This window comes from Pinus tabuliformis, chromosome 2_2, assembly GCF_031772625.1.
Source record: "Pinus tabuliformis cultivar Carrire ecotype Pingquan chromosome 2_2, CPIR1, whole genome shotgun sequence".
Classification (NCBI taxonomy): domain Eukaryota; kingdom Viridiplantae; phylum Streptophyta; class Pinopsida; order Pinales; family Pinaceae; genus Pinus; species Pinus tabuliformis.
This window is the reverse complement of record NC_142300.1, coordinates 961,736,553-961,808,641: the sequence shown is the minus strand read 5'-3', so window position 1 is coordinate 961,808,641 and position 72,089 is coordinate 961,736,553. Positions and strand designations below refer to the sequence as shown.

The window sequence follows — 72,089 nt, the reverse complement described above, 5'->3', positions numbered from 1 at the left end:
TCCCCATTGCGTTGAGTTCCTCCCTGAGGTGAGGAAGCTTCTGCTGAGTTGGGTCTCTGGTGAGCTATTCTGCAATCTCTGATGTGTCTAGAAATGGTGGGGAGCATGGTCGGCGACGGTCCACATTGAACACTTGATGCAAGCGAAGGAATGGAGGAATGTTGTGCTTCAAAGCATTGTTTCCCGTAGCCTTGTTACTGGTGTAAGGACCATGTCGAAGTGGTCTGAGTTTCTGATGGCTTCTGGTAAGGCGCTCCCTCTGCAAATGTAACCAAACTTTGTCGCCCACCTGAAACTTGTGTGGTACCCCTCCGGGTAAGGAGAAGTTGTTCCTATGTTCTGTCACGACTGTATCCCTCTGTTGCTGCTGCTGTGTGGAGGAACCCTTCACGGGGGTCATGGATGTAGCAACGATCTTCCCCTTACTTTGGGAGCGCACCAGACAAAAATAAATTTCCTAGTCTGTGAGATGAGCTTGCTTCCTTTCTTAGTAGTGATCAAAGAGGTGGCAGTAGGAGGGGCTATCTCTGGTATCCGGTATAATGAATTATCCAAAGAAATGATGACAGTTCGAGGCCTTGACTCATACACAACATGTCACCTCCACAAGTATGGTTGGCCTAATAGTACATCACAAACATCCAGAGGTGTAACATCACACAATACCTCGTCTGTGAAGGGCTTGATGCTGTAGGGAAGGCGGCACTGCTGGCAAACTTTGAGATCTTGTCCTTCGTGAAGCCAACCGATACTATACGTCTGTGGGTGTGGTATAGTTGGTAGGCCCAACCGCTTCACGACCTCTGCTGAAATGAGGTTCTTTTGGCTACCACTGTCGACAATGAATTGCAGGGGCGAACCCTTCACCCACATCTATGAGTGGAAAAGACGTTCCCCCTACTTTGGATCTTCGGGCTCATTTTTCTGGATCTTGGTAGTAGCAACAGTGGCTCTGGGATCCGTATCAATGATCTGCTTCCCTTTGTCATTCCCCTTCTCGGGTTCTGACTCAGAGTTGGAACATGCATCTGATTCCGAAGCGTTCAACTCGGCCACCAGTGACTGCTTGGCTCGACACTCACTTCTGTTATGAGTGGGACTCTTATGGAACTCACACCACTTTCCTGCGTCCTTCTTCGGCTTCGTGGTGTTGTTCTTTTCTTGCGGCTTCGACGGGTTGACTTGGGTCACCCCGCCTTGGCTTTTTCCTTTGGGCTTTGGATTTGCAGATCCAAAGTTTCGCTTCTTCTGTTTGAACTTTTGCTCGATTTTGACAGCGTATCGGTATGCTATGTTGAGTGAGGAGATGTTCAAGAACTCCATCTCTTCCTGGATGTATCTGTGTAGGCAGCTGCGGTATTTGAGTTCCAGATGCAGCTCAGAATCTTTGATACCCAATTGTGTACGAAGGGTATGAAAAATGTCTATGAACTACAACACATCTTGGTCTCGTCCCTGCCACAGTGTGGTCCATTTGATGTATTTGTCCTCATAGCTTTTGACAGGGTAGTACTGCTCCTTGATGGCATCCTGGAAGTCATTCCAAGTGGGTGCGGCTGAAAACAATGAGCCTGTACTTTCATCCTTCTGTTCGCAGTAGGTTTCCCACCAGTCCTTGACGTGGGGGACTGCTTTGAGAAGAGCGAAAACAATCTTTTCCCGACTTGAAACATCATGAACAGAAAAATACTCATCGAGCAGATTTAGCCATTTATCTACGGCATCAGCGTCTATTTGACCCTCGAAGATGGGATTTCAAAATTAACTTGTACCTTAAACGGTGTGGCATTTCCAGAGTAGCTGTTGGAAGCCGATGCGTTGCCTCTGGGTAGCTGCTGAAGGATTTGGGAAAAGTTGTCCATCATCACGTTCCTTTGTCGCTCGAGGGCTTCTTCGAGCAAGATTTTGATAGGATCTCCTGCCCCCTCATTTTTCTTCTCATCCGCCATGGGAGGTCGTCGAGATTTGCGAGGGTGGTCTTGCAAAGGTTCGACTAGTTCCAGACCTAACTCCTTATATCCCGACCTCGTTGGGGAAATGCAAAGAAAAACAGAGAAAAAGCAGACCGCTCTCATACGACGGATCCGGATTTAAAAAAGAACGCAATAAAATACAGAGATAACCATCAATACAAATATGCAGCAGAAATAATACTTCATTTCATTGCTGTAAAATACTGAAATATGCTTACAAATAGAAATGGAAATAACCCAGCTAGGGCGATGGTAGCTTATCTCTGAGAAGAGATGTGTCAGCTACATGTCTCTGAAATGTTCTCCAAAAACTGTGTTACAATGAGGCTCGAGGGCCTATTCATTGTTGAGAAACAATGGAAAACCCTTCACATTCAAAAACCTAACCGTAGAAGATGAAACGCCAAATTGTGGGCCCTGTTTTTGGGTAAGTTGGTACATCAACTTCCCGGGGTCATGAATTGGTCGTACTATCTCCGTTTGATGCACATGATAGCCCGTTGGAAAGATCTCTTTGAGGACTGCAATGTAAAAGGCGACTTTTCATTAGAAAAATTGTTGGCGGTGGATTTCCCAAAAAACATTGTTTAGGGCCTCAAAACGGCTCCGGAAGTTTAGGACCCGAAAAACTGCTAAAAATATTAAATTGTGCTATAATTAAGGAAGCATAAAAACTGAAAGAGGCAGTTGTGGGGGTCCAAATGGGATAGGTGGGTGGCCACCAACATCCACCTAGATCATTCCTCCCCCCTTAGGAAGCAATGGTCCCTGAGGTGAGGAAGATTCTGTTGAGCTGGGTCTCTGGTGAGCTGTTCTGCAATCTCTGATGTGTCCAGAAATGGTGGGGAGCATGGTCGACGATGGTCCACATTGAACAGTCGATCTAAGTGAAGGAATGGAGCCATGGTCTGAGTTTCTGATGGCTTCTGGTAAGGCGCTCCCTCTGCAAATGTAACCAAACTTTGTCGCCCACTTGAAACTTGTGTGGTACCCCTCCGGGTAAGGAGAAGTTGTTCTTGTGTTCTGTCACGACTGTATCCCTCTGTTGCTACTGCTGTGTGGAGGAACACTTTGCGGGGGTCATGGATGTAGCAATGATCTTCCCCTTACTTTAGGATCGCACCAAACAGAAAATAAATTTCCTAGTCTGTGAGATGAGCTTGCTGCCTTTCTTACCAGTGATAAAAGAGGTGACTGTAGGTGGGGCTACCTCCGGTATCCTGTATAATGAATTATCCAAAGAAATGATGACAACGTGAGGCGTTGACTCATACACAGCATGTCATCTCCACAAGTATGGTTGGCCTAATAGTACACCACAAACATCTAGAGGTGTAACATCACACAATACCTCGTATGTGAAGGGCTTGATTATGTAGGGAAGGCGGCACTGCTGGCGAGATTTGAGATCTTGTCCTTTGTGAAACCAACCGATAATGTATGGCTGTGGGTGTGGTGTAGTTGGTAGGCCCAACCGCTTCACGACCTCTGCTGAAATGAGGCTCTTTTGGCTGCCACTGTCGACAATGAATTGCAACAGTGAACCCTTCACCCACATCTGTGAGTGGAAAAGGCGTTCCCCCTCCTTTGGATCTTTGGGCTCATTTTTCTGGATCTTGGTAGTAGCAACAGTGGCGCTGGGATCCGCATCAATGATCTGCTTCCCTTTGTCATTCCCCTTGTCGGGTTCTAACTCAGAGTCGGAACATGCATCTGATTCAGAAGCCTTCAACTTGTGTTATGAGTGGGACTCTTGTGGAACTCACACCACTTTCCTGTGTCCTTCTTCAGCTTCATGGTGTTGTTCTTTTCTTGCGGCTTCAATGGGTTGGCTTGGGTCACCCCGCCTTGGCTTTGTCCTTTGGGCTTTAGATTTGTAGATCCAAAGTCTCGCTTCTTCTGTTTGAACTTTTGCTCAATTTTGACAGCGTATAGGTATGCTGTGCCGAGTGAGGAGATGTTCAAGAACTCCATCTCTTCCTGGATGTATCTGTGTAAGCAGCCGCGGTATTTGAGTACCAGATGCAGCTTAGAATATTTGATACCCAATTGTGTGCGAAGGGTATGAAAAATGTTTGTGAACTCCAACTCATCTTGGTCTCGTCCCTGCCGCAGTGTGGTCCATTTGATGTATTTGTCCTCATAGCTTTTGACAGGGTAGTACCGCTCCTTGATGGCATCCCGGAAGTCATTCCAAGTGGGTGCGGCTGAAAACAGTGAGCCTGTACTTTCATCCTTCTGTTCGCAGTAGGTTTCCCACCAGTCCTTGACGTGGGGGATTGCTTTGAGAAGAGCGAAAACAATCTTTTCCCTACTTGAAAATTCATGAATAGAAAAATACCCATCGAGAAGATTTAACCATTTATCTACGGCATCTGCGTCTATTTGACCCTCGAAGATGTGGATTTCAAAATTAACTTGTACCTTAAACGGTGTGGCATTTCCAGAGTAGCTGTTGGAAGCCGATGCGTCGCCTCTAGGTAGCCGCTGAAGGATTTGGGCAAAGCTGTCCATCATCACGTTCCTTTGTCGCTCGAGGGCTTCTTCGAGCAAGATTTTGATAGGATCTCCTGCCTCCTCATTTTTATTCTCATCCACCATGGGAGGTCGTCGAGATTTGCGAGGCTGGTCTTGCAAAGGTTCGACCAGTTCCAGACCTAACTCCTTATATCCCGACCTCGTTGGGGACATGCAAAGAAAAACAAAGAAAAAGCAGACCGCTCTCATACCACTGATCTGGATTTAAACAGGAACGCAATAAAATAAAGAGATAACCATAAATACAAATATGTAGTGGAAATAATACTTCATTTCATTACTGTAAAATACTGAAATATGCTTACAAATAGAAATGGAAATAACCCAGCTAGGGCGATGGTAGCTTATCTCTGAGAAGAGATGTGTCGGCTCCATGCCTCTAAACTGTTCTCCAAAAACTGTGTTACAATGAGGCTCGAGGGCCTATTTATTGTTGAGAAACAATGGAAAACCCTTCACATTCCAAAACCTAACCCTAGAAGATGAAATGCCAAATTGTGGGCCTCGTTTTTGGGTAAGTTGGTACATCAACTTCTCGGGGTCGCGAATTGGTCGTACTATCTCCGTTTGATGCGCATGATAGCCCGTTGGAAATATCTCTCTAAGGACTATGACGGAAAAGGCATATTTTAGATAGAAAAATCATTGGTGGTGGATTTCCCAAAAAACATCATTTAGGGCCTCAAAACGGCTCCAGAAGTTTAGGACCCGAAAAACTCCTAAAAATAGTAAACTGTGCTATAATTAAGGAAACAGAAAAATTGAAAGAGACAATTGTGGGGGTCCAAATGGGATAGGTGGGTGGCCACCAACATCCACCTGGATCATTCCTCCCCCCTTAGGAAGCAATGGTCCCCATTGTGTTGAGTTCCTCCCTGAGGTGAGGAAGCTTCTGCTGAGCTGGGTCTCTGGTGAGCTGTTCTGCAATCTCTGATGTGTCCAGAAATGGTGGGGAGCATGGTCTTTGACAATCCACATTGAACACTCGATGCAAGCGAAGGAATGGAGGAATGTTGTGCTTCAAAGCATTGTTTCCCGTAGCCTTGTTACGTGTGTAAGGACCATGTCGAAGTGGTCTGAGTTTCTGATGGCTTCTGGTAAGGCGCTCCCTCTGCAAATGTAACCAAACTTTGTCGCCCACCTGAAACTTGTGTGGTACCCCTTCGGGTAAGGAGAAGTTGTTCCTGTGTTCTGTCACGACTGCATCCCTCTGTTGTTGTTGCTGTGTGGAGGAACCCTTCGCGGGGGTCATAATAGAAAATTTTAGGGGCGAATGTTCGCCCTTTGGCGAAATTACGGGGTTTTAAATTTTTAGTATGCGAATATTTTGTATCATAGTACATTTTTACAAATCACCTCAAATTGCCCACCTTATTTTAAGGGAGAGGGTAAAAAAGGTAAATTTAGCCCTTGAAATTAGGAGTTACAACCTTCTGTTCGCCCATTTTCAAGAATAGGTTTTATTTAAGTGAATCCATTCGCCCAGTTTTAGGAATAGATTTTATTTAAGTGAATCCTATGGGCCAAAGGCACAAATACCATATTTATAAAAGAGGTATGGTAAACTAATAAAAATATAAATAAATGAGAGGTATGGTAAATAAATAAAACATTTTTTATATTTACTCCATAAGTCACCTTATATACATGCAAGGGTGTAAACAAATAAAAATATAAGTAAAGTGGAGGTATGGTAAATAAATAAAACGTCTTTTTATACTTACTCAAAAGGTATGGTAAATAAATAAAAATATAAATAAAATAGACGCATGATAAATAAATAAAACCTCTTTTTATATTTAGTCCATAACCCTCATTCTATTTATGAAGGCTCAAGAAAGAGGTTTTATTTAAGTGAATCCTATGGGAAAAATACCATATTTGTAAAAAAGGTATGGTAAATTAATAAAAATATAAATAAACGAGAGGTATGGTAAACAAATAAAACATTTTTTTATATTTACTCCATAAGTCACCTTATATTTACGAACACTCAAAAATGCGTTATATTTAGGTGAAACCTATGGGCAAAATACTATGGGACAAATACCATGGACTAGATTGTTATTAATACCATGCAAAAAAACATTATTAACCCTAATATTAGTATTAATAAAAAATAAAAATGGCACATGGTATTGACCCATGGTATTCACCTGGAATGTAGCCTATTTAAATGGGGGAATTAAACTAGCATAGATCCATCTTTACTCTGGATCTACTAACCCCCGAGAGGTATCAAATATCGTGATATGCAAACTAGCATAGAGTGAAAAAATATTTGATTCGATCAAGAGTAAAAATGGATGTTGTAATTTAATGTATGTTAAACATTTTAGCTTGGTTAAAATAAAAAATAAAATAAAAATCAACTATTAATTTTATTAATTTTTATAAATTACTAATAGTAATTTTTAAGCTCCAGGTTTATGATAACCCATGGTAATACCATGGTATTCATGTGAGCATAGACTATTTAAAGGGGAAATTCTATCATCTTAGATCCATCTTAATTCTGGGTCTACCAAGTGCTCGGAGGGATAAATAGATTTCATCTCCCGAAGAGTGGTAGATGTGGAGTTAAGATGGATATAGGTTGGCTTTTATGATAATGAAGCTATTAAATAGACTTAGGAAATTATATTGTAAAAACATCTTTAGGTGAATGGTTAAAAAATAGACATTGGACAAGTATATTTGTATACTTCTATTTTAAACTGAAACAAATCCAGGGCTAAAAGGAATGGATTGATTGCACTAGTCATCCTTCTATAACTTTCCAACATATGTTGGAGTAAACAGATTGTAATTTGGGTAATTTTTCTAATTGAAAACAAGAACATACTTGTGTATTGGCAGGGTGGTTACGAGGTCCCTAGAAGTGATGAATTTGAATTTTTCTTGGTTTTATATATAGTATTAGGTTTTTTCTCATGCTTTCTGTGAATGGCACAGGTGAATTTTATCCTACACCCACTAGGTTATCGATATGTAATTTCGGTGATTTTGATTTCAAAAGATATTTTAAAGAAATGCAATGATTTCATTTGTGTATTCAATAAACACAAGATTTTATAATTGAGTAAAATATTCGCCATGCCTGGTGAGAGATTCGCCAAAAAATTATATATACATATCATATTATTGATAAAATCGCCTTCCATTTTTCTTATATACCATGGAGATTCGCCCATTTATTATACATGTAAATTTGGGGGGTTCTTAAAATTTTCCCTAGGGGTCATGGATGTAGCAACGATCTTCCCCTTACTTTGGGAGCGCAGCAAACAGAAAATAAATTTCCTAGTCTGTGAGATGAGCTTGCTGCCTTTCTTAGCAGTGATCAAAGAGGTGGCGGCAGGTGGGACTACCTCCGGTATCCTGTATAATGAATTATCCAAAGAAATGATGACAACGTGAGGCCTTGACTCATACATAGCATGTTGCCTCCACAAGTATGGTTGGCCTAATAGCACATCAAAAACATCCAGAGGTGTAACATCACACAATACCTTGTCTGTGAAGGGCTTGATGCTGTAGGGAAGGCGGCACTACTAGCGAACTTTGAGATCTCGTCCTTCGTGAAGCCAACCGATACTGTACGGCTGTGGGTGTGGTGTAGTTGGTAGGCCCAACTACTTCACGACCTCTACTGAAATGAGGCTCTTTTGGCTACCACTGTTGACAATGAATTGCAGTGGCGAACCCTTCATCCACATCTGTGAGTGGAAAAGACATTCCCCCTCCTCTGGATTTTCGGGCTCATTTTTCTGGATCTTGGTAGTAGCAACAGTGGCACTGGGATCTGCATCAATGACCTACTTCCCTTTGTCATTCCCCTTGTCGGGTTCTGACTCAGAGTCGGAATATGCATCTGATTCGGAAGCCTTCAACTCGGCCACCAACGACTGCTTGGTCTGACACTCACTTGTGTTATGAGTGGGACTCTTGTGGAACTTACACCACTTTCCTTTGTCCTTCTTCGGCTTCGTGGTGTTGTTCTTTTCTTGCGGCTTTGACGGGTTGTCTTGGGTCACCCCGCCTTAGCTTTGTCCTTTGGGCTTTGGATTTGCAGATCCAAAGTCTCGCTTCTTTTGTTTGAACTTTTGCTCAATTTTGACATCGTATCGGTATGATGTGCCGAGTGAGGAGATGTTCAAGAACTCCATCTCTTCCTAGATGTATCTGTGTAGGCAGCCACGTTATTTGAGTACCAGATGCAGCTCAGAATCTTTGATACCCAATTGTGTGCGAAGGGTATGAAAAATGTTTGTGAACTCCGGCACATCTTGGTCTCGTCCCTACCGTAGTGTGGTCCATTTGATGCATTTGTCCTCATAGCTTTTGACAGGGTAGTACTGCTCCTTGATGGCATCCCAGAAGTCATTCCAAGTGGGTCCGGCTGAAAACAGTGAGCCTGTACTTTCATCCTTCTATTCATAGTAGGTTTCCCACCAGTCCTTGACGTGGGGGACTGCTTTGAGAAGAGCGAAAACAATCTTTTCCTGACTTGAAAATTCATGAACAGAAAAATACCCATCGAGCAGATTTAACCATTTATCTACGGCATCTACGTCTATTTGACCCTTGAAGATGGGGATTTCAAAATTAACTTGTACCTTAAACGGTGTGGCATTTCCAGAGTAGCTGTTGGAAGCCGATGCGTCACCTATAGGTAGCCACTGAAGGATTTGGGCAAAGCTATCCATCATCTTTGTCACTCGAGGGCTTCTTCAAGCAAGATTTTGATAGGATCTCCTGCCCCCTCATTTTTCTTCACATCCACCATGGGCAGTCGTCGAGATTTTTTGGCTACATGCCTCTGAACTGTTCTCCAAAAAATGTGTTACAATTGTTGGGTTGTGTTATATTCTTTCCACGTAGTTAATAGGGGGTTTGAAGGGCACCTGTAACCCCACTTTATGGGGTTCGGGGCAGCGCCCCGGAAAATTTTGGTTTTGGACCATATGTTAGGTTGGGCGGACCCACCTATGGTTTTGTGCATGATTTTCGCACATGTTTTTGGACACGATGGTTTTCGGTCCATGGTATTGGATGCTTCGGCATGTATAAATATGTATTGTAACATTGAAAGGAACATAATGAAAAATCAAGCTGGTAGACCCGGTTTTGGGATCTAGGGAAAAATCTCTGTGCATATGTGTTTTATGGGTTATGCTCTCGCATTGTTTATTTTCTTTGTTTAAGAATTCATATGTAGGTAATTTCTGTATAGGGTTAAAACCTACATTTGGTATCAGAGCTGTTTTGGCTTCAAGGGGACGCATTTGTTGCTGAGGGGTTTTGCTCGGGCCTGGGGTAGACCCTGTTTAGTGGGAGATCTGCGAGATCGATTCTGGTGGTGAAAGAAGATGGCGATCAGTGGAAAGATAGAGATTAAGAAGTTCAATGGTCAGAATTTTGAGTTGTTGAAACTCAAGATGGAGGATCTGTTGGTGGATAAAGATCAGTGGATCGCGGTAGATCCGAGTACTAAACCATCGGGAGTGATCGATGAAGAATGGAAAAAGTTGGATCGGAAGGCAAAGAGCACAATATGATTGTGTGTCTCGGATTCAGTATTGCTGAATGTATCAGGGGAAGCTACGACAAAGGCTTTGTGGGTCAAGTTAGGGACTTTGTACCAATCTAAGTCTCTGGTGAATAAACTGTTCCTGCGGAAAAAGCTGTATAACCTGAGGATGAAAGATGGAGACTCGGTGATAGAGCATCTGAATGCGTTTAATACTGTGGTAAGTCAGTTATTATCTGTTGATATTAAAATTTCAAATGAAGATAAGTGCATCAGTCTGTTGTGTTCTCTACTAGATTCGTGGGATAGTCTGGTTATTGCAATAGGTAGCAATGCAACTGCTTTGCAGTTTGATGAAATAGTCTCAGCCTTGCTATCGGAGGAGATGAGACGGAAAAATATGGACAACCAGAATGGTGATGCCTTGTCTGTACGAGGACGGTCCCAGAAAAGAAACAAAAATAGGTCATCGAGTGGGAGATCTAAATCTAGAGGGAGATCTAAATCTCCAGGAAAACCTACACAGGTGGTGTGCTAGAAATGCGGAAAGGAAGGGCACTTCAGAAGGGATTGTAAATCTAAAGCTCCTAATAAAGGAAAGGGATCTGATGATTCTCCTTCTGCAGAGGCGAAAACCACCTCAGATGAAGGTGGGGATGTGTACTTGGCTTCTTCAAGTACACATGTAGATCATGAGGCATGGTTTATTGACTCAGGTGCATCCTTTCACTTCACTCCCCATAGAGAGTGGTTCTGCGAGTATGAGAAATACGATGGTGGTGATGTCTTCTTAGGAGATGATAGGAAGGCTAGAATCATTGGTCGGGGAAAAGTAAAGTTGAAGTTGCAAGGTGGAAGGGTTAGAACACTTCCGGGTGTTCTACATATTCCTGCATTGGCCAGAAATCTGATTTCTGTAAGCAAGTTGGATGATGCAGGTGTAAAGACGGTGTTCGAGAAAGATACCTGCAAGATGGTTCGAGGAGCACTGATATTAATGCGGGGAGTTCGGATTGGAACTCTGTACAAGCTGCAAGGTAGCACTGTTGTTTATGGGTGCAATAGTTCTATGGTTCCTGAAAATGGAGTAGAGAATCTAGTGGTCTCTGGAGAGAAGACCATGTTGTGGCATCAAAGGCTTGGACATATTGGAGGGAAGGGCCTTCGAATACTTCATGGTAAAGGTATGGTAGAAGGTATGAATAATAGCTCTCTGGATTTTGATTTCTGTGAAAATTGTGTATATGGGAAGCAGAATCGGGTGAGTTTCCCCTCTGGTGGTAAGAGGACGAAACAAATATTAGAGCTTGTGCACAGTGATGTGTTTGGACCTGTGAAGGTTCCATCACTGGGTAAGTCTTTGTATTATGTATCATTCATAGATGACTTCTCAAGGAATACATGGATATATTTTCTTAAGAAGAAATCTGAAGTCTTTGACAGGTTTAAAGAATTTAAGGCTCTGGTGGAAAATCAGACAGAGAAGAAGATAAAGGTGCTGAGGAAAAATAATGGTGGAGAATTTTGCAGCAAGGAATTTGAAGAATTTCGTAAGAAGTATAGTATAGCACGGCAGAAGACTACTCCATATACACCTCAGCAAAATGGAGTCGCAGAAATAATGAACAAGACGTTGATGGAAAGGGCAAGAAGCATGCTCAGTGGTGCCGGGTTAGGACATGAATTTTGGGCAGAGGCGGTGGATACTGCATGTTACCTGATCAACAGATCACCTTCATCAGCGTTGGAGGATAAGACTCCACAAGAAGTATGGACTGGTAAGAAACCCTCTCTTTCACATCTAAGGGTATTTGGATGTGATGCATATGTACATGTTCCAAAGGAGAAACGAACCAAGTTGGATAGTAAATCTGAAAAGTGCATCTTTATTGGGTATAAGGACGGTTTAAAGGGTTATAAGCTTTAGAACCCAGTCACACGGAAGGTTGTGTACAACCGAGATGTGTTGTTCAGAGAGGTAAAAGATGTTATTCAACATGAAGTCCAACCAAAGGAACCTGAGAAGATAGAGTTTGAGCCAAAGGAGGAAGAAACAAACTCTGCAGCAGAGGAGGAATCAGAAGATGAAGAGCCACAAACTCCGGCTGTGAGAAGATCAGTTCGAGAAAGAAAGCAGCCAGAAAGGAATAGTCCATCTGCTTTCAGTTCAAATTTTGCTTTGTTTGTTACTGATAATGATCCCAGAACTGTGAAGGAAGTAGTGGATTCAGAGGATGGAAAACTCTGGAGAGAGGCCATGGTCGATGAAATGGCATCTTTGCACAAAAATGAGGCTTGGGATCTGGTGGAGTTGCCAGCTGGAAGGAAACCCATTGGCAGCAAATGGGTGTTCAAGAAGAAGACAAATGCAGAAGGAAAGGCGGAGAAATAAAAAGCTCGGTTGGTAGCAAAAGGTTATTCCCAGGTGTCGGGAATTGATTTTGGTGATATTTTTTCTCCTGTTGCCAAGGTAACTTCTATTAGATTACTTTTATCTGTTGCTGCTGCTTTTGATTTCGAGGTAGAACAGATGGATGTGAAGACAACATTTCTTCACGGGGATTTGGAAGAGAAAATCTACATGAAGCAACTTGAAGGCTTTGCGGTGAAGGGTAAGAAAGAACTAGTATGCAAGTTAAAGAAGTCTCTGTATGGGTTAAAACAGTCACCAAGGATGTGGTATCAAAAATTTGATACATTTATACGGGGACTTGGCTTCACCAGAAGCAAAGCAGATTATTGTGTGTATTTTAAATTAATTGGTGACCGTATTATTTATCTGGTCTTGTATGTGGATGATATGTTGCTGGTTGTAAATGACAAAGAAATTATCCAGGATTTGAAGACCCAATTGTCCTCCAAATTCGACATGAAAGATCTTGGTGCTGCAAACTATATTTTGGGCATGGAAATTAAAAGAGACCGGTCAAAGAGGAAGCTCTGGTTAAACCAGAGGAAGTATGTCGAGACAATACTCCAGAGGTTTAATATGCAGGATAGTAAACCGGTGAAGGTTCCTATTCCTGTAGGTGTGAGGTTATCTGCTGAACAGTGTCCCAAGACACAAGAAGAGGAAGAGGACATGTTCCGTGTTCCATATGCAAGTGCAGTGGGTAGCTTGATGTATGCAATGGTCTGTACTAGACCAGACATTGCACATGCAGTGGGAGTATTGAGCAGGTTTATGTCAAAACCTGGGAAGGAGCACTGGACAATAGTGAAGCGGGTTTTCAGGTATTTTCATGGCACTAGTGATTATGGTTTGTGCTACCAAGGAAGACCAGGATTGGACAGAGTGTTGGATATTCCTTGGCTTTGTTGATGCAGACTGGGCTGGAGATCTGGATCAGAGAAGATCTACAAGTGGGTATGTGTTTAACCTATTTGGAGGTGCAGTCAGTTGGATGAGTAAGAAACAATCTGTAGTGGCACTATCAACTACAGAGGCGGAATACATGGCAGCCACTCATGCAAGCAAGGAAGCAGTTTCGTTGCAGAGATTGTGTTCAAGTATGGGGTTAGTACAGGGAGCTATAAGAATAGACTGTGACAGCCAAAGTGCAATTTTCTTGGCAAAGAACCCTGCTTATCATTCAAAGACAAAGCACATTGATGTTCAGTATCACTTTGTGAGGGATATGATAGAAGACAGAAAGTTGTTGCTGGTAAAGGTGGACACTTTGAAGAATACTGCAGATGCATTGACAAAATCTGTGAGCTCTGAGAAGTTCTCTTGGTGTAGAGAAGCAATGGGAATCTCAGGGCTGAAAAAATGACTAAGCTCTCTTGTGGCCCCCTGTGGAAAGAAAACAACAAGTGGGAGATTGTTGGGTTGTGTTATATTCTTTCCACATAGTTAATAGGGGGTTTGAAGGGCACCCATAACCCCACTTTATGGGGTTCGGGGCAGCGCCCCGGAAAATTTTGGTTTTGGACCATATGTTAGGTTGGGCGGACCCACCTATGGTTTTGTGCATGATTTTCGCAATGGGAATCTCAGGGCTAAAAAAATGACTAAGCTCTCTTGTGGCCCCCTGTGGAAAGAAAACAACAAGTGGGATATTGTTGGGTTGTGTTATATTCTTTCCACGTAGTTAATAGGGGGTTTGAAGGGCACCCGTAACCCCACTTTATGGGGTCTGGGGCAGCGCCCCGGAAAATTTTGGTTTTGGACCATATGTTAGGTTGGGCGGACCCACCTATGGTTTTGTGCATGATTTTCGCAATGGGAATCTCAGGGCTGAAAAAATGACTAAGCTCTCCTGTGGCCCCTTGTGGAAAGAAAGCAACAAGTGGGAGATTGTTGGGTTGTGTTATATTCTTTCCACGTAGTTAATAGGGGGTTTGAAGGGCACCCGTAACCCCACTTTATGGGGTCCGGGGCAGCGCCCCGAAAATTTTTGGTTTTGGAGCATATGTTAGGTTGGGCGGACCCACCTATGGTTTTGTGCATGATTTTCGCAATGGGAATCTCAGGGCTGAAAAAATGACTAAGCTCTCCTGTGGCCCCCTGTGGAAAGAAAACAACAAGTGGGAGATTGTTGGGTTGTGTTATATTCTTTCCACGTAGTTAATAGGGGGTTTGAAGGGAACCCGTAACCCCACTTTATGAGGTCCGGGGCAGCGCCCCGGAAAATTTTGGTTTCGGACCATATGTTAGGTTGGGCAGACCCACCTATGGTTTTGTGCACGATTTTCGCACATGTTTTTGGACGCGATGGTTTTCGGTCCATGGTATTGGATGCTTCGGCATGTATAAATATGTATTGTAACATTGAAAGGAACATAATGAAAAATCAAGCTGGTAGTCCCGGTTTTGGGATCCAGGGAAAAATCTCTGTGCATATGTGTTTTATGGGTTATGCTATCGCATTGTTTATTTTCTTTGTTTAAGAATTCGTATGCAGGTAATTTCTGTACAGGGTTAAAACCTACAACAATGAGGCTCGAGGGCCTATTTATTGTTGAGAAACAATGGAAAACCCTTCACACTCCAAAACCTAACCCTAGAAGATGAAATGCCAAATTGTGGGCTCCTTTTTTGGGTAAGTTGGTACATCAACTTCCTGGGGTCGCGAATTGGTCGTACTATCTCCGTTTGAGGCGCTTGATAGCCCGTTGGAAAGATATCTCTGAGGAATACGACAGAAAAGGCAATTTTTAGACGGAAAAATCGTTGGCGGTGGATTTCCCAAAAAAAATCATTTAGGGCCTCAAAACGGCTCAAGAAATTTAGGACCCGAAAAACTGCTAAAAATAGTAAACTGTGCTATAATTAAGGAAGCAGAAAAACTGAAAGAGACAGTTGTGGGGGTCCAAATGGGATAGGTGGGTGGCCACCAACATCCACCTGGATCAGCGGTCAAAGCGATCACATATGGATTTTGAGAACATGTGCCAAGTTACTTTCACTAGATAACATTTCTTATGACACTGCCACCATTGTCATCTCTCTTGGTCCAAGTAAAGGGCTCCCACATGTAGTTTAGTCTCATCTTCGCAAATGTCATTAAGGGATAAATATTGTTCCATTCTTCCTACCCATACTACAGGGTTAGAGCCATCAAATTTGTACATTTCTAGCTTCGGGGTCCAGTGGTTGGAATGGTGGTGATTTCCATGGAAGTGAATGTGATGGCTAAATTCTCCTTCTATGTGTGAATCAACACTAGGTTCCTCTCGATGAGACATTTTCATAAGTTATGTTTTTTTTTTTTTTTTTCTAAGTTATGCTAATTCTATTAAGGTAAAAAGAGTATTATACACTGAGGCCAAAGCCTGTACTTATCTATGCCAAAGGAAAGGCATTAACCAGCAAAAAAACTAGATTTGAACTGCCCAGAAGGGAAACCAGTTCTTAACCAAAGTGTCTCAAAAAATCATCTTGCTACCCACATAGGGGAAACTAGCAAATTATCCATTTTGTATCATTTTATCTAAGGAGACTAGAAAAAGTAAACCCAGCTAAAGAGCCTAAAATTTTAAGTTTTCCCAAAAAGAACCCAGTGAAAGTAGAAACTAAAAAACAGAGTCCTAATGAACCTGAGACAAGTGGCATGTTGAGTGGCAGTCTACTAGGCAGGCACATGGCACATTGAGTGGTAGCAAGGTGGCAGACCAAGCGGAGTACACATGGCATCGAGGCGGTGGGCTAGGGACGTGGTGGTGACAAAGGGTGCTCCTCCATGATGAAGCATCTGTACTCATCCATGTCACCACTTGCCAACGGCAAAGTCTTCGTGTCGCCAGCCTGCAACTCTAGTTGTTCTTCCTCGATGAGGTAGTAGTATTCGTCTATGACCCAATTCATTTGCGGAGCCGCTTGCACTTCCTTCTTTGTGTGTCTGGTCTACTTCTCCTGGCTTCGCTCCTCTATGCCCTGAAGACTCGTCTGAGCCAAATCTGTTTTGGCTTTGGTTTGGCTGCTCCCCACTGTGGTGCGTCTGCCATCAGCAATGTTCAAAAGCCCCATTGCTTTGGTACGACCACCTCCCATTGCTCCTTATTCCTCAGTTGTCGTGAGTCATCCTCCAACCTTGGAGTCTTATGCCTCAGAATTTTTCTTTTCCTTGTGAAAGCTAATGGTGATGGTGGCAATGATTATGGGCTGGTTCAGGGCGGAGCGGAAGGTGAATTGGGAATTCTGGGAATGCAGCTGAGGAGCTGGTGGAGTGCTTGTGGGAGATGGGTCGAAAGTGGAGGGGAAGCTACTGGGAGGCATGGCAGAGGCCACCAAGTGGAAGTGACCTCTTCCACTGCTTGTCATTGGGTAACGACTAGTGTTCTGCTCAGCCGGAGAGGAAGTGGTCTCCGAAGTAGAAGAGTGCTGGGAGTGACTCGGGCTCCTTCGATTCCCACCCCTATGGCTGCGCATCCTATGTTGCACCATGCTGTCTGCAATTGGAGGCGATTTTCATTCAGAATTGGCCACAATGGGATTCAATGTCACAGTGGAGCTAGTAGGCAATTTAGTAGAGGGATGAGCAACTAGGGTCGAAGGGATGATAAATTGAAAATTCAAGTTGTTGGTGAAGTGGATGCCCAAGCCAAAGTCGATGCAGCAATAAAGATTATAGCGTCTCCGAGTGGTTGTGTGGGAGCTAGGTGCCGCCACTGCATGAAGGCAGAGGCATTGTAGGGGCCGAGGTTGTAGGCAAGGATTGGCAGGAGCAGAGGTGGTATTTTCCCAAGAGTTCATGTTTACCTTGAGTTGAGGATGATAGCGGTTAACATAATGGTGGCAGCGCTCATTTGAGGTGCATTTATGGCGATGGTTAATGCCATTTTTGGACCACTGTGCCGCTCTGCGGGAGGCCATGTGATCTCACCACATGCTAACCTAGTTGGAAACCACCTCATTATCCTCTGTTGTCACCTGCATCTGGGATTTTCATAAGTTATGTTAGTCATGAGAGCTTTTTGTTAATATTGTCCATATTATTCTAGAATTCATGGAACCTTTTTTCTAGGTTATCAATCCTCTCTGAAGCCATAACTTGAGATCTGGTACCTATAATTCACCATGTCAGTCAATTACTTAAGAGTAGCCTTCTTGGAAAGAGGGAAAGCTTTGGAGTTTGATGGCATGGGTCACTTGAAGTCACATCAGAAAAAAAAAAAAATATATATATATATATATATATATAATAATTAATTAATTAATTAAATTAAAAAATAAAATAAATAAATAAATAATAATGCACATGACGTGCATGATGTAATGGCTGGGGCGGATGGCTTTCACACCCCCCAGTCAAGTTCGAATCCTGCGGAGGTTGTAAAAAGTGAAAATGAGAGGGTCCTACCGAAGCTTACAAAAAAAATAAAAAAAAATAAAAAAATAATAATTAATTAATTAATTAAAAAATTAAAATAAAAAATTGGGACCACCAAAAAATTTGCAGATTACAAGTGAATGCTACCACTACGACTAGCTCGTCTTCCTTAAGCTTATGGTCTAAGTCTTTTGCAAGCATCCCAAGATGGTCTCAGACTTTTTTACCCCTTGTTGATCAATACTGCAGTGGGTGAATTCCAGAAAGATTGATACTTCCCAATTTCCTGTGAAAATCAAGCCTAGACCATAGTAACAGAACCCCAAGGTCTTGGTCCTGCCAAATGTGCTACGACAATCTCATATGGACTATGGTGGCAAAAACCCTAACTGTACAAACAATCTGATCTTCATTGTGAAAACCCCAACTACTGAATCTGAGTTGTACGGCGATGGAAAGACCCCAACTATTGGATCTGATCTAGAAGTTAAGGTAGAGAGCGATCTACAGATAACAGAGGGAACTAAGGTCACAAAGGAGTGCCAAGTGCTACATATCGGTATATACGTAGGGGTCCAAAAATAGTACTTGACCCAATATTTCAGGGTGCTAACTAAGGAGGATCAACCGTACCCTTAGACATACTACCCGACTACCCTATTTTATGTGCGAGTAATCTCCCCGAGTGCTAGTCTTAGTGTACTATAGCAGAAAGACAACAGACGAATTATCTAAGGCTAGGTTTTGTGTGAGCCTAGGGGACTTCTGATATACCCGAGGGTACGTGGAAGTGCAGTCCATGCGTGGTTGTGTCTAATGCGCTACTACTCGAAGGGGTTCCTACATGGGTTACAAGGGAGTCCAACGAGCGTGAACACCTCTTGTAGTTCCTACGTACATGCCTCCCCAAATCCACAGGTTTTGTGATCAACGATAGATCTCGTGTTTAAAGACGCTGGAACACGTCTCTAGACTAAAAAATAATCTACGAAAATTGGAGGTACAACTGGCCCTAGAAATTTCTCTAATACCACTTGTTATGCTCTTGATCTGCGAGAAATCCAGAATACCAAAAATATGAAGAAATATAGTGCAGAACAAAAAAATATCACATGAAATGAGAAAAATGGAAAAGTATTTTATTATTCAAAAACAGATTCAATGTTCACTTGCCTCTTCGAGGGGGCAACCTCCAGCAGAGCAGATCTTAATTACAATAACACTCGATGATATTTCCTTTACTAACTGTGACTATTTATAACTAAATGACATCCAAAACCCTAACTACTAGTGGTCCCTTGCATAACACGAATTAACCACTTTATTTATTATGGCCCAATTACAAATAACTGTGGTCCCTTTTCTCTAATGTGGGTCAACCACTTACAATTATTCATGTGAGCTTTATTAACTCTCTAACTAACTATGACTCTGAGTCAACCCATTGAGCTTATTACATAAATAAAGGGGTTAGGGTTTGACCCTAACAATTTCGATGTTTGAACCTCTAGTGAGCATAATTGTGCAATTACACATTGTTTGTCTTTATTTAGAAGCTTTTTCATTACATTAGAGTTGATTATCTTTCTTGCTTTCCTTGCGATGCCCCTTAATTCAAATTCCTTTCCTTCCCAAAAAAATTTCAAGAAACGTTCTTGAAAATTAAAAGCTATTGTACCCAAATATTGTAACCATTGGACTCCTAGTACAACATCAACACCACCCATTTGAATGGAAATAATTGGACTATTCAATACATATTCTAACATGGTTAGATTGATATTATGGCACTTTCTAGAACAATTTATAGTTCCTCCATTTGAAACCATCACTTGACACTCTGGTGCTAGATATAGGAAGCAATTCAATTCCTTTACTATCTTACAATAAATAAAATTATGGGTACTACCCTAATCAATCAACACTATTACCTTTTTCTTCTTGATCTGTCCTTTTATCTTGAGAGTTTGAGGAGTGGTAATTCCTTCCAATACATTACAAGGTATGTTTGGATTCAATTCTTCTTTCTCTGGAGTTGGTTCCTGGTGTATATCCTCTTCTTTGGATGTTTCTTGTTCCTTTTCTTCCCCCTCTTCAAAACCTATGTAAAATAATTTATTCTTAGCACACTTATGACCTTTAGTGTATTTGTTATTAAAACTGTAACAAATCCCTTTTTCTCTTTTTTCTTCCAATTGTTGTGGTGTCAACCTTGTAGGTTGTGAAAGGCTAGGAGCAACACTTACATCTTTGTAGTTGTGAGTGATAGGCTTCCTTGTTGCCATAATTTTACTTTCAACTTTTCTTGCCACCTTGAATTCCTTCTCCAACGAATCATGTTCCCAAAGGTGAACCTCATGTTGGATGCTATTATTTAAATTCCCTATGAAGACATCAATCCTATTCTCCTCTGGAATATCATTTACCCTTATATTCAATTTTTGGAAGTCCTCAATGTGCTCTGCCTATGAACCCCTTTGTTTGAGATTTATCAATTCGCTAAAGAAGGTGTTTCTTTTTGTATCCTCATAATGTGTTATCATTTCCTTTGTAAAAACTGACCAACTAACAAGCGATTTACGAGAACAAAACCATTGATACCATACAAAATAATTTTGTTCTAAATATAAATATGCAATGTGTACCTTTTGCATGTTCGACACATCATTAGATCAAATAATTGTTCCATCTGTTGTATCCATGTTACTGGATCCTTGCCATCAAACTTCCTTATATTGATATCTGGAATGTGGTTAATCTTCAACCCTATGTGAGTCTCTAAAATCATAATTTTTTCCTTTTGTCCTCATCATGATTTTTGTGGAGTACCTTGTCACCACTAGGAATCATTTCTTGTACCAATTTTGTCAGCCTTCCTTCAAACCGTCCAAGTACCTTTTCAAATATGTTTTTAAACCATCCTTCAAACCTTCCAACCTGACATTCATAATTTCTTCCATGTCGTTTTTCAAACCATCCATCTTAGTTTCTAGTTCATTTTTTGTTACTCTTTGTGCGAGTGCAATTTGTTGCACATGATCTTGCAATTTTGATATATCATGTTGTGTTTCTTCCTCTTCTTCATGTTTCATAAAAGAGCTTTCTGGTTTCTTACTAGGTGTGCCCATTTCTTTGTTTCGAGGCATTTTGAAATCAAACAATGATATCTATGCTTCATTATTCCCTTTGAATCACTTCAAACTACTTTTTCAAACAAATGTTATGCAAAATTTTAAAAATACACCTTTTTCTTGATTTTTAGGAGCTAGACATTGTAGTTGTTGTATCTCTATAATTGCAAATCTCCAAGATCTAAAATTTCGTCCTGTAGTAGCCCTATGAGTCTTCTTTCTAACCCATCAAGTCAAACCAAGATTGGATTCTTCAAGAAAGAGTTATGCCCAATCTCCCATGATGACCTTATTATAGACTAGATCAGTAGAGCGAACTTGCAGGGAGTGCCACATGTCACTATTTCAACCTTCAACCCTGAAAATGGTACCCAAAAAGCTACAATTCTTCCTTTTTCTGTTCGTTTTTACGAAATTCAAATCCTTAGACAGGGGCAAGGTAGGAAATCCTTATGGTGTTTTTGTCAAATTTCGTTATAGAGATGGTGAGCAAAGGAATACCATAATTAATAACATCTGAAGCATCTAACTGAGGATGAATTTTAGATATTACAATGGAAGAAAAACATTAAATGTTTAGTAAGTTATAACAGAGCACTTAACAGTGAATTCTGAAATAAATTATTACTTAACTAAACATGAAGACATAAAAAATCAAGCATGATTATAACAAGAGAGAAATTAACATACACAATATAAAGCATCACCATAAGAAATTGACACATGAATCCATGTAAAATTCAACTTAATCCTTCATCATTCTCTGAAACTTCAATGAAGACATACAATGCACAACGTCTTCTCTATCAGACCCTAACCAACTAACCTTTTGCACACTAAAATTCATGAAATATATACAATTAGCTCATCCTTGGACTTAGGGGATCAAGCTCAACTATTTCCCCAAATATATAGTCGGTTACATTAGATTTAGAAATGGCCTGCTAGGAAATACGGACCGAATTTCTAGAAAATAGGGGTCAAAGATTAGATCATATCTCTCAAATCATGATAGTTGTTACAAAACCGAACGATGTTTTTGTATATGAGCTTGTGCTTGAGAGAAACCTCTCTAAGTTTTATAAAATTTTCTCCATATCCTCGTAATCCATGCCCAAAAATCATGACTAAAATAGGAAATGACAAAATCTACAAAATAGGATGTAAAGCTTCATTCAAACCTTCCAATATATGACACTTGTTATAAAACTAAAGGATTTTTTTTTATTCGGCTCGTGTTTGACAAAAACCTCTTTTGGTTTTTCAAAATCCATTTCTAGTTCTTTAGAATCTGATTTTGAAGTTAACTGCTAAAATAGTAAAAAATGTAGCGAATTCCTACAGCAAAAGCGTAGCGACTGAGTGCATCGAACTCATCTTCTATATACTTCTGATCATCCCCTATACTTATTTATGTGCCAACCAAGTAGAAGACAACTCCCAAGTGATCAGACACCCATTGTAAAATGCATGTCTAAACTGTAAACTTCCATTCATAAATATCATCACCTATAGCAGAAGTGCAACACCAAAGCACATCAAATTTCATTTTCATATGGTTGATTAGATGTTGGGGCCTCTAACTAAGTAAAACAGTTAGTAGATGATGTTTCCGACCTTAAAAACTTTCTTTGAACCATCACATGTGAAAATAAGAGCAATAACACTCTTATTCCTTCAATTTAATATCCTTTGGCAGCAACGCGACAAGAAAGCAAAACAAGTTAAAGGTTATAATGGTTGCAATCTTTACTGGACACTCTCCTCAATTGCTAAAGATGAATCTATCAGTAGATGACATGAATTATACTAGAAAAGAGAAATTTGGAACCTGAGGATGGTCGTGGTAGCAAGAAAACCTTTGATTTGCAGAAGTGCAATGCAAAGGGAAAGTGCAACAACAACTTGTAATGATGATGATTTGATTATTTGACCTTGCAACTGACTTGAAAAGGCACCACTTGATTTGACTCAATGATGAAAAACCCAAATCCATTATTATCTTCACTCAAAAGACTAATAACTTGATCTCTAAGAGATCATATCAAGACTTTACAAAATGACCAAAATAATAAAAAGACTAAGCTTGACTTTGATTACTATAACATAGGACACTAACAGAGTTGACCTTAAAATAATTCAACACCTTCACAATAGTTTGCACTAGTCTCCTAAAATGCAACAAAGTTCACTTTTTATCCGTTGACATCTAACCCTCTATCTCTAAAATCCATATTTCTAAATACCATTTTAGAAGTAAAAGGTAAAGATTAGTCTTAAAAACATATGGAACGAAAAACAGTAAGGGTGTTGAGGGAAGAAGTAAAGGTGAACTGACCCATTAACTTGCAAGAACCAAACTAAAGAGAAATTAAAGATCAACCAACTTAAGCACGAATAGAAAATCCAAAGGATTAAACAAACTAGCCAATCCAAGAATAGACAACATCTAAGATAGCTTCATTTTAGTTGATTCTAGAACTACAATTGACAACTCCACTAGCAAAGGACCACAACCATTTTATCAAACACCAAGAAACAATCTAGAATTTGGTACCAAATCTAGCACCAAGTAATAGGATTTAATGATATCTTTGTAAAACTAATACAATCTCTACATTATAAATTGTGAGTCCACATATCCCTCTTCTTTAAGATCAAGAAGGACTTGAGGATGGGTGAGACATTGGAGGGACTAGTTGACTCTATCAACTAAACCCACCAATTCACTAAGAGTAAAGAGAAACAAACAATTAAGAAAGAGATCCAATCATGTAATTAACCAACCACTAGGTTGAGTCAACCGACCAAGGTAGTTAAGTACTTGTAACTACCTAGTAAATAATTAGAGTATAAATATGTAATCATGAATGTAACAAGGACTTTAATTACTATCGTGTTACTTCATATAATATAAAGTACTTATGGTTAGTTTCTCCAATACTTTTCTCTTCCTTATGTTCATTATTTATGTACTTATATAATACATTGTGTAACAGACTATTGGTATATGTTTTTTTTCTAAAGAACTATTAGTACCCTACTTGTACAATCCCTTAGATCACATCAACACCTAATTAACATATAAAATCAAGCAAAATGAACATTGTTTATTGTTGTGTCTATTATAAAATGTTGTAATATAAAGATATTATTTATTATTTATTTAAATTAACATATTATTGTGAAAATTATTTGACTCATTATGAACATTATAAAACTATTACACTATTATTAAAAAAATTATTAATTTTAAAAAATAAATACTATATACATTATTTACATTAAAAATTAATTTCAATTATAATTTTTAGTTTTTAATATTACCCAACAACAATAAGAAAAGACAAATATGCACTTTGTCATTTTTAAAGACAGTAAATTTTAAAAAAGTCAAGTGCAAATACTATAATTTTTTATCAACCTTAAATGTAAAAATATACAACCTTTCATATTTCTTCCCATAGATATTTGACCAAATTCATCTTTATCTTTTTTTCCTCTTCCCCTTTTCAATTTACAACATTTTTACATAAAACATCTGCACTCTTAAAATATATTTAGAAAATCTCTTTCATATCCTCAACCCTATCAATTCAAAATCTTATTTAAAAACCTTTGACCTCCCATAAACATTGATATTAATTTAAAAGAAAATGTGATATATTTATATTTTAAAATTTAATTTAATTATAATTATTAATATTTATAAAACATATTAAATAATAAATATATAAAGGTAGCCATCACTATATTACTTCAAATTATAAGTTTCCTTTGAGAATTTATCAAAAATAAATAAAATTATATTATATTTTTTTGAATTAATAACAAAAACAAATTCATGTTTACATCATCTATATATATATATATATGTTAACCACCATTATAACTTCTAATAATATAAATGTAGTTCTAAAAGACACTCTTTCCTTTTTCTATATCCTCAATCATATCAATTCAAAATCCTATTTAAAAAAATTTGGAGACTCATAAATATTGATATTAATTTTTAATAATTAATTTTTAAAAAATAAATCTATATTTAAATCTATAATAATTAATTTTTAAATTTATTGCTTTGAATTATTAACAAAATCAAACTCATATATATATATATATATATATATATATATATTGATTTTAATTATTATTGATGATGATGATGGTGTTTAACGGTCCGCTAAGACCAAACATTGGTTTATCAGACCTAAAGAAACAAATTATTTATTTTGATTTAAAATTTTATTCCTATTTTCAAAAAGCTTGGAGAGAAGCCTCCCGAGCTCACTATAATTTTGACATTGTAAAAGGGTAGAAAAGTCAGTATTATAACAAAGATTGTGAAACTGAGATCTAATGTAGTTGTACGTAGGGCACTCTAAGAGAAAGTGGTTATTATAACTTCCAAACATACCAACCACTCCCAAAAAAAAACAATTTATTTTTTTTATATATCCTCAACCAAATCCATTCAAAATACTATTTAAAAAAAATTAACGTTAAAAGAAAATGTGATATATTCATATTTTAAATTTAATTTAAAAAATATAATATATATTCATATTTTAAAATTCAATTTATCTATAATAATTATTTTTTATAAAATAGATCTAAAAATATTATTATTTTATAATTATAATTTATTTGTATTTTTTTTAATCGATAAAATTAGTAAGAGTCAAGGTCATACTTATGACCATTATGCATACAACGTAATTTGGTATGTGACACAAAAAAGTTAATTGAATATTTAAAATGACAACATCACATTTTAATAATACATTTTATTACCTATTAATTTATACAAATATATACACATATAGATATATTATTATAGATATATTATTATTATTATTATTATTTTATATAAGTAATATTATTAATTTTTTATTTTTTTATAATATCATAAATATATAAAATTTTATTTTAAAAGCCGGTAAACCTAACATTCTACTTTGATGTAGAAAATATTAATAAGATTTAGTATTTTATTTTTAAAGCTACATATACAAAACAACCATTCATGAATATTCATGTTATTGACATTGACATCCACTTTAAATATGAAATGCAAGGCTCTTGACTTTGAACATGAGTTACACCAATTATGAAATATATATTCTATCATATAACATCACATCCATCGCCATCATTAATAGAATGACCGTTCCACACTTTGGATGATTTGAACACAAAACTATTTAATAATAGCACGTAGCGTTATAATAATAATGTTATTCAAAGAAGATTCCAAGCAATCTCCTATTTGAACCTATGCCTGCAATTTGTCTCCATGCATTTCGTACATCAATACTTCTTTATTGGAAAATGCAATATTTAACTAACAATGAGGAAATCATTATGTTTTAATAACTTAGGCAGGGACTTTGTATTTGTGGGAGGTGCAACCATATCTCCTCAAGTTTAACTAAATCTTTCAAGGTTAGATTAAAATACTCAAAATACACAATTTTCTTATCTCATTCAGCATTCATATATAAATTATTTATTGATAATTTTTAAATATTTTATTAAAATTTTATTTGTAAATAAGTGATAGTAATTTTTTAATAGTGAAATGATAACAATGCTGTAATTATTACATTATTAAAGAATAAAAATTATTATTATTATTATTATTATTATTATTATTATGTTGTTTAAGGAATATTGTTATTTTTTAATAAATATAAAATTTATTTGATTGTGATAAATATTTTAATCGTAAAAGAAATAATAAATTTAAATAAAAATAAAAATAAAAAATATGATTTTAATCTTTGAGGAGGTAAACAATAGTAGTAGATTTGAGGGATCCTCCAAACCCACCCACTTGGCATATAGTATAGAGATGTGTGGCAAGCATGCCTTATACAATATGTGTGCGATGAACTACCTAGAGCAGGAGAGGGAGATATATGGCATGACCTCGTTCATACCGCATTATTTGTTAAGCCTTGGCGTGGGCTTTATAGTGGCGAGAGAAATTGAAGGGATCACTATGCAAGGTGGCATTTTTTTGTATGAAATCCTCTACAATATGATGAGGATACAACAAGTTTTCAAGCAAGCTCTAGTGATGAAGTTCAAACATCCTCGTTGGTTCATTTTGCGCGAATTTGGGACTTAGGTAAGAAATTCTCTCCCCGGGTTGTCTTATGCAACTGCACATTCTTGTTAGGGTGGTGGAGGAGGAGCTTGGGGGAAATGAAGGGACATTGGGGGTATGCTCTTGCTCCCATCTTTTTGGGGCAGAGGTGGGTGGTCTGCCAAGCTAGCTACCAGGATGCTCTTCTACTGGTATCACTTCTTAGGTGTTAGTGGAAGTATAATTCACTGAATTTTTGGGCTGAAAGGGAGGAAAATATTGGAGTGCGAGTGGTGGTAGAAATTGAGGGATCAGTCCATGGATTGTGCATGGTCGGGTGTCACCTCTAGGGTGAAGGGTCATGATGTTATTCGCTCTGCTCAAGATGTAATGATGCTACATGGTGACCTGTGCAACCTGCTACAGTCGAGAGGTGTAGGACAGTTCAAAGGTTTAATTTGGTGGAGTGGCATAGCCCAGGTGAGTAGGTGGTTTTATTGGGTCTTTGAGCTTCGACACAAAGCCTCAAATACATCTTCTACTCAACGCTAATGAGGAGGGGTGCATAGAGGTATTGGGCCGCATGGCCAAATGGTAGAAGACTCGATGGAAAAAAATTATTTTGGGGAAGAGCTAGACCCAAATCCAGTGGAGTCTCCTAGTAGGATTGAATCACCACCTCCTTTTGATTCATTTGACAAACCGTCTCCAACATATAAAGTTACTCTTGGACTAGCTTGGAATCAATCGTCATGAAGACAAAAACACGGTCATTAGTTTCATGAATGATTTACAACGAAACCAATGACATTTGTAGGATTGGTTGGCCACTCTACAACATGGACAAGGGGGAATTTATGAGAAGTGTGAGCGTCCAGAGAGTCGGTTTTCCCTTATGGAAAGACATGTGCAATGTGCTTTCATATCTCCTCTATCACTAGGTATCAATCTAGAGAATCTAGCTCTAGGAAACTCCTCTCATCCAGGGCGGCTATTGGTTGTATTCATATTCTAGGGATATTTTGGTTACGTTAGGATATCAATTTGTGGTTTTCTAGCTTGTATAGTATTTTGTTAGTATGGTTATCCTATTATCTTATGGCTAACAAATCCACTAGGAGTGAGGCCAAAAGAATTTTTAGAATTTTCTCGTGGTGATGTAATTATATTATGAATTAATAGAGATTTTCTACTTGAAAGAAAATATATATATGATTTGAAATTTATAATCTCAAAATTTAAATGGTAACTCAACATTAAACACCAACAAAAAATAATGGCGATTAATTTTATAATGGAAAATAAATGAAAATTATTTTTCCTTTTAAAAAGGGAAGATGGTTAAACATTAAACTTTAGTTTTGATTTGGTTTATTATACTATTTTATAATTAAATTTTAATTTTGATTTTTTTGTTACATTATTTTATGAAATATTTGGTATGAGAATTTAATAGTTTAAGTAGGATGAGTATTGTGTTTTTTCTAATTTTATTTATTATGAGTTTTATAAAATATTTTATGTTATTTATTTAAATATTATTTTAGAAAAGATAAAGTATTTACATTTACATAAAGTTTACGTGCAAAGAAACCAATGGCATATGCACGATTGGTTGGCTACTCTACAAGGTGGAGGGAGGATACAGTTCTGGAGAGTGAGTTGACTCATATGGAAAGTCACGTCCATTGAGATTTTAGTCATTGGGCTTTTAGTCATTCTCATTCACATGTACCAGTTTGAACAATCTAGCTACAAAAAACTCCTCTCATCGAGGATGATTGCTGCAATCATTGAGATTTTAGGGATATTTTGGTTATGTTGGGCTATCAATTTGTAGTTTTCTAGCTTGTATAGTATTTTGTTAGTATGATTATGTTATTACCTTATGGCTAACAAATCTGGTAGGAGTAAGGCCAGAAGAATTTAATTTAATCTTCACAATGTAATTTTGTTCTGAATTAATAGAAGTTTCAGATTTGCAAAAAAAAGAAAAATATGATTTGAAATTTATAATCTCAAAATTTAAATGGTAACTCAACATTAAACACCAGCTGAAGGAGGGTGATCAATTTTATAATGGAAAATGAATGAAAATTGTTTTTCTTTTTAAAGAAGGGAAGATGGAAATTATTTTTCCTTTAAAAAAGGAAAATTGTCCAACATTAAACTCCGACTTTGATATTGTTTATTATACTATTTGGTTATTAAATTTTAATTTTGATTTCTTTTATTACACTTTTGATGAAATATTTGGTATGAGAATTTAAGAGTTTAAAGATAAATAGTGTGTTTTTATTTATTTATTTATTATGAATTTTATAATATATATTATGTTATTTATTTAAATATTATTTTTAAAAAGATAAAATATTTAATTTTACATAAATTTTGATAGTTAAATAGTTACATTATAGAGAGATTTTTATCCTAACAAAATATGATACATTAATTTAATATCTAATTAATATAACCTTAAAAATAAATAAAAACAATTATTTAAGTATTATAAATTTTTAAATTTAGGATTAATAATAATATAATAATATTATTATTTTTAATTATAATTTTATTTGAATAATAATATTTATATGTTTTAATTAAATATAAATAATATATACAACCATTATAAAAATAAATAAAAATAAAAAATTATATTAGACAACTAGTTAAAACATGAATAACTAAATTAAAAAAAAATACATTTATCAACTTAAATTAGTATTTTATTTATTAATTTAAAAATAGGAATGTTTTCATTAGAAATATTACTCAATTATAAATAAGTTGCTATCTATCTCGTGAATCAACCGTTCATATCCTTTTTCCTTTGTTAGTTCATTCATTAATATATATGAGAAAATATATGAAGGTAATATTTTGTCAATTAAATTTATTTTTTATTAAAATACATTTTTTAATTTCCATGTCATAATAAAATGACAAGAATATTTTTATATTCAAAACACAATTCAAGTAAATAGTTTCACATTACAATCACACTTTTATGTACCTCATTTTTATTTTTACTATTTTATTAATTTCTATATAAGAAGAAATAAATAGATAATATTTGGAATTTATCTTTTATAAGGAAAAAGTTATTTATTTCTATTTCATAATAAAATCAAAATAGCCTTCTTATAATTCATATCTGGTCTTTAATAAAACAATATTTCATTTTTTTCCTTTTAGCCTTTCTCTTTTGAAATTGTTGCTAAAGAGGGAGATCATATTCATAGTAGGAATTAGTTTCATATTCAATGTATTTTATGTTTCACCGAGAGAGACATCCACTAGCATGACATCCCTTGAGGAGAAAAATCCTTTATCCATTTTATTTGTAAAAAAGGAATGGGTTAACTAATCTACACTTGCATATTTTGAGATACTTCATTTTGATTAAGATTTGTCTTTAACTTAATTCATCTGTTTGGTCCTAATTTGGACTTTGTTTTTTAAGGATGATAAGCTCAGATATGGGGTCAAGTAACTTGGAATGTTTTTCAAGAAAATGTATCATAACCTTTAATGTTGTGTTCTAATAATATATAGCATGTGTATTTTAAAACTCTTCCATGTGAGAATTAGTTTGTAGCAAAGACCCTTATTAAAGTTTATCTGAACACAAATACATGTGTATATGCATAAAACTGCTATAACATTATTAAGATCTAATTTTATAGTTTCTAAAATATTCCCAACAAAATATAATAAATACAAAAAATGTAATAACAAATTAGAAAAATCTAGATCAAACTTAAATTCTGATAACTAACATAAAATCTAAATAAAAAAAATCAAGTTATGAAAATTTTATATCTCCCTAAAATTAAATCACCTAGCAAAACCTTGTAATTAATAGTGAATACAATTATAAAATTGAATAATAGAATATTTCTTAAAACATTCCTAAATAATATAAAAAAAATCATTTTCTATCAAATATATAAATATATATAATTAAAATATAATTAAAACCAAACCAACACATCTATTGAATAAAAAAATGATTTACCTTTCTATCAATTATCAGAAAAAAATCATCCTTTATATTTCCATGGACTCACTAAGTTCATTTCACATCTCACCCCAACAAAAATATGTCTTTATATTTTCTCCCTTACCTTTTGAAACTTCTTTTAAATGAAATTTTCATTAATTTTGATTACTTTTAAATTTTAAAAATCAAATGTCATGTCTTTATATTTTCTGTGTCACCTTTTGAAAAAAAATAAATTATAAGGAAATTCTCTTTAATTTTGAATACTTTCAAATTTTAAAAATCAAATATGATTTTTGTAATGCAATTTTATACCATTCTTGAGCTTTTTTACTGGTTATTCAACTAAACTAATTTAGCTTTAAACTTTATCAAATTCTCTTGATCTCACATTTCAATGCTATATAAAAAAATAAGGCCATTGACCAAACTTACTATTAAATTAATTTAAGCTTAAAATGATATGCCAGAAAGGAGAGGTGGCAAATGTATTATCACTTCTGCTTATTTTAGTGGGGTGATTTTTCATTTTCATTCAGATTTGCTGATCTTTTACGCCATGGACACATCATCATGATAAAGTTCCACTGTTCTATAGGAGCGGCCAATGACTAGTAAAAGCCCAGAGGAAGATGTGCCACGCCATGGCGCAGCAGGTATAATCTAACAGTGGGGACGAGGAGCTCCACAATAAAAGATATTGGAGATAACAAGGGATGCTTTTCTGTGGGTCCCAGTGTTACTAACACAGAAAAAGTTGTACAAGACAACTGATGGTTCACATTTTGTGATAGTTTACAATTTCTTCCTGTACACGGTTATGGTTGCTCTTTTTTATATGCGTGAATTTCAACAATGGCGATCTCATCCACCAAATTTTGTGAATTTCAAGTCAGAGTCTCTTCGCTTCACACAATAATTCAAACAATACTGTTCAGACTCAGCGCTAAATGACACAATGATATGCAAAGTCAACAAAGAGGCGGCAGATAGAGCAGCTAGCAACTTTACTTTTATAGATTCTTTAATGCTCATGTCTCTTAAATTTAGTCCTCCAATCGTTTTCTCTGTTGCTTCTTGTCTCCCATTTTCTTCGCCCGCAGGACGAGTTGAACACAGAAGGATTTGGGAGAAAATTCAGGAAACGGCGTGTCAGAAATAGATCCAATGATAAGGCAATGAAGAAATAATTATCACAGTTTGAATATAATTTCATGGTTTTGTTTGTTTTTGTAGAGGGAAGCAGGGGATTTTGAACTTGATTTTCTTTGGCTTACATAATACTTTATGGGATGGCCAATTGAGCTTTCATGGTTTTGCATAAGGTTGGTTCGAAACCAGAGATTTTAAATTTGAATTTCTTGGTTTACATAATACTTGATAACATGGCTATCACCAACTGACCTGGCCGGATAGACTTGAGAAACTCATAACATTAACGGTGGGGTATTGGTATTCTTTGCTTCAATAAATTGTTGCATTCCAGGCTTTGAGACTTGGATGGATTTGGGTTTCGCTAGGCATCTTACAGGGGGCAGTCTGTATGGCGGATGGTTTTGTTAGAAGGCTTAAAAGGGCAGATAAAAAGTTGCTGCTCATAATTTTTCTGTTGTTGGGTCTCTTCTTTCAGCGAGTAGATTCAACACCATGCCCAGGAAAAAAGTTGCAGGATTTTGGTCATGGAGAATTAGGGGTTACATTGAAGCATTCTCCATGTCGAAGGATTTTGGCTTCTAGGGAATTCTTTGTTCCCAAGCACTCTAAGGGCTCCAGAACACATTATGAGGAAAGCGATCATGAAGTTCCCAGCGGTCCAAATCCAATTAGTAATCGGTAAGGATTTTAGCATGTAGATTTTCACAGTTTATAACACTGTGTTATGTAGTTGTGGTGTACAATGTTTTTGGTGAACCCTTCATTTATCTTCAGAGACAGAAAGAAATGAATGAATAAAGAGTAATGAACCAGGAAATCCCACAAGTAATTGGTAAGGAGTTAATGCATGTGGAGGGTGATGATCTTGAGTTCATGGTCAGTCAGGCATTGATTATTAAATTTCCAATTTCAGATTCTGATTCAGATGGGTTCTTGTTATGGTTAATTTTAGATTAATTGCAGAATTGGGTGTTAATAACTTTTTCTATCGCAATGGCACCATCGTCGAATATGTCAGATCGGATCAGCTTTCTCTGGTGTGTTTTGATAAAGAGCTCAGAATTTCGGGGTTCGAAGCTTCATCGAATACAGTAAACTAATATTTCTCAGTGTCCATGGCAGAGCTCTTTCGGCACTTGCAATACGGTATAATATCAGATAAAGTTATAGGGAAATATTTTAAAGAGATAGCCAGTACTTCTCTTTAAATTCACCATTGCCAAAAGATCACACTTTTCTTTTTATCAAGCATCTGTATTCTTATGTGGTCTGCTGTAAGAAAAAAGAAAAAGTAGTCAGGGAGGATTGAGAAAAGGGTACAAGAATACAGAACTGCGCTTGCTGCAGCTATAAGAACTTTTGATATGTATTTTTTCTTTATTATGAGTGGCCAAATTTTAGAGTGATTTTATTAACTTTCTACAGCACTATAAATTGATGCAATTAGCCCAGTGTTATGTCAAGTTTGAAGGTTTTCTAGGGTATATCAGTCTGATGATTTTCTCAGAGCTATGTCAGGTCAGTACACATATTCCTTCATATTTGCAATATGCTCTTTCACTTTGATTCTCATTGGCATGAATATTGCCTTCTCCGGTGAAAAGATAATTGTGTTTATTCTTTTGCTCAGACCCAGAAACCATCCATCATTATCCTTCCGTATTGTAGAGAGATTGGTTAATTCAGAACTGTACATTTGATTGCTGATAATATTGGATTTTCAATCAATATATTATGAATTGTGATAAGGTTTTCAAAAACACCTCATCTCCATCCAGTACTTGATTCTTATCCTTGCACATGTACTTTCTGTGATAGTTTCTAGGGTTTCCTTGATTCTAGGGTTTCTAGGACGAATCTGAGAAGTTTTATCTGCAGTACATTAAAAAATGGATGTCTTTGGTAAGCAAGATATTTCTGTTTTAGCTGTTAGGACAGTAAATCTTTGAAGACAAATTGATAAAGAGAAATACAGTACATGATTGTGATCAGGCTCAAACGATTTGCTTGCTAATCTAAGATGATAGTCCAATTCTTGTTCAGAATTTATTTCAGGTATGTCTAGACATGCTGTGCAAGCCTTGCTGGTATTGTCAGTGGAGCTTCCATTGGATCAGATTATAAGCCTTCATATACTGAAGAAAACACTGTATAGTATGCCCTATGACATTTATTTACTCCATGGCATTTGATTGAGGAAAACGCTGTATAGTATGCTCTCTGACATTTATTTACTCCATGGCATTTGTTAAAATATACGAGGGATTTCCCCAACAATATTCGTTTCTCATTGAGTACTCGGAACTAAAATTATACACAGCAATTTCATAACCTCCAAACTTATCGACTTCAGGGCAAATACCAAGCATTTGTGCAATGATCAACTGAACTTTTCTTAATGAGTTTTAGTCAGGGCACGTCCTCCATTTGAAATACCCAAACTTTTTATTGCTGGCAGCTGAAAATGTAGGCTTGGCTCCTGAAATTCTATATGCATGTGCAAAAGTTGTTGAATCCATACCCAGCTAAGTACTTATTAGTGAAGAGCATTCTTATGCCTGGGGTAGATTTCGGAAATATTCCAAAATCTGATAGTCAAAAGAAAAATCAATTAAATTCTGGACATTTCAAATCTTTTTGTTTACTAAAGATATCCATATCCATGAATATTTATTCATATTTATTCTTTTTCAGTATAGAAATTTTTCTGTAGATACATTTTTTTCAGGGTTATCAACATGGTCGTGTCATGCCACTAGAACCTTGGTGAGAAATTATCCCAACCATCAGCCCTATCAACTCTATTGATGCTACGCTATGTGTTATGTAATTACAAGGGTTTAACTTTCTCAAAATTTTCTCCTCTAACATCTGTTAATCTAGACCGATGTTTCCACGTCCCATTATTGATTAGCGTTGGCATTCCCGATCCAGACGTCCCCTCAATATTGTTTCTTATTTCTCATGACTGATACAAGAAAGATGGCGAACAGAACAGAAAATTGCACAGATAATTGATAAAAGAAAGGCAGCAACCTCGGCGTTATGTCTGAAACAAACTTAAAGAATGATTCCCTCAGTCCCTGCCTGTAACAACTCACTCCATTCATCATCATTGTAGTTAAAACAGGATTATAATAGGCGTCCATACAGAATTTTTATTGTGGGTCTTTTCCATATTTGATCCTGGAGAGAAGTTTTTTTTTATCAAGTCTATTATTCATCCGACTGTGCGACGTGACTCAGTGTTTAGATTAGCAGAGATGAACCGATAATAAAGTCAAAAATTTAATTGCCTATGTATTTCCTTTTGGTTTCAGCTCTACAGTTTTCCAAACAAGTAACTAAGAAACCATTTTTGTAACGTGGAAATAGTGTTGTTATTAATTAAGGCCATTCAAATACGTCCAAAGTTCATATTGCAGTCGCACAAACACATCCACGTGCGCCTGCAATATATCCAGTGCCTGCGTTACAGGTCAGTAAACAAGCCCGTACACCTCGTGTCTTTGATTGCTTTTATTGCATGTGCAGGCGAATATTTTCAATCTTTTTGGTTTAGGCTGTGGTTACAACCAGAATGTTTAAATCTAATTTTTCAATAGGACCTCCATTATTCAACATTAATAGGCTATAGATTATTGCTTCGATTATCCAATATTGACAGGGAGAAGATTTGTGGCACACTCCAGATGAATGTATTTCTTTTTGAATTGAGCTCTGCAGTGTCTACGAGTGGCTGTTATGCTATGACTCTGGATTATCCGATGTTCTCTATTTTCTCTTAATAAGTTGGGTGTGATTTGAACTAGAGATTTTTGGCTCTGATATCATTGGTCGGAATCACGATTGTCCTTAACCCAAAAAAGAATGCTACCATTTATTGGAATCACTATTTGGGATCACTATTGCTGTTGGTTTTGATACAATTTGTTGGAATCACTATTGAGATTACACCAAAAAGCTCATGCATGCCCAAAATTAACTAATCTACAAGAAAAAAATTAAACCATGTAACAAAGAACGCTAGATTATATAATGCCCAATATTTTCATCATATTTATTAAATATTACTTTATTCTTATCATTGGAATCACCATTATCTTACACCAAAATCCACAAACATTAATAAACTAATCCATTCCCAGAATTAACACCAAAACCCACAAACATTAAAGCATTAATAAACTAATGCACCTCAGAATAAACGGATCCACAAAAAAAATTAAACCATGTCACAAAAGACACTCAATAGATTATACAATGCCCAACATTTTCATCTTATTTATTAAATATCACTTTATTCTTATTATTAAATAGGCTAATATTTGTCTTCTCTAAATCACTTGCTATGCAGCTCCTTTCCTTCCCTGTGTATGACAATATTTTGGAGGTCGTCGGCTTAGGCTTCGGTTGCAACCAAACTGCTTAAATCCAATTTTGAAAGATTTCGCTGATTCTTGTGTCGGTTGTTCTCTTAACAATTTGTATTTATATCTATCTGATTACTGGTTTAAATATCACATCAAAACTATAATATCAACTATTATTCAAAATCAATTCCATATTCATAATATTAATTTGTCAAAACATCTCTAAAATGATATCTAATGTGCAAGTGTGTTTTGTTGGTATATTTAAAAGATAGGATATATAAATCTGATCATAAAATTTGAAATATAGTTAATTTTTCTTATATTATAGTTTAATTATGTAGATTTATAAATAGTAAATTTTAATTTTTTATTAATATATTTTATATAAAATATTGATTATTTAACTATACAATATTATTTAGGGTCACAATAAAATAGAGAAATAATTTTGATATTTAAATTTTTAATGATATAAATATATATATATATATATATATATATTTTGCCATTCATCTAAAATTATAAGTTTTTTTAGAATTTATAGTAAAATTTTATTAAAATTTTTATTAATCAAATTGTTTAGCATTTTTTAAGAAATTTTTCCTTTCAAAGAAAAAGAGCTACTTATGCCTTTTATATGAAAAACTTGGAATTTATTGAAAAGGATAATTTTACATAATTAATGAAATTATATGTATGTAATTTTGGAAAAAAAAAAATTATTATATATTATTTTAGCAAAATTTTATATTGAAATTTTGAAAGTGTGATGACCCTGGAAAATGTAAATGTTGGAATTTTACTGTAGTAAGAGATAGAGTTGAAAGATTGTTGTTCTTTTATTTAAAAAAAAAAAAAAAACTCTAATCATATTATTTTATTTGTGAATTAAAATATATTGGAAAATATATACTTCTTGAAATGCTGGCAACCTCTGAAAGGAGGATTTGAAGAAGAAAATCAGTTATGAAAACTGACTGAAACTACCCTCCCTAACGGGGAAAGTCCTGGGTAGAGAAAAAAGGAATTTTGTGCTGTAGGGACAGACAGAAGGATACCAAAGGAAAAAAAAAACAAGCTAGTTAAGTCTGGTAAGGACCAGATAACCAGGCACAAGGTGCATGTATCTTTTTCAAGGTTGTAGGTCTGCAAGATAGCTCGGGGGGAGATTCCAGTCTTAGCGATGGGTCTCAAGGTTGGGTGGACAAGAGCAAATATGGATTGCAGGTGAATTTCTGAAGCGTATATATACAACACTGGTGAACCAGGTACGTGTTAGCATTTGAAGGAAAATTAGTTCAACAATGACTGTTGACCACACTGCAGTTAAATTTACAGTAGTTGACAGTGCAGACCATTACATCATAAATTTTCCTTTGATGTCATATTGCTTTAGTATATTTGATTCAGGCAAATATTACTATTTAAATGTCAGATAATTGTAAAAGAGAAAACCTGACACGCTAATGGTAGTTCAAATAAAAGAAACATATAAACAATGAGTCGGACCAGAAGCACTGTAGTGGATATCCGAGCAGATAGGTACATTAAAAGAACGACTAGACTATCTTCATTACCTGTGTTATCCACAGTTAAGAGAAGGAAAGTAAAAGGCCTCAAACTACTTTTTCTTTAGAGAACAGCCAGAGTTATGCTAACCAAATACCGTTGGACAAATCATGTAATTACACATTGTGAACAAAGTTCAGAGTTTAGAGACTTTACGAGACTGTGACCACAAGAGAATTCGTATAACACTGAGAATTAGTCACATATAACCAAATGCCATCGAAAAGAGTAAATATTACGAAACTGGTTGCTTAACAGTGAAATAAATTGCAGTTAACTGAACGGTACTGAAGAAGTAAATATTTCGAGAATGATTAACCAGCCAAGTCTAGTTTCCCTAGTATCCATTCAAAGGACAACGAATGCAACCACAGAAATTGCTTAACCGTGGCTATGGACACGGCAGCGTAAGTAATCACATGTATACACGTACATTCAACAGGTATTACATATATGTATGCGCTGTAACAATCCAACAATCTTATTATAACTTAAACTCAGTAACGGAAAGAACCATATGCTGGTAATGCAGCATTCCATAACTGCGTAAGGAGGACATAAACAAAAATGAATAGTAAAGAAAAACCAACTACCATTCCTGAGATGATAACATTATGCGATAGTGGTAGAACCGGAATACATACCGCTCACAGAATTAGACATAACAACTAACTGAATTCAGAATGGCAAACCAACATTATCAGATTGAGCATACTGTAAGTATGAGCGGCATGCCATTTAACCATCCAAGGAAAGACCAGAAGCGAACCAGCAATTACAGAGCAAATAGTAATTAAGAGCGAAGAACTGAAAGAGCAAAATTGAATATATATTCATTAAGTCTAAATAAAAACATCCTTTGACCAGAGGGGTCCAAACACAGCGGCCAGTTCAACAACTGCCTCAACATCTACATATAACAGTGGCATTTGAATGTCTAAACACAGGAAGGCAAAGATTGCCATCGAATCATTCAACCGCTGCACAGGGTTAAGGCGCAAGGGAAACTGCCTGTTCCTCATAGCTCAACAGGGTAAGTCGGAACATAAAGACCTGGGAATATGAAAAAACACATGCAAGTCATGAGGACCTCCTCTGGAATTCCTCGCTTGGAATCTAACAGCCGAAAACCAGTGCATATAAGAAACAAAAGAAGAAGACACGCGGGTATAAATCACAGCCGTTTCAGCACATCAAGGAAAGAAAAACCCTTAGACTTCGCACCAGGTTTTAGGGTCGATTGCTTACCTGGTATGTGACGGAGAAGGTCGAGGCATTTGGGCTCCGTCATTCCACAAGCAGAAAGGGGGCTTGTAACAATCCTTACCTGCACACAACAATATCGAGGGATATCAGTCAATGGGTGCTTACAATCCAGTAGCAAACCTCATTATTAAACGCATGCAAAGCTTGTGCCGAACTTTCGGAAATAGGAGATAATCTGTAGCGAAAAGACTGTGTCTAAATTAAAAACAGAGTGTATTACCTGCACAGTGTCCCTGAAGAATAAGCATAAGACCTCGGAGCTGTAGATGAAGCTCAGGGGAGGCGATAAATGAAAAACGAAACCAGGTGATTGATTGACCAGAGAAATGCCGAGAGTCATTCCAGTTCCAAATGAGCCACGAGCAAAGCTCTAAGGGGTTTATGAAAAGCCTCAAACCCTTAGACGTTTCCCTGCCCTCCGATCTGGGCATTAGATCTCCACCGTAGGAATAGAGCGGGAACCCAAGGCGTGAAGGCCAAGGGTGCGAGAACCGACGAGTCACATGGCCAAGCGGGTGAGCCAGGCCACCTGTTAAATCACTGACATGAAACTTAAATGCCGCCAACAACTCAACGCCGGAAAAGGCTACGGGTCGGACAAGGCATGTAATCCGATTGCCGTTTATTACACATGTTACCCATGCAGTCAAGCCGAACCTTAAGTCAATAAACTGTATAGATTGTCAAACAAATAAAGTAGGTCCAAGATATATCACCTCTGTTCAGCTATAAGTAAATGATAAAACTGCGCAATAATGGTTACGGTAAGGGTTATGTAAATGTAATATAGTTTTACCATTTAAAAAAAAAAAATCTTTTATGTATTTATACAGGGATGTGACAGAAAGTGAAAAATCTTATTAAAAAATTCTCAAACATATATTTAATTAGCTTTAATATTTTCATATATACATCACTTTATAAACAAAATAGCATCTAAATTAATATTTTGTTCTAAATTCACTAATATATATGTAAATGAATTTTCTACTAAATTCCTTTTCTAAAATATACATCTCATTATATTATCAAATTTATATACTAAATTCGTATTATCAAATTTATATACTAAATTCGTATTATATATGTATAAACTACATTATTTGAATAAAAATGTTAAGTGGAAAGAAAGTATAAAAACATTATAGTAAAATTAAATATTTACTATATCATAGTACATTGAATTTTAAATTCATTTTAATTACATTTTAAAAATAACACACACTTCCACTCTATATATATAATTAATTAATTTACAATTTTTCATAATATTTATATATCACTACATACCCCTTCTCTATCTATATACAATTAATTAATTAATTTACAATTTTTTATAATATTTATAGATCACAGGATAAATTGACATTGAAACTTTTTTTTTTTTAATTTCAAAATTATGTTGTTATAGAAATAATTTTGTTATTTTTTAAATTTAAGTTTTGTGATACATATTTTGTATATTGATTGATTTTTTTTTATATAGTAAAAATCACATTAGAATTATTGTGTTTAGGCATTTCGAACTATCTGACTATCCGGTATGGTTCATCATCAAGACTAAGATGCATCCAATATGGTTCATCGTCAAGACTAAGATGTAGACACTCATCATGGCAAGAAATTAAATAATAAAAACGATGCATAAAGAATTCTAATAAATAGAATAAAACAATCATATCATGAATAAAAAATGTTTCAAAATAAATAATAAAAATAGGAGTTGTCAGTGACTTTTTGGACTTCCGAGGGGGAATGTTGAGGTGAAATGTTGATTTGTATTATTTAAATTGGTTTTTTTTACTGTATATATGGATTCAACACCCTAAAAAACCCCTTGGGCACATCCATTGTGCAAGGGTTACCCATCAAGCTGGTGATTTTAGAGAAATTAGACCAAAAAAACTTCCAAACAGTCTCAGAAAGTCAACTCCATAAAAATATATAGAGATTAAAAATAAAAATAAAATAAATGAAGAAAAGAAAAATATTCTTCTATTAAAAAGTCAAACCCAACAAACCAAATTACATAGTTAAGATTAAAAAATAAATAATAATAAAAAATCAAATCAAAAAAACAAAATCAAAAACAATAAATTAACTAATGCATTAAAAACCAATTCTCACTAAATAAATATAAAATAATTATAAATGACCTAAAAGTCAATTAAAAATTGGAGATTTAAACATAACAGAAAACTAGAATAAAATATAAAATAAGATTAAATGAAGGAGAAAAGTGATAGAAATACAAGATCATAAAAATAAAAAGAATTGGCATAAGATTAAATGAAGGAGAAAACTGATAGAAATACAAGATCATAAAAATAAAAAGAATTGGGTCAAGTCTTACTAGCACAACTAGTTGAGGATGGACCACGTTAGTAAGGCAAACCAAAATCAAACCTGAGGGAGGCTATTGCAGCCCCACCCAACTTAGGGCTGGTGTGGCCTAGGGTGTAAGGTTGTGGCACATGCCAGGTGGACTTCCTCTGTGATTTTGATGACTTAGATGCCCTTGAGTCATGGTTTGACGAGCAACAAAACTTAGATAAACACAAATCACTTGAACAACAAAAAAAATGGGGAATTAGAATAATCTTAAACTAAAAAACAAAATATATTAATTGATTATTTATATATTAATTAATAGATAAATAATTATTGAAAATAATAAACATATATAGATAATAAAATTAAAATGGAAATAAATAAATTAAAAACCATTATATTGATGATGATGATGATGATGGTTAACGTCCACTGAGACCAAATTTTGGTGTACCAGACCTAAAGAAACGAATTATTTAGTTTGATTTAAGATTTTATTCCTATGCACAAAAAGCTTGCAAAGAAGCCTCTCAAGCTCACTGTAATTTTGACAAATGTAAAAGGCTAGGAAGGTCAATATTGCAACAAAGATTTTTAAACTGAGATCTAATGTGGTTGTACATAGGGCACTCTAAGAGGAAGTGGTTTTCATCCTCGATGTTTGTATTCTCACAGAGATGGCATAACCTTTCCATCCATGGTGTTTTAGGAACTGCCCAACGACCCATTTCACTATGGAGCTCATGAGAGTTCGTCCTAATCTTGGCTATATTAATTTTCTTCTTTGAGCTAGTTAAAACAGAGAGATACTTTTGATCTTCTAGGGTGAGGTTGATGACCTCCTTATAATATCTTAATTTTCTTTTAGCTGCTAAATCCTTTTCACACCACATTTTTTCTTTGAACTTAGAAGTAATAATATTTTTAATATTATTAATGTTTTGCAATGCAACATTCTCGTCAATCTCCCAATGGTTTAACCAGGCCCTGGTTTCTTTATACCAACTTCGTTTGAGCCTTAGGTGGTTTTGGCTGGAATTTAAAGATAGCTTAGGAAGTCTATGGTCTCCTATGTTATTGAGTTTGTTCTTGTGCAATAGAAGCTTAGTCATAGCTAGTCTCTCGATAGGGGAAAGACCCACTTCTATAAGGAGAATAGGATAGGGTGTGTTGCTTTTAGTTTTGAGGTTATAAGTTATAAAACGTTTCTGGATTTTCTCAATCTTTCTCCAAGATTATCTATAGATGCTACAATCTCAAACCTCACATCCATATAAGATAACCGGAGTGACTAAAGTTTCAAAGAGGAATTTCTTTCTATCCCACATTACAAGGTTTACCGTTTTGCAATTATTTGCAAGACCAGAATAAGCTTTCCATCTCCCATTAATCCTTTTATAAATGCTATGGTTCTAGTTGAGCTTGTGATGAATATCAATTCCTAGTACTTGTAGGAAGACACTTCCTCCAAGTTACTATTGTCATACATAAAATTAGCGTAAGTGTCCTTCTTGGATTTGATAATAATAACTTTTGTTTTGTTAATGTTAACAATCATACCCACAACAGAGCAGAAATCCTTAAGAAGTATAAGTTTCTTATCAAGATCAGATGGGCACCTTACAACAATAACAATATCGTCAGCATAGAGAAGAAGGATGATGACTATCCCAGCTAAGATCGTGCCAAAACATCCTTCTTCCTCTAAACAACCTTCTAGCTTGTTGATGTAAATGCAAAATAGGGTAGGAGAGAGGGGGAAACCTTGTTTAACTCCGATATTACACTTAATATCTTTCAAACACCCCTCATTGCTATTTAACTTGGAAATTACATTCTCATATAACTTTATAGCACCAAATCTCAACTCAAAAGGAACCTTTAGCTCTTCTCAGCTGTTCCAAAGGTTGTTTCTAGGAACCGTATCGAAAGACTTTCTAAAGTCCACAAAACAACAAAATAGATTGGATTTATCATTGCAACATTCCTCCACAATGATCCTAAGCGTAACGAGGTGGTCCGTTGTTGAGAGCTGCTTTCTAAAACCTACTTGGCCTTTAGCCCGCTTGCCTTCACTTTCAAGCCATATGCTCAACTTCCTTTCCAAAATAATACCATATAACTTGGCTAGGAGAGGGCTGATCATAATTGTATGATAATTAGAGGGGTTATTTGTATCCCCACTTTTAAAAATACGGATAATGAGGCTTTGAGTCCATGGTTTAGGGAACCCTTGCTTGATCGCTTGATTGAAAATCTTGTGAATGTGTGGGATGAGGACAAGACCTCCAATTTTTAAGATTTCCACCTAGTACCCTTCAGTGTCCTTAGCTTTCCCATTAGCCAAGCGATTAACCCAAAAATCAATGTCTTCTAATGAGAAAACTTCTTTCATTGTAAGCAGGGTTTCAAAGTTATCCATGACATTTAGAGATTCATAAAGCTTTTTAAGATAGGAATTTCAATCGTGTAAAGTAATTTTATTATTATCTTTAGTTTTCCTAATTAGAATCTACCTCCAGAATTTCTTAGGAGCTACCTTAGAGAGGTGTAAGAGATTCTCTTGTCTTTTATGAATATACTGCCTTTTTTTCCTTTTAGTTAGGGCTTTGTATATTTTTATCTTGCCAATTTTAAGAGATTCATCAACAAGTTCCTTAATTGCTCTCCTCGCACTTTTACAATCTTTGTCATACCATGGGTTGGTGTTTCTATTTATTTTATTACTTGAAACTTCAATTGGGAACTTGTTAACAGAATATGAGAGGGTTGTAGTAAAATTATGATAGAGATCTTCTATGTTGTCTATACTAGATAAAGGAAGAAAATTAGTTTTTAATTCATTTAGAAAGAGATCTTTTTTATTTCTATCAAATGTTAACTTCTTTTGACTATAAGGATTATATTCTATGGGATCTCTATGCATGACAAAATTGAGAGTTATAAGTAAAGGCCTATGATCAGAGCTAGGCTTATGGTCATTTAAGATGTCAAAACTTGTTATTTCATTGTATAGAGGGAGATCAAAGATAACATAGTCTACCACACTACTACCAAGCCCATGGATGTAGGTCATCTGGCTAGAATTGGAACACTTCTTTAAACCGTCACAAATTATGAAATCCTGAGCACTACAGAGCTTGACTAGCTCCGACCCAAACAAATTCTCCCTGAGGTCTTCAAAGCTCCTTTTGTACCGACTAGCTAGAGGAAGGTCTTCGTATAACCAAAGAGGATTAAGGTTGGAATGATTGCTTAGAAGAATAGCTTGGTTGCTTGAAGTTCAAACATTAAAGTCACCCATTAAAAGGATATTGCCTTCATTCCTTAGGCTAGAAATATCATTCTTTAAGACATTGTAAGGACTATTTTTATCTAGATTCTTTTTCTTATAGAAGTTAGAATTGATGGGGGGGATAACAGATTACTATGTAGGTCTTTTATAATAAATGTCAATAAATTCTATCCAACTATATTGGTTGTAAGGGTCATTTTTATAAATCCTAGCATGGGGAGATATGTGCTTCTTAATGTAACAAGCTATACCCCCAATGCCTCTACGGGGGGATCGCTTATTCCAGGTATTCCATAATGTAAAGCGATCTATGTTAGGAACCTTATATTCTTTGTGCTTCAAAGTTTCAACAAGCAAAATAATATCAACATCATTCGAGATCCAACTTAACTTATGGCCTTTGTTCCATGGAAAGCCCCGACAGTTCCAAGAAAGAATCCAGCGCATGTTGAATTGCTATTTATTATTATCTTTTTGGTTTCTATCTCGAATAACGTCTTTTCTATTTCTGATTATTGCCCATTTTCCTTCCTTCCTAGCTTCCTTTACCTTTTGAACCTCCTTTCTCAATTCTGCTTGATCTTCTGGAATGAGATCTTCATTTATAAATATTCCCGTTCCTTTTAGACTTGAGGTTTTACTAAGTATTTCATACTTATGGTCAGTAGAGCTCACCTTTATTCGAATCAACCTTCCTTTATTCTCAGTTAGTTCCCCAACCTTGTTGCTTATGTGAGACACATTGTTTCAATTTGTAATCTGTTATGTAATTTTATCTGGGTTATGGCTAAAGTATCCTTGTCTACCTCCTCTTTCAAACCAAAGATTATAAGGTTCAAGGCCCTTTTGTTACGCTCATGGTCTAATTCTATCAATTTTTTCATTTCATCTTTAATTGGATTTCTATCTAATTTACCTGCCACACTATTTAGGGTGAGGCGGCTATTAACTTTTTCTTCTAGCTCTTTAATCATGTCCTTCATTTTAAGACTCTCTAAAGTATCAGCATCTACTTGCTAGGATGTTTGGTTCATATCTTTGTTTTGTTTTTCTATAACCTGCAACCTAATCTCCATTGCCTCCGTCTTATTCTCCAATAGTTCTATTTTATTTTCTATTTGTTTTCGGATCTTGTCTTCAAGAGATGTGAATTTATTTTCCAGCATGGCTGCTAAATCTGTTTGTAGCTTGACTTATCTTTCTTCTCTATGTTTCTCTAAAGACTCTATATACTCATAAAGGCTCTATAGAGTAACTGTGTTAGGTCTACCTTTGGTAATCTTTGGTAATTGTGGTGAATTATTCATACTTGAAAATATATGAGAAGATATGTATTAGAAAAATATAAGGAATGTGTGCACCTCACATTAGCAAGTCAGACCACCCCAGATTGTTTTTCTATTACCGCAGAGAGATCGTGAATTATTACCGCTTGTAACTATTTTTTAGTGTTAGTGTTAAAACCTAACCAACATAATTATATGGTCAAAATAAAAATAAAATTATTAAATTAATTTAAACATTGGAAATACATTTTTAATAAATATAAAAAGTATAAATATACTAATAGAATGATGAAAATAATTAGACCTGAGTCAAAAATACGTGTGTGTGTGCGGGTATATATATATATATATATATATATATATATATATATATATATATATATAATTTTGCTGTTTTATTATATTTTCAAATTATATATTTTTTTTCTCTTTCATATATATATATAATAACTAATTCTAAATAAAATTTAATAAATTTATTTAAAAAAATCTAATTATATGTTTTGAAGTCCATTTTTATCATGGAAATATAATTTATTTCTTAAATAATATTTATAATTATTTAGTATAAGAAATTAAATAATCACTTTTCAAGACCTTCTTTTTCTAGCTAATTTTAACCAATTTCCAAAGAGATTTTAAAATTTAAGTTTAAGTTGTTTAATCTATAACATTCCAGCGCCTTGGAGTTTTTAGGATCCTAAATCTATTTATGCATTCAAAAATGTATTTAGATTAACAAAAAATCACATTCTTACTTAAAATTATATGTACTAGAAAAAAATGTTTCATCTATAAATTAAACTGTCATTTTTAAATTGTTTTTATTTTAACTTTAACAAAAAAACCTATAAAGAAAATTATTTTATATTAAACCTTATTATCCTATTCTTTTATATAAATGACATAAATCTTACAAATATATAATAATCTTATTATTTAAATATATGTTCTTTCAAATAAATTTTATAATATTTTTATAAATATAAATATATATATATATATATATATATATATATATATATATATATATATATATATATATTTAATATCACATTCAAACCAAATCGATTAAACATTTTGTTTTAACAAGTTTACATTATATATAAAGGGAACTCTCCATACATTGATATGAGTATATCCCATTAACAAGGGGGTCTAGAGAAGCCATCAAATAACACTTTAGGAAGAAGGTACAACTACAATTATAACTTATCCAATTTGTTTGTGGGAGAGGTTGGAGATGATAGTTATAGGTGGGAAGTTTAGAGAAGGATAAATTATTTTTCACTCAAATATTAGGAGTTCCCAACAACCATTATGGTAAAAGTTGGATGGATGATGGCATATTATGATATTGGATAGTCTAAGGATGTAAAGAGAAGGTAGATTGAAGTTTATATAGTAGGTTGTGGCACACAAAATACACAATTCTTATGAGAAGCTTCTAGCTTTTGTAGAAATATTGTTCCTAGAGATAGAGAGTATGAATCTGATATAAAAATGTTAATTAGGGCGATGGAGATAGCACTGCATGTAGGAGTGATAATAGTCTTTAGCTAGAAATTGGTCATCTCTGAATGCACAAATTCTGGCTCATTATAGATGTAGAGGAGAATTATCATGTCAACAACAATTTTCATCTTTGTCCTAAACTTCTCCTCATTGGTGAATATTACAATGTTGGTATTTTTTAGAAATTATGGTTTCATTATATTCTAGTTCTATCTTCCTTCACTAGGCCTTTTAAGCTCGTGAGAAGTCTACTCTATTGTGCTACAAACTAGACCTTGAGCATATGCATAGCTATCTATCCTTCTTGGCCTTTCTCTTCAGGTTCATGACTTCTTGTTTTAAATTTCGTGTATATTTTCCTGCTTCTTTTTCCCTATGATGGTAAACCCCTCTGGTTTTATTCTTATTCCACCCTGAATATCCCTCTATTAACAATGTTGGACCTGTCAACATTTACAGGATCTCCCCAATATGAAGTCCCAGCTAGACCTCAAATCGTTTGGAGTAAGAGTCCCAACAGTAGGTGGTAGTTTAATGCCTTGACCGCGGTAGCACGTAGAGCTAAGTAAGTTAACTTTTGGTGAGAGCAAGTGTGTGATCCTATGAAGAGTCAAGTGTGATGCATGGGGGTTCTAACACATAGAAGGGAAAGGGAAGTGCACCCCTTAGAAGCCTGTAATAGTACACAACTTGAAAGGAACACACAAGCGGAATGACATCACAAGCCAAAATGCATAATAGTCCATAAATTAAAGCGACGGGTTAATCCAACAAAACGCATTCAACATGATTTGTACAATTGCATACAAAGTAGTTCATAAGCAAATGCATAAGTTAAACAACATACATTGCTAAATCAACCATAATAGTCCAACTACAATAACAACATATGCATGAAAGTGTGTTGGCTCTGATATTATCATAATAATTTAATGTTTCATCCATACATACGCCATTGACAACCACTAGCCCCAATAGTGGAACATTACAATCAAGAACACTTGCTCCTCCAAAGAAGTATACTCGCTCTACGCTGTGGAGAATCCAAGGCTCATCACAATACTCCCAAGCCTTTTCTAAGCCTAAGCCTAGCCAAAATCTTGGCTCCCAAAAGTCCATTCTATGAGTTATGAGGTTCTATTTATAACAAAGGGTGGAGTGACCCTTGACATTCTATTTGTGACTCTTTGACTTTCCTCATGACTCTTCAAATTCATTACAAATAACTCATTAAATAACATTATGACCTTTCATATTCCACTAATGACACTTGGAATTTCACTTACAACATATTTACAAATAATATTACATTTTCCACATGTACCCATGTAAGACAAAATAGGCTAGAGACAACCTAACAAGACAAAACACTATGGCTCTGAAGTTTGGGGGAAGACCAAATCAGCAACATCCACTTGGTGCTTATAATCACATATTGATGCCACGCTTTGTACTTTGTGATGATGTCCCCAAACTGCTTGATGGTGTCTTTCTGATAGTGGACTCTTGCCTCCATAGCATCCAGGTATATGGTCTTGGAACCTGTATCAAACTCGTCCTGAAGCATGTGCATCATGGTGTTGACCATGACAGGACCACCAATGTACTTCTGCAAGTTATGTGCACTCAACTCCAAGTCATCCATGATGGGCTCTCGTCTTAGCTACTCCATGTACCCATCGATCTCTAGCCGGGCTTGGTTCTTAGGTCTAGCCTTAGTGGGGGAACCAATTGACAGGATCGTGTGCGTTCTCACCATGACATCCAAACTCTTGTACAACCATACATATGAGGCTTATATGTTGCTGACAAATGGAGTGAGCTGCTCATAGTTGTGGATCAACATCTGAGCCTTGCTTTCTCTAGCTCTACATGTGGCTTCATATTCTTTTGAAAGTGAAGTGGGGCCACTTTGTATAGTTTTTTCCACTCTTGCACATGGGCGATGGCAGCATGTATATTCCTAAGAGTTTGAACAAACTCTTTGCTCTGTTGCTGTAAGCCATGCACATCGGAAACTACTTTATGCACGGTGGCAAATTCATCATAGAGCTTCTGCATGGTAGCTTCAAGTGTTGATAATTCAATGAGTATCTCTTTCCTCATCTTTACCATTGCAAAAACTGCACTTTCCACTTGAAGTTGTTCCACCTCTTGCTTGGCAACCTACAAGTTCTTTTCAATTTGCTCATTGTCAGCCAACAGGAACTTAACATTTGAGCTTGTCGCTCCTGCATAGGCCAAGGTAGCATAGGCAAGGGAAACTGGATGCTTTCTGATGTCTAGCACTATCACCTTTTCCTTGATGAATGTAGGTGATGCGCGATCATCCAAGAAGTGCTTCCTCCATGCCTGTACAATCTTCTTCTACAAGTTATCAAATGATAGCACACATCCATGATTGGGTCATCCTCAAGGATAACAACTACTCCTTTCTCGCTCTGGACTGGTTTTGCCACTGAAGGTGGTGGAGACTGAGAGGTGACCTCTGGTACTCATAGCATAAGATCAGTGTTTTCATTTTGTGGCTCCTTCTCCAACTCCAGGTCTATAACTTCAATCAATTTCTCAATCGGCTGATAAAGCTCTCGATCCTTCATCTGTTCACCCTCTTCTTCTGTTGATGGCTTCTTCGACTCCTCAACCTATATGGGCATTTTTTTCTGTGTCATCTCGCCTTGCCTTTATTCTTCTTGTTGTTTATACTTTTCTTCTCTTTCTCTCCTCTTCATATCCTATTCTTATTTCAATTTCTTCTTAGTCTCCTACAGCTTCAACTTTGCTTCCTGTAGCCTCTACTTTTCTCTCTTCCTTCACACTGATCTCTTTATTTGTTGCTCCCTCTTTTCCTCTACTACCAAAGTTGCTTTCTCTGTGATAGGATCTGCCCTCATCTTGCAACTTTTCTCTACCTCTGGGTTTTTGACAATCTTCCTCTTTCCCTTGTCATGCGCTGGATTGATTCCTATTGTTGTTGCTGTTTTTGTTGTTTCTTCCTGTCCTATTGCTATCTATACAACATCTTTCCAAGTTTTTGTTATGCTGACTGACTCGTGGACTTTGAAGGCATTGTAGCAGTACCTCCAAGGGTCCTCCTCATGTTAGTGAAATGTCCCTTGGATCAATGGAAAGTACACTCTCTCATAGTGGTGCTTGCAAATAATGTGAGGATCATTGTTGGCTTAGTGGAGACTAACCCAGGTTTAGAAGTTATTTAGCCAAGCAAATCCCATTATTACTGGCCCTTTCAGCAATAGTCCGTGGAGTGTGGACTGAGGTCTCACCCGAAGTAGTATGGGAGGGTGCTAAAACTAGGTTTCTGCACCCTGGGGATGTCTGATATGAGGTGATTGGTATGCGGTCCAACCTTCGCACTTGTTGCGCTATGTGCACCTGCGGGCACCCTGCGCCCTGTGCTACCACCTTCGCAGGGTTCCAACCGTAGCGCAACCCATGTTATTTACCCAAGCCTTCCTTAATTAGTCTCCATTAGCTGATTACTTAGATTAAGTTCACATATAAGCATTCATATGAGTATTCATCAAGTGCGCACAGTAAATAAACAGAGTAAAAGTAATGAATAACATCAACATAAAGATTCCAAAACAGATGCAAAGAATAAAATTCTCTTTATTATCTTTCAAACCCAAGTACATACCTAACTCTGCCCTACGCACTCAGCTGCAGGGGTCCATGCACTCAACTACAGACTCTACTAGGCCTCTGCTTACTCAGCTGTAGAGCCTCTTCCTACCACTATGACCTAGTACACTTCAGATTCCACTATATGCTCTAACCATGCCTTCGTTATTCTATCTATTCTCTACTAAGCTTAACTTTCTTTAAACTTAAAGCCTCGCTCTATTTATACAATCCCATGGCCCGCGGACCATGGGTAGGTCGACACAACTTTATATTAAATTACAATATTTTAGGGCAGACAACCCTATGACTCGATTGCACACTTCGCGTTCCGCACCCACACTTCACGGAGTTCTACATCATAATTGACCAAAACTTGGGCTTTGAGCCCCAAAACTTGCTACGAGGGATCCCATGCCCAACAAGCCCCCAACACAATCATCGTGACTCGTCCTGAGTCACTCTACTAGTGTGGCGATCTTGGCACGGAGCCCCTCCAACTATGCCTGTGTTGCGTGAAGGTCCGCAACGCACTGTTCTTTCGTCTGCTAGATCTGTTGTACTCTTATTGCCGAATGCTCACTGTTAGGGGTAGATCCCTGACTTACAATATGCATCACTTTCATCTTTGCGATATTTCCTTTAATATCAGCAGTGATGAGGAAGGCCTCATCAATCCAAGGCTAGATGCGCACTTTAAGTAGAGCCTCTTTCTATCATGCGGCATCCACCTGTTCCTTCAGTGCGTTTGCCTGTTATAGTTGTGAATCGTTCTTTTAGAGAGAGTCGATGATCAAAGTTTCAAATACAAAAGAGAATTTCATAAAAACAAAACAGTCCTCTGTTGGGCTAGCAGTGCTGCCCCTTCTTATAACAGCGGAGTGGAGATATCAATGATACAGAGAATCGTTAAGGTAGTGATCCCTCAGGATCAAAGGATCTCAAGGGATTCACCATACTGTTAGCTCTCAGTCACTTTCTTTTTCTCTTGTGCCGATTTGGTATATCCTTTTCCTTTTCTTGGTTTGTATGCTTCAATCTGGATCTTCTCATTTGGATGCGGTTCCCTGTCAAAGGGGCAACAATGGATGGCATCTTGTCATTTCCTTCATATTGGTAATTTTCCGTTTTTCCCTTTTTCTGCATAAAAAGTGTAATTATTAGTGTTACACTAAAAAATGTCACCATGACTATTTATAGTTAGTATGGCTCCATCCACTATCATACTATCCTCCTTGGCAAGTCTCATGCCTCTGCTCTTCATGTCAAACTTCAAGAAAGAGAGAAAAGTCATTTAAAGTCAATTATCTCTGGTACGCAGTTTCTCTTAGCCTTACCTGCGTGTACGCAACCCAAGTTCACAATACCTGCGTACTTGTACGCTCTGTATGTAAAGGGGTGGGTGCATACTCCTGTAAAGGTCAAAAGGCGCAAGTTTCACTCCAAAAAAGTTACTTGTGGTCATTTCTAGAGTCTTCTAGAAGCTTGTTTGACGTGTATGAAGCGCCTCCAGATGGTTCATGTATCCCTACCTAAGAGGAACTTATCCCATCAAGAGGGGAGCTATCCCATCCAAAGAGGGGTTTATCCCATTGATGGTGGACCTGAATAACTTCCTCTAGAGCATTATAAATACAGGCATTGGGCCAGAGGGAGGAGAGGTTGAACACTGAACATTCCTAAGGGTAGATGCTACTGGAATTAGGACTTCCTTGTAGAAGCTTGTGAGGAGAGATTACCATCTTTACTTGTTTCCTTTGGGAGGTGGGTGAGCTGATCAGAGTAAGGGAGAACTCTTGTGGACCCTGGGAGGAGCTTGCACAACACCAAGGCTCAGGTTGTAATGGTTCCTTTTGTTACCTTTTAATACAAATTAGTCCATTCTTCTCAACAATTTGTTATTAATGGGTTGTTTCATATACTCCTTGGTCTATATGTTAAATATGTTTTATTTTATGTGATATTTAGGTGCTATTTAATCGTTTGATTGTTAGTGAATGCAGGTTTCGAAGGGAAGGAGGAGCTCATCCGGATCAATGAAGCTGGACTACTACAACAACATTAGATTACAGGTAGGATCTAAACACCTGATTTCTCATATTGTAAAAGCATATTTAGGGAAGGATTGCTCTTACTTGTCTTGTTTGTCATTAGAAAGTCTTAGGCTTCTAGGAAGGTCGGTTGTGTCCGCACTAACGACTCTTTCCGTGTGACAAAATGGCGACTCCACTGGGGAATCCATGAATGTGTTTGAGTTCTTTTTGATTTGATATTTTGGTCTGAGAAAAATCGCTTGTTTTCTGATTTTTGGTTGTCTAACTGTGTATTTGGGTGGGTTAGCTTAGAGTCAATTTAGATTTTTATTTTTCTTAGCTTTGCCAGTAGTACACAGTCTCTGAGTTTGACACAGTGCGTACTTGTACGCACTGCGTCTTTGTGCACAGGGCGTACCCGCGCCTGTGTCAACAGATCACCTGCGTACCCCTGTCAAATTTGAGAAAATTCCATTTTTCCTCTTTTTGCTCTTTAGATTTTGTTTTTACTTTGTTTTTACTGCCCAGATCCATTAGTTTACTGTCAAAGATCTTCACCTGAACTTGTCCCGTTAGTGTCGAGGGTTTTGGTGGAATTCATAGGGATTTTGCCTTAGGGTTTGATTTTTAACTGGTCCTGTACTGACTTTGGCGTTAGAGGTTGTCAAACTTTGGATCTCCCTGGTTTTGATCAGTCCTCTTAGGAGTCGGGCCTGTCATAGAAGTCACCCTAGTGAGAGACCTACCTTTGTGTCTTCTCTTTGTGAATCTCGAAAAGTTTGTTTGTTAAAGCCTTGAATTCCATTCTTGAGAAAAAAGAACAAAAAGATTTCGATTTTGTTTTTTGGTTAGTTTATGATTCTGCACGAACTGATCCTTAGTTGCATTTTGACTAAGTAAAACATCCGGGAATCATCCTTGTAGGCTTTTGTCCTCATTATTTTTTGCTTTTAGGTAAATTTACTTTTGATTTGCTTTTGAGTGAATTTGATTTGATTATATTAGATTTGTTAAATTCGATTTGATAAAATAGTTTTACATGCTTTATTAATATAGAAAAAACACAAAAATTCTTTTGGAAAAAGTTTGCTTTGGTAGCATTTGTAGACTTTTGGGAGAAAAAGGAAATTTTGTAGAGTAATTAGTGGTCATGAGTTGTGTGTTTTGAAAAGATAAAGAGAATTGTTTCTTTGATTGTCTTTACTAAGAAAGTTTTTTTCTATAAAATTTGCATTTTCCAACTCTCTTAGTTAGGCGATTCATTGAAAAAGAAAAGTAGTGTAAATCATCTTAGGTGCATCTTTGTAGTGGTTGCGAGTCGAGTCTACACACCACCAGTTTCATCTCCACTACCTTTTTGTCTTTAAGAAAAACCATAAAATTAACGCTTAAAGTAAAATCAAATTAGTAACTTTTATTTACTAGGGCTCTGAAACACCAATTTAGATCAGGCTAGTGTCTTGGAGTAGGAGATTAATTAACTCTCCAAGACAACAAAACCAAACAAGTAGCTTATCTTGTGATAGAATATGTTATCACTGAAAAAATTTCAATGTCAAATGTCTTATATTTGTTTGAATCCTTTTTAGCAGTTTCGCAGCGCTACATGTTTAGGTGGTTTCGTAGCGCGCTACGAAATTGGGGATTTGTTCGAGTCCATAGCAACTGTCATGCTTCAAATAGCCAGAGGAGTGGGGTATTTGCATTCCCATAGTATCATTCATGGGGCCTTAAAGTCATCCAATGTACTGGTCAAGGTAGGATCAATTGAAGGCCAAATCTGACTTTAATATTCTACACCGGGCGTGCTCCTTCTGGTATACGGACCAATTGGGTTATGCATGAGTACAGGCTTGAAGATAAACAACTGAGACATTCCGATGTTGTTCAGGACTCCTATGTAATCCTCAAACTATATGAGAAGAGTGGCCCAGGTCCGAAAAATGGGGAGCAACATGGGGCTCCATTTAGAGAAGAAGATTGGAGTGAAAATACCAATGAGGATGTTTTGACATTGCCAACAGTAACAGATGCTTCTCCACTTGCTATACAACTTTCAGGTGGCAACTTAGATGAAAGCAATGAGGAAAAGTTCTTGCAAAAGTGCCTTTTAGATAGAACTGTTCAAGATCCTTCATCTTCTACTGGAAATCTTCTAGTTGTGTTTTTCATCCAGCGATGTCGCTACCCTGAAGCATATCAGATTCATAAAAGGCTTTGCGACTTGGAACAACAATCTATATCCCAAAGTATTGATAAGAAAATGGTCGAGAGAACGCGGTTGATTGAAAAACTGAATTCTTAGCTTTGAATGGATGCAATTTTTCGGAGTCTCAAATTTCCGGAATTAGAGAAACCAGCAGAGAAGCAGTTAATGATGTTCAAGTTATTGTGGCATCTTTATATCTGCAGGATGCTCAAAAGGTAATTGAAGGGATTCCTAATACAACAGCAGTCGAGCTTGATATAGCTGATAAAGACCATCTTCTACAATATATATCTGAGGTAGATGTTGTGATAAGCTTATTACCTGCCAGTTGTCACCCGCCAAATTGTACATGCATGCATTGAGTTTAAAAAAAAAAGCATCTTGTCACGGCAAGCTATGTCGATAAGAACAAATCAGTTGATGTTATTGGGCGCTAGGGATTTTATAACAGGTGGCAATGGTTACATCTGGGTCAAAGGTTTGTAGAGAACTCTTTTCTTCGTGGCCTAACTCCACAAAATTTCTTTCTCCACGCAATGGCGATGCAAGCAGGAGTTGCGACATCTAAGGTTCTTGTTCTGGTGGGCGCAGGACTTACAGGATCTGTTCTTCGGGTTGGAGGCTTCATTATCGCATTAAAATGAAGAAATGGTTTTAGAGAATGAAACTGTCCAATTTCGGCTTTGCAGCTGATGCTTAGGCATTTTTCTGAGTAAAGATTCTGCAATGCTGAGCCTTTGCTCTATTTAAGCTCCAAAATCTCGAATCTTCACTAGCATTTGAAGGCCTGCAATGCCGTGTGACCTTTATTTTGCTGTAAATTGTTAGAAATTCGAGTTCGTGGTCTTCTTCAAGTGCGTTTGCTGTAATGGCTAGTTAAGGTGGCTGCAACTATATCTGCGAGCTGCAGAGGCTGTAACATTTTGTTTGCATTTGAAAATGGGTGTGGCCTGTGGAGATTCTGTTGTTCCCATGACTGCAATTGAGTTTTGAAGGATTTGAAAAGCGACTAGAGGTCGAGTTCTTTGCACCTTAAATTTTTAATGATCCAGAAGGAAGGGGTTTGAGGGCACTCACTCGAGTTGATTTGGATGAAATGCTGGATGCGGCACAATGCACAATTGTTTCTGAGCTCTCTAATGAGCATCTCGATTCATATGTCCTGTCTGAATCGAGTCTGTTTGTTTATCCGTATAAGCTTATTCTGAAGACTTGTGGGACTACAAAGCTTCTTCTTTCCATTCCTCTGATTCTGAAGAACGCAAGCAAGTTGTCTCTCTCTGTCAAAAATGTTAAATACACTCGAGGGACATTTATCTTTGCTGGAGTCCCGCCATTTCTTCATCGCAACTTTGGCAAGGAAATATCTTACTTGGATAAATACTTTGGAAAGCTTGGTTCTGGAGGCAAGGTATATGTGATGGGGGATTCTGGGAAAGCATATAATTGGCATGTCTACTCTGCTAGTGCCGTGGATACTTCATTTGAAGGAAATGCTCCTCCCATTTATACATTAGAGATGTGCATAACACAACTAGACCGCAAACAGGCGTTTGTCTTTTACAAGGATACCTCCAAGTCTGCAATGGAGATTACACTTAATTCTGGAATAAGCGATATTCTTCCTGAGTCTAAGATTTGTGACTTTCAGTTTGATCCATGTGGGTATTCCATGAATGCTCTTGAAGGAGCAGCTATTTCCACTATTCATGTAACGCCTGAGGATGGTTTCAGTTATGCAAGTTTTGAGGCAATGGGCTATAATCCCAAGGATTGTGACCTTGAAGCACTGGTGGAGAGGGTATTAAGCTGTTTCAGGCCTATGGTATTCTCCATCTCAGTTCATGCCAGTGTGGGCAACGGGCATTCTTCATGGACCAGGCCAGTTTGGCCACAGGGATATATCTGTGACATGACAAGTGATCAAGAGCTCACATGAAAGAGCAGTGTTGTATATCATACATACAGAATGGCCACTAACGAGTCTCCCAAGTCTACTCTGCCATTGCTTGCTTGGGAAGAGGAAAGTGAAGAAAATGGCTGTTTGCAATTGACCGAAAAGGAAAAGAAGCTTCTCAAATGTGAAATGCAGGAAGGTTGAGAGACGCACATTGTTCTGGCTTCATTGTCTTCTATTTTGTCAAGTTTCTATCATGTCAGTCAGAATCTACCACTGCCAATCAAGACGGTTTGTTATCTAAGTCTTGTAATTTGTTGCTAACGGATGTGGTACTGTTATTGTTGAAGGAGAGGATTTTATTGCCAAGGGAATCACCTTTGAAAATGCTGCTCCAGAGGGTTCAGGTCAAGCTGTAGCTATTCGAGTAACAACTGACAGGTGTTTTTTATAATTGCAGATTTTTGGGTGGCAGGACACTGCATATCTACATTATGAGAAGTACTACCTAAGAGACTGTTACATTGAAGGCAATTGTGACTTTATTTTTGGGAATGCTACTGCATTACTAGAACATTGCCACATTCACTGCAAGTCACAAGGTTATATTACTGCACAAAGTCGAAAGTCTGCTCAAGAATAAACAGGCTATGTATTATAATGCAGGATGCAGTGATTCCATCCATAAGTGCGTTGGTAAAACCAGAGCTTCTAAGGCACCAAGACAAAGATGTCAGGCTCATTGTTGTTACTTGCATTAGTGAGAATCACACTGAAAACATATATGTTTCAATGCAAACAATTATGAGTTCGATTTGAATGAGAGTGAAGACATATCACAACAACTGTTATCTGTTTTACTGAATAGCTTGAGAAGAGACAAGCAAAAGCTTCACCAGCTGCCCTTGCACTAGCTGTAAATGTTGTTAAACACGGTGCAGAAAAGTTGAGGCTAATAACCATGATCATTTACAGGTTTTGTCATCACACAATTTCGCAGTTTCGTAGCGCGCTACGAAACTGCGAAACTACTGTAGGTGTTGTTTTATGATGAAGACAAACAGTTTGATGGCAGGATCAGAAAATTATCAAAGGAAATACCTAAGGAACATTAAGGAGACCACATGAGGCTAGCATAGCCATTCAGATAATGACAAGTGTGCCTTTTTGTAAAGGTGAAATATTTTGTCTTATGTTAAAGCTTTAATAAAGGTACTTTATTACCGGTTGTTAGGGTTTTGGAAGGAGATGCATACGAGGAGTCTTGGCTTGCACACCTGTCCATCAACGAAGCCTCCAAAACATCTGGAAACATGGTGATGCTCGTTATTTTTGGGGTATTAAAGAGCTGGGAACATGCTGATTAATTTTTGAAGAATGGTGGGAGACAAAGACCGGAAAAACAGGGGTTTTATCCTTATGATTAATGAACCATCAGCGCATTCAGTATCCAAAGCTAGCTTGTTCATTGCATCCTTCTCTCAGCTATCTCGGCCAAACTGAAAGGAGACAAGTGTCAAGGATCAAGAAAGAATCATGTTACGAGGAGGATAGAATTAGAGTTTTAGTTTAGTTGGGACTCTTTGTAATTACAGCTCAGCACTTAATGTATTTAATGAGTTAGTTAAATGGTAGATAGGGGTAATTAGTAGCAGTCTTCGAGCTCCCCTCATGCTGGAGGAGGAAGCTCAAAGTAGTTGAAGTTATGTTTCTATATATAGTTGAAACTTGGATGTAATGAGGGTTGGATGTTTTGGAGAAGACTGTTTTGGTTTATGTATAAATAGATTTCAGTAATGCAAATGACTGTTTTTTCTTCTCAGGATTCACAAAGGATCTTCTTGTTCAAATGTGTGATGGTATATTTTCTTTAATGTTCTTTTACAGTTTTGTTAATGCATAATCACTCAGAACTCATGGATCATGCTCTGACTTCCTGTATGCCTTTGCAAACTGTGGTTTCAAAGTTATGTTTGAACATTTAGATGTTAAGTGCCCTGATTTCTATGAAAGGATAGTGTTATTGTTTACTGAGATATGAGTGACTCCATAAGCCCAATGGGAATCAATTCAATGTTGTCCAGCCAGCATACTTGTTCATGTGTCTTATAAGAGTTAGCCATCTTGTCATTAGTCAACATTCATAACCTTTGAGAGAGCCCTCTCAGACTAAGGAGGCTAAGCCTTAGTCAAAACCCTGGTTTGAAATAGTTACACAGAGTCTTACTGATTGGCAGCCTTCAGTGCTTGATTTTGTGATAACAGAATAAATCCAATTGTTTCATTTGTACTCTGGGAAAGCTCCTCTTAAAGGAGAAGCACGAGCTCGTGTCTGAACCAGTGAGGGGATCAATCCTCCCTCGTTGGGAACGACGCCAGACACGCACGTATTACAAACGGTAAACCTTGGACTAACCATTGTCGAGGAGCCAAGGGTCACTTGTCGGTAAACCTTGGATTATTGTTAAGGAGCCGGAAAGGGGATTGAGCTTGATACTCTGCCCTTGCGTGCTGTCGAAGTGTAGACTGTTCCCCCAGGTGCATTTGTTGCGGTTGGTGACCTTAGTGACCATTATCTTTAGGATTCTACCGAGGTGACGGTGGAGGGAAGATCCCACTGTACCTGGAGCAGACGTCGGCTAGACTCACTTGGATTTTCCGGGGGGTTCACTTCACTCGAGACGGTTAAAGTGGAGGAACTTGTGCCGGTCTATTCATTAAGCAGGTTGTCGGGGTAACTCTTCCACCCGCCACTTCTGTACTGAATTCGGCGATGTTGGGTTTCATCTCCAACTAGCGTTTTCAGTCTGGAAGGCTACTGTTTGTGCTTGGTTTGACACCCTAGATTCTTTAGGCGTACGATTCAAATTTGTTTGGTTCTTTAGAGACTTTAGGTGGTTTGCTTTGAGATTTTACTTTGTTTGTGTGTGCAGTAGTTAAAAGTTTTTAACAGTGGCGGAATTACCGAGACAGTCCCGTAGACTTCGGGGCAAGTCTCCTGAGGTTGTTTCTGTGGCCGAATTGTTGAGGAAATCCCGTAGACTTCGGGGTGAACCTCCTCAAGACGTCCCAAGTCATTACGAAGGTTTAAAGGTCCTTGTAACTCCTCCTAGTGGCAGTAGAGTAGGTTCACCAGAAGAAGGAGAGTCTTCGTTGGTAGTCCATCAAGATTACCAAAGTTTAGAAACAGGTTATAATCCTGAAGCAGTTGAAGTTTCTGAGCTTGCTGGTAGTTTTTCATCTACTAGTGATATAGGCGAAGAACCTGAAATATCTAAACCTGTTACTCCAACTTCTAGTGTACCAGATTCACCTAGGGTAGAAAGAGTCATCACCAAAAATCTTCCTACTGGGTTGATAGCTATTGAAGAACTTGCTCCAGAGGAAGAATTAGGCGTATCTATCCTTGAAGATCAACCTTCTATTGATCTAAGGGAGCGTGAATCTATCTTTTACAGTCCTCCTAGAAGTACTACTTGGTACCTTTCGTTAACCAATTATTTAGATAACTCAGGGGTAGGTTTTTCTCCACCTCGTACTCCTTTTCCACCTGGAGGTATTTATACTCCTGTAAATATGTCTGGTCAGTCGTCCGTGTTCACTCAATCTCCTGAATCTTTCTTACACGGCGGTCCTTCTGTTCCCACTGGGTATCAGTCACTTTCTGGTACCTTTGCGGGGGCATCTCCTCAACCCATTGATCATGGGTTATTAGCTGGAAACAATGGTAATAAACCGTTGGGTGCAGGGGACATTTACATGATGTCAGGTTCAGTTCCCGTTTCTCAACCTCAAGGTGGTCAATTACCGCCTGGGGGGCAGCCTCAATTAACACCTGGGGGGCAACCTCAAGGTACACAAATTGAGTCTGGGGGGCAACCTCAAGGCCAGTATGTACCCATAGTACAATACATGCCTCAAGGTCAACCCTAGCTTCAATATTTACCCCAGGGTCAACCTCAGTATCAATATTTACCTCAAGGGTATCAACCCCAAGGGTATCAACCTCAAGGGTATCAACCTCAAGGTCAAGGTCAACCCCAGTATCAGTATTTACCCCAAGGTTATCAACCTCAAGGTCAATACTCGAGTCAAGGTTATCAACCACCTCAAGGTCAGTCATATGTTCAAGGTATGGGAACTGTACCTTTCAGTTATCAATCCTATCCTCAATCTGGTTATGGATCTCAGTATCCTCAACCTGTTACGGGTCAATACCCTGGAATGATAGTGTGGGATCCATCACAAGGTCAACAGGTGTTGCAGCCAAGTATACAGTTGTTACCTCAAACTGGACAACCCATAGTTTCTGGTTCACCCCAGCAACCACAACCTGTTCAGTCAAATGTTCAAACTTCTGTAACTTCGGTAGTTACTCAGCCACCAATTGCACCTACTACTCCATCTCAAACGACTGCTGCAACTACCGCAACATCTACCGCACTTACTTCTGGAGTATCGACAGCTCCAGTTTCTACTGTCTCTGCAACCACTCCTCAGACATCTTTACCGTTGTCCGGATCTACGATTCAAACCACGGTCCAGATGCCTGTAGGGCAGTCTGGTTTAAGTACTGTTGTAACAAGTCAACCTCAATTTACCTACCAATAGTACCAGGGACAGTACCAATTCAGTCCTGTTGTCCAACAACTGGTTTACCAGTATCAACCGTATCCTGGGTACACTTATCAACAACCCCAACAACCCCAGTACGGTCCGGTTAATCCTGGTTTTCCAGGAGGATATAATATCCCTAATGCAATTCCTGTTCCTAGTTATCCTGGATATCCTCCTACTGGAACTGGTATTGTGACCCAGAGTTTTAGAGATCCTAATCGGCAATAACTGTTTATCGCAACTTTGGATTTACCCGACTTGACGCGCCTAACAAATGATCCAATTCAATATCTTCTGTTTTTGCCGCCAATGCCAAATAAGTTGCCCAGTGATATACCCAAGTTCAAAGGTAAGTCTGTAGAGGATCCGTCCAATCACGTGATGACTTACCACCTCTGGTGTGCTTCAAATTCTATCTTGGATGATTCGATCCGCTTACATCTTTTCCAGCGTATGCTCATTGGTCTCACGGCCAAGTGGTACTTTGAGTTACCACTGGCCTCTTTTTACAATTTTAGCCAGTTAGCTACCTCGTTCCTAACTCATTTTCAGTTTCCGGTCAGATACGATAACGGCACGAAGCTATTAACTTCATTAAAACAGTCGACCTCCACCTATATTTCCGATCATATTCATGAATGGAGACGTCGAAGACGTTTAGTGAAAGTTTTTATCCCGGACCAAATCTTAGCTGAATGGTTTGTAAAATCATTATTACCGAAGATTACTGAAGATGTAGCTAAGGCCGGAGTAGTTACTGAGGAGCAAGTCATTGCTCAAGCCTAGTACCTTGACTTAGTTTACACTCTGTCGGGTACGTTGCACGAGAAGATCCCAGATCCTCCTAAGTCAAATCAAATTGCTGCTGCTCCTTCAGGGTCTCATGCTGCTGATGGCATGATTGGTACGGTGAATACTAAAAGTAAGAAGAAATCCTTAAAGAATTCTTCTCCAATAATAACCTTACCAGACTCCCCGACAGGAGAGTCTTCTTCCGATATTCACGCTGTAGAGTCATCTACGGCTAAATCAAAAAACGGTGGTAAAAAGAAAGGCAAGAAGAAGGATAAAGCAGACAAGGCTCCAAAGGAGAAAAAAGAGAAGTCAGAATCTAACGACGAAAAGCGCAAACCTCGCTATCCTTGTTTAATTTGTGAAGAAGATCATTTCACGAGAGATTGCCCTCATCGGGCAGAGGTTGTGAAAATCGTTAAAGGTTCCCCAACTCCTGCTGTTTTGAAAGATCCATTTCCGAAGCAGGAGAGTAAAATGATAGGTTCTTCCTCGAGTGCCAGTGAAGAACCCATATTGATGATGTCTCATGTACGGATTGCGATTCGATCGCAAGATTATGGTAGTAAGAATCTTGTTGATGGCAAAGAAGCAGAATCTTCTCATTCTAATCCATCAACCTCAGCTCCTGGTTCTGATCCACTACAGATCGAGAAACCTAACCCGGACTTGGTAATTAAACCGCCCGCCAAGGGTATACTTCGGAAATCTGCTTTCAATCCACATGCGAGAGCAGCTCAGAATTATAACATTGTTGAGGATTTAGCTATTTCACCCTCAGCAATGTCGGCTTTGGAAGTGCTGCAATCATGCCCAACACAACGAAAATTACTCTTGTCGGTTATAGGAGCTATTGATATTCAGGACCCGAACCTGATAATATTTGATTTAGAAAATAGTACACCGCGTCTCCCTCATCAGATGGCTTTCCAGATTCCAGTGATAGTAAAAAACAGGCCTATTCATCGGACTGTAATTGATGAAGGAGCTTCTACGTGTATTATGTCGATTCAGTGTTGGAGATCGCTTGGTTCTCCTTCACTGAACCAATCCCCGACGATTCTTAAGGCCTTTGATGGCCGTGGGTTCCATCCGTTTGGCATTCTACAGGATTTGCCTATAGGGGTTGAAGGAAAAACCGTTAGTCTGGATGTGGAGGTGGTTGATGCCCCTCTAGACTACAACCTTCTTTTGGGTCGCAGTTGGTCTTACACTATGACAGCGATCGTGTCATCGATCTTCAGAGTTATAAAGTTTCCACATAATGGTAATATTGTGACGATAGACCAGCTGGCTTACTTTTCATCCGACCCAGCCTCTTCAGAGAGTATCCAGCATGTCGGTAAAACGACTATCCCTTACAAGGATGTTGGTGTAGGATTGGTTAAAGATTCCGGTTTACTGGGAACTTTTCCTTTTCCTTCGATCAATGCAGACCCTTCATTCACATCCATTCATATGATTACTTTAGACACTATTATTTACGATGATCCTTGGATTGTCCCATCTGAATCTGAGATAGACTCATTCGGTAATGCAATGCCTTTGAGTCCATATGAAATTGCTTATGAGGCCGTGCAGTCTTTTTCCGACTCCAGTTCAACCCAATTCGACCAAATGAATGTGGTCCGTGAGGAATCACTTTTCTCATCAACTTCAGAACGGATAACGTTTCCTGAAGTCGTGTCATCTAACGAACAACTTCGCGAAATCCTAAGTGTAGACGATCTACCATGGGAAGATCTTCATCATAGATCTTCGTTTTTACCTGAGGGTGATGACTTTGAAAATGATTTTTCATCAATTTTTACAGCTGAATATGTCAAGGACGCTCAGAATCCCATAAAACATCCTGATTCAGAGTTGAATTTGGGAAACATTTCCCAAACTATTGCCATCGACATTTCAGTCAAAACCGGAGTTATTGAAAACATTCATATAGGTGCCTCGTGTACAGATAACGAAATTCAAACATACAAGGTCCTATTTCAAGAATTCCGCGATGTGTTTGCCTGGTCCTATGAGGAAATGCCAGGAATTGATCCCTCCATTGTTGTTCATGAAATCAAGACCTACCCGGACGCTAAGCCCGTTCGGCAACGTCTGCGTCAGATACACCCTAGGAAAGCGGCTGCGATTAAAGCAGAAGTCGAGAAGTTGTTGAAAGCAGGTTTCATTTATCCGATCCCGTTAACGGATTGGGTATCGAATATTGTTCCGGTTAATAAGAAACAAGGAACAATAAGAATATGTATCGACTATACGGATATAAATCGTGCTTGTCTAAAAGACAACTATCCTACGCCCTATATCGATCAAATAATTGATGATTGTGCCGGCAGTGAAATATTTTCCTTTATGGACGGTTTTTCCGGTTACAACCAAATCAATATTCTACCTGCTGATCAACCAAAAACGACTTTCATTTGTCCTTGGGGGACATTTGCTTACTACAAATTACCTTTTGGACTTAAGAATGCCGGAGCCACTTTCCAACGGGCAATGTCTTACGCGTTTCACGACATCAAGCACATTGTGCAACCGTATCTCGATGATTTGCCTGCTCATTATTTACATCGAGCTGATCACCTTGTCCACTTAGGCACTATTTTTATGAGGTGTCGGCATTATCGAATTCGGTTGAACCCACACAAATGTGTCTTCTGCATAGAAGTGGGACGATTGCTAGGATTTGTCGTTTCAAAAGCCGGTATCCACGTCGATCCCTCGAAGGTCGAAGCTATCATCAAATTGCCTCCTCCTTCGAGTTTGCGCCAACTCCAAAGTTTGCAGGGGAAAGAAAACTTTTTACGTCGATTCATTCCTAACTACGCCGAGGTTACAAAGGGTTTCACCCGTTTGTTGAAACAAAACACTCAATTTTCTTGGGATGAGATAGCTCAGAAATCTTTTGATGCACTTAAGCACGCGTTGACCCATGCACCATTGCTGCATCCTCCCAACTACAACCAGGACTACTTTTTGTATCTCGCCGCCTCCCACTCCACCATTGGAATGGTCTTAGTTCAGGAAGACGAATTCGGAACGGAACATGTGATATATTATCTTAGTAGGACGTTAAATCCCACTGAGCTAAAATATTCGCATGTGGAGAAATTGGCCCTGACAGCTGTTCAGGCTGTCCAACGATTTCGTCATTACATTCTTCTCCGTAAAACTACAGTGATTTCTGATTGCAACCCTATGATCTATATTTTGACAAAACAATTGCTAGGGGGCAAGTACTCCAAATGGATTGTTATCCTGCAAGAGTTCGATTTGGAGTTCGATAAGTCCAAGTCTAAGAAATCCTTAGTTTTTGCGGAATTGATGTGTGACTTCCCGCGTGCTGACACGGAAACTGTGGCAGAGGAATCCATTGCGGACGAATCTCTGTTTCTTAGCAGCACTTTAGATCCGTGGTATGGGGATATAATTGTCTATCTCCAAACCCAATCCTTTCAGCCCGAAGCTTCAAAGTCGGAACGCCGGAAAATTCTATTCCAGTCCCAATAGTACAGAATTATTGGAGACACTCTTTATCGTCGTGGGGCGGACTTGGTTTTTCGTCGTTGCTTAACTCATGAAGAGGCAGAAAGGGTTCTGAATGACTGCCATTCTGGAGCATGTGGCAGTCATATGTCTGGGTATGCCACAGCTCAGAAGGTGTTGCGTGCTGGCTATTTCTGGTCGTCCATGTTTAAAGATTGTATCATTGCGGTCCGGAAATGCCACAACTGTCAAGTGTTTGATCGCAAGATGCACACACCACCTGCTCCTCTCCACCCTATAATTGCCGTTGGTCCTTTTGCTAAATGGGGTATCGATTTTATTACATGTAACCCTCACTCGGCCGGGGGGCATGCGTATATCATCCTTGCGGTTGATTATTTTACTAAGTGGGCCGAGGCGATGCCTACATTCGAGGCAAGCGGCAAGACAACAACGATTTTCGTATTCAATCATATTATTACTAGGTTTGGTGTCCCACAAGCGATAATCACTGACCATGGGCGCCATTTTCGAAACATTATGATGACAGAACTTACAAGCCAGCTTGGTTTACGCCATGATAGTTCTACTCCTTATTATCCTCAAGCAAATGGTTTGGTTGAATCCATCAACAAAGTTCTAGTTATCATGATCCAACGAATCATTGGTATTCATCGGTCGAATTGGCATAACATGTTATTTTCAGCGCTTTGGGCGTACCGAACCTCAGTAAAAACATCAACAGGGTTCACTCCTTTCCAGCTAGTTTATGGTTTGGAAGGAGTGTTTCCCATTGAATGCGAAATCCCATCACTTCAAATGGCTATCGAATTACTCCCAGCTACTTCCGAAGAGGAGAAGCGTCTGTTATACTTAGCTAAATTAGATGAGACTCGACGTGACGCTGCTTTGGCAATCGAGACTCACGCAAAAAGGATGAAAGCTCAGTATGATCGTAACGTGACCCCTCGTAATTTTTCGGAAGGAGACCTAGTGCTATTATATGATCAAGCTAACGATAAATTAGGTGCTAGAAAATTCGTTCCCATGTGGCATGGGCCCTACATTGTCAAGCGAAAGCTGGCAAAAGGGGCCTATGAGCTGGTAGATTTTGATGGGGACTCTTTGGGTAAGCCCAGAAATGGAATTTACCTAAAGAGGTATTATGCTTAAATGGTGGGTATGGAGATTTAGTTAGTTCTAGTTAGGTTAATTTTTCTTTCTAGCTGGTATGTTTGCTTAGTTTAGACTGTGTGCTTAGTTTAGAGAGTGTGTTTTTGTCGTTATTCTGGCTTATCTTGGTTTTACTCTTGATATTGCAGATGTCGACGCCTCTCCAAACGTACATTGGATTTGATGATGGTGCTTGTCGTAGTACACAGAATATCTCTTCCGTAGCTTGGGTTATCTATTCGCCCTCTGACGAATTAGTTTCTATGCATGGGGTGAGCCTCGGTCAAACAACAAACAACATTGCAGAATACAGTGCAGTGATTGAATTATTATCTGAATCTATTTCATTTGGGATTCGGAGTTTGATAGTGAGGTTAGATTCTGAACTCGTTGTATTACAGCTTAATAGAGTCTATGCCATTAGAAATCTGGTGTTATTAAGATTGTTTTTGAGGGTGCGTCTCTTGGAACGTGAATTTGATTACATTGAATATCAACATATTCCAAGGTCTTTAAATACATTAGCAGATGCAATGGCGTCTCGAATGTTAAATAGACATTTGTACCAATCATAAATGTAAATTTATAAACATTTCATCACACATGTTTAACAAAATAAGCCGGTAATAATAATATATATAGATAGGAGTGTGTCAAAAATATACATTGTCTTCGATCATAGGTTGAAAAACACCTTATGATTGGCAAAAATGATAAGTACAAAAAACCAAAAATGTCATATGTGTCTACAAAAGTGACTAGCCAATCACTGGTGGTGCTCTCTATACGAGACCACTGCCCGCACTACCCTACACAGGAACCTCCTGAAAGGTCCTGGGACTGCGACCACGTAGCGCTGAAGTCGGATAGGAATGTCATCTATAGTGGTCTCTGGTATACCCACCGTCAGACGCTCTAGATCCTGTTCCAGCTCGGCTAAGGTCTCTGTGACCGCATCCTGTGGGGCCGGTGCTGGTACAACTGGTACTCTTCTCTCAAAAGCCTAGAGATTGGCCGGACGCCGTGGACCTAGATCTGCATTTTGAAAATTTGTGCTGTCAGTTTTGAGACGATATATAAAAAACAAAAAAAAATAGATAATTTAAAAACTTGTGAAAAATGAAGTACCTCTGTCGTCCCATTGTTCTCCCTGTGGAAGAACCATGTCCAGATCATTGCGAAAATCCATTCCGGCATAAGGAAAATCCTGAATCACAAAGACCTGGCCCTCCAGCCAGTGAAAGTAACCATCGGGAAATCGAACAACTGCTGCTCCCTCATCAGGATGCCGGGCCATTACCGCAACCCATCTCGTCAACTTAGGCTCCCGAGGAGCCCCAACTGGAACTGTAAGATGCTGGGGGATCAGCATTGGAACTCTCTCTAGGGAAAAGCTCACAACTAAAGGCCCATATCCAAAAGTCTTCAGTTGTCCGTTCTTTTCCCTAGTTAGTTGGCCCTTCATATTGGCCAACACAGCATCGCACCAGTTGAAAATGGTGCCTTGGAAGCAATCTATAGCCATCCGCATTTGGGAACCAGTGGCTATGTGCAAAGCGGCAGCGCCGCAAAGTCTGGTAACTGTAAAGGCAATTACCATAAGTTCAGGTCGAGATATGTATTTGATTTCTATCCCCTTATCCTGGTTTTGATTGTTGCACCACTCTAGCCGGAGACTAGCAAGGGATTGGCCACCCGGCCTAGTCCCGAATAGAGAGAGTTGCTCGCCCCTGTTAGGCAAGCCAGTGAGAAATTATATGTCGGAGGACTCTATCTCGAGCTGGTGTTCTCCGATGTAAAAACATTGATCCTGAATGTTCCACCTTTCAACCAGCCACTCTAAGAATGGCACCTAGGCCCTCATGCCAGGTATGGCCGAGTACTTGTAGAGACCGCATGCCTTTAAAGCATCAATGGAAGGTTGATGACCTATTGCGGCCAAATCGACATCTACGTGTTCTCTTTCACGCCAATCTAGCATGGTGGGCAGTCTACACACCAAAAAACATTAATTAGAATTCATAAAATAAAATTTTGATGGTTGATTTTTGTGTTTGGGGTTTGAAAATCCGCTTTGCGCGGAGTACGCACCCTACGTTCAGAAAATAGAGCGGTGGTACGCAGCTGTTCTGAAGGTGGGCTGCGTACTCCGACCTTTTTCCCATATACGAAAAAGTCGGGGTACGCAGGTCGCCCATGGGGCACCTGCGTCCCCCGAAAGGCGGACTTTAAAACCCTAAACCCTTCAAAAAAATCAAACTAAAACTTGAAATGAAATTCTAAACGGATGAAATTGAAGAGGAGGATGTTGTGAAATACCTGAAAGAGACGGCGCTCGATTCTGACGGTCGGATTCTCCGCAAAGTCCACAAGAAGTTTCTTGTCAAAAGCCCTTTTCTCGACCTCAACAGTAAAATGGTAAAAATGACATGGTAAAAAGTCTTTTTATAGGTTTTTTGGATGAATGAATGCTAAGTTTGTTTATTTTTCACCATGAAAAGATATTTTTCAATGTATTTTTGCCCATCTTAAATAGGTATGAGTAATGTGTAGTTTTTGTGCAGGAAAAAAGGACTTTAGGGTAAAATCATCATTTTTCACAAACCAAGACATCAGAATCATCTTTTAAGCCCTTTTCTGACTCCCAAAAAATGAAAAGATTGCCGAGCGTTTCTTTTACACTCGTTAAAACGGAATTAAAAGACGGTCCCCTTATAACTCTTTTCTGACCGTAAAAACAGGAAAATATTGTCGGGTTTTTGTCGTTTCAAACTCGATACGGAAATAAAACGACGTGTCCTTGATTGCTTTTTACTTTTCAAGTCAGAGACACTAATCATGAAAGTACTCATTGGTCGCAAGATCAAGCAGTTCTCTCAGGTATTATTTTATACTTTTTCGGGCTTGGGAGACACAAATTTACGAAAAAGTTCACCTTGGAGTCTTCTTTAGTTTTTTCAGACTCTCTAAAAATGAAAAATGCCGAGTTTCTCCTATACTGGACTCGTTAAAATTTCACAGTAGAGGACCTATTTAATTACAAACAGGAACGGACCACTCCTTCTTAGGGTCCGAATCTAAACTAAGTTGGACTCATCCGAAGGATGAGCTTATAATCAAGCATATGTTATCCTCCTCAAGATTGTAAAAAATAAAGAGGTACTTGCCAGAAATGGTGGGGGAAAAGAGAGAAGAATGAACCGATTTGTTATCCTTTGTTACAGAAGAACCTTATCACCGCTCTTGAACACGACACTTTTCATTCACCTGGGTTGGGAAATCCTTTGCCTTAAAGTTGATCAAACCACTTTGAAAGTCTTCAACCGTTTCTGGGTATTAACTTTGGGTCAATCGTCACCAAGCCATCTGTCGTGTCGTTATGTGTTCAAGAGGCCTCTGCAAATAAACCATTCATATGCAAAATACTTGTCATCCATTTGACCATCCCTGAGTCAGTCCTTACAACAACATTTCTTCAACTTGAACAATGATTTCGTGTTGCGGGCTTGCCTGCAACGGGTCGCTTTCTATCGACATCAACACATTATCTAGAAAGATGACTTAGAAATCGTCAATACCTTGAAGTCTGCATGCATCAATGGCAGGTTTCTCGCCTTTGACGACAGTTTACATCATTGACTTTCGATCGAAGGATTCTGTGACGTGTTCGACATCAACCCATTCATTCACATTTCATGGATTGTACTAGGTACTTTGAGAACCATTGACATCACTGGTGGTCTCTCTCACACTTGTTAACGGTTTACATCATTGACTAGTAATCAAGTGGTTTCTACCATGCTCGACATCAACTCATTTATTCGCATGGATAGAATCGTACCAATTCGGGAAGTAGAAATGAAGACCCTGGATCTAGTTTCCACCATCTAGGCTGCAAGGAGTTTTGTATTCATTATATATTAGACTAATCATAAACAGATGGTTGCGTCCATACTGTGTCTACAAAAGTCTATGATTGTGATGTACTGCAAAATCATTCTTGTATCAGAGCAGTGGTTAGATTGTTAGTTAAAGTTTTCAATCTGAGTATGGGAATGCCTACCTCAGCGATGATATCATCTTATATATGTATTTTGTGTTGAATATTTGCAGGTTCTGACCGGGTCCTCCGCAAGATACTCCTTGAAATGATAAAGTAATTCACCCTTCCTAGATCATAAAAACCCTAATCTACTACAGGCTTCGCACTTTAGGGGGAAATCTGTTACACTAAAAAATGTCACCATGACTATTTACAGTTAGTATGGCTCCATCCACTATCATACTATCCTCCTTGGCAAGTCTCATGCCTCTGCTTTTCATGTCAAACTTCAAGAAAGAGAGAAAAGTCATTTAAAGTCAATTATCTCTGGTACGCAGTTTCTCTTAGCCTTACC

At 37.6% G+C, this 72,089-nt stretch overlaps 1 protein-coding gene and 1 pseudogene across 2 annotated transcripts; both read left to right on the top strand.

Moving 5' to 3' along the window:
- Positions 1–31,887: 31,887 nt before the first annotated feature.
- On the top strand, positions 31,888–33,674 carry LOC149196422 (uncharacterized). 2 transcript variants are annotated; one of them, XM_089403741.1, is made up of 2 exons: positions 31,888–32,877; positions 33,218–33,674. In XM_089403741.1, the coding sequence occupies exons 1-2, from the start codon at positions 32,588–32,590 to the stop codon at positions 33,297–33,299; spliced, it is 372 nt and encodes a 123-aa protein (XP_089259867.1). In that variant the 5' UTR covers positions 31,888–32,587; the 3' UTR covers positions 33,300–33,674. The 2 variants fall into 2 exon arrangements, with proteins under 2 accessions (XP_089259867.1, XP_089259866.1); XM_089403740.1 differs by having other exon boundaries at positions 31,890–32,877; positions 33,152–33,674.
- Positions 33,675–56,639: 22,965 nt separating this feature from the next.
- Positions 56,640–57,858, top strand: LOC149196421 (S-adenosylmethionine decarboxylase proenzyme-like; annotated as a pseudogene).
- The last annotated feature ends 14,231 nt before the right edge of the window (positions 57,859–72,089 follow it).

What these genes read in the sequence shown, in the direction of transcription:
- LOC149196422 (XM_089403740.1), top strand. Translation starts at nt 32,588, where the DNA reads ATGGCGGATGGTTTTGTTAGAAGGCTTAAAAGGGCAGATAAAAAGTTG. An exon ending in CCAAATCCAATTAGTAATCG is followed by an intron (nt 32,878 to 33,151) that starts GTAAGGATTTTA and finishes GGTTAATTTTAG; the next exon opens with ATTAATTGCAGAATTGGGTG.